This window comes from Watersipora subatra, chromosome 5 (assembly GCF_963576615.1).
Source record: "Watersipora subatra chromosome 5, tzWatSuba1.1, whole genome shotgun sequence".
Lineage (NCBI taxonomy): Eukaryota > Metazoa > Bryozoa > Gymnolaemata > Cheilostomatida > Watersiporidae > Watersipora > Watersipora subatra.
This window is the reverse complement of record NC_088712.1, coordinates 64,932,380-64,993,327: the sequence shown is the minus strand read 5'-3', so window position 1 is coordinate 64,993,327 and position 60,948 is coordinate 64,932,380. Positions and strand designations below refer to the sequence as shown.

The 60,948-nt window shown below is 34.3% G+C and overlaps 1 protein-coding gene across 1 annotated transcript; it reads left to right on the top strand.

Moving 5' to 3' along the window:
* The first annotated feature begins 17,222 nt into the window (after positions 1-17,222).
* LOC137397592 (uncharacterized) lies at positions 17,223-30,966 on the top strand. Its single transcript, XM_068083887.1, has 8 exons — positions 17,223-17,314; positions 18,915-19,033; positions 20,633-20,780; positions 21,395-21,476; positions 21,620-21,789; positions 24,330-24,485; positions 26,514-26,570; positions 30,752-30,966. Exons 1-8 carry the CDS (start codon positions 17,245-17,247, stop codon positions 30,964-30,966), a joined length of 1,017 nt encoding a protein of 338 aa, XP_067939988.1. The 5' UTR covers positions 17,223-17,244.
* Positions 30,967-60,948: the final 29,982 nt, after the last annotated feature.

Genomic DNA, 60,948 nt, shown 5'->3' with positions numbered 1-60,948 from the left:
TATGCTATGTGAAAGTACTTGTTACCAGTGACCTGCAAGAAATTTTTTTTAACTTGATTGTGAAAACCAAACACAATTTGATCACCAATCGAGGAATTTTGGCTTAATTTATAAGTTCATTAGATCAGAAGGGTTTTGTTGACCTAATTATAGTTTCATTGGATCAAAAGGGTTGTGTGTGTTGTGTGTTGTGTGTGTGTGTGCGTGCGTGCGTGCGTGTGGGTGTGTGTGAGTGCGTGCGTGAGTGTGTGTGTGAGTGTGATGTGAGTGTGAGTGAGTGTGAGTGAGTGTGAGTGCGTGTGTGAGTGCGTGTGTGAGTGCGTGGGTGAGTGCGTGCGTGAGTGCGTGTGTGAGAGTGCGTGTGAGTGCGCGTGTGTGCGCGTGTGCGTGGGCGTGTATGTGAGTGTGAGTGTGAGTGAGTGTGGGTGAGTGTGAGTGTGAGTGTGAGTGAGTGAGTGAGTGAGTGAGTGTGAGTGAGTGTGAGTGAGTGTGAGTGAGTGTGTGTGTGAGTGTGTGCGTGTGCGTGTGTGCGTGTGTGAGTGTGTGTGAGTGTGTGATAGTGTGATAGTGTGTGTGTGTGCGTGGGTGCGTGCGTGTGTGCGTGTGAGAGTGTGTGAGAGTTTGCGTGCGCGTGTGTTTATTTTCATCAACAGAAACAATAAAGAGAACTAAACCTCATATTAGTAAATATATCAGGTTAAATACAAATTAATGAGAAAATGAAAAACTATAGCAAAATTTACTCAACCTGAGCACGAGATAATGATGATGGAGCCATAGGTGCAATGCAGCCTAGCTAATGTTGTGCAAGTGCCAAAAAACAGCCAAAAGCAGCAGAACAAAGGCAGGCCTCAGCCCACCCCAGTCAGAGAGACAGGAGATAGCATTTTACTTGTTTTTTAAAGCCAGATTTGTTTGAAATTTTCTTCAATCTGTCAGGTAAGTTATTCCAATAAAAGGTTGTTTGATATTGAATAGTTTTTTGCTCAGCACTAGATGTAAATAAGGGAATACGAAGATTTAGAAGAGAGTGACAAGTGCTATAAGAGTGTGGTGGTCCCCCATTCCCAGACAAATGAAATACAGTATGACCCCTTAGCAGCAGCTTTAACGTACATAACTTATCTATTGGTAAAATATTAGTTTGAGTAAACAATTCTTTTAATGGATAGTCAAAGGGTTTATGACATATAATTCGCACTAGCTTTTTCTGGATTACTTTAATTTTATTTAAAAATATGTCAGGTGAGTTGCCCCAAGATTCGAGGCAGTAAATCAGTTTAGAATTCACCAAGGAGTTATATAATGTAATCATTATTTCTCATGGGGAAGTACTTTGATAACCTATAGAAAAGTCCAACCACTGCGTGAAGTCCTTTAGTATGTTAGGTATATGAGTAGACCAATTCAAATTATTATCAAGCAAAACACCTAGGAATTTAAAATGATCAGTCTGGTTTAATATGTTATTTCCTATTAACAAAGAGTTCATTTTTAAATTAAATTTGTTTTGCCTATTTTTCATAAGCATATAATTAGTTTTCTCAATATTGATCGTGAGTTGGTTACTGATGCACCATCATTGGAAGATTTCCAAATCTGCATTTATCTGAGGTAACATGCTGTTAAGGTTATTTGATTCTAGAAAAAGAGTGGTGTCATCTGCATGAAGAATAGGTTGTAAGCATTTTAATGATTTGCAAAGGTCGTTTATATAAATCAACAACGGTGTTGGGCCCAAAATTGAACCTGGTGGAACCCCGCAGGCTGCGCGCTTTTCAGTAGAAAGTAAGCCACTAATTTTTGTTCGTTGAAATCTGTCGTGTAAATAGCTTTTAACCCACTTAATAATTTGACTACTGAAAATTAATTTAGTTAGTTTTCGTAAAAGTATATCATGATTAATGGCGTCAAATGCTTTGCTAAAATCAATAAAAATTCCTAAAACACTGTTTTCTTTATTTAAAGCCTCAAAGGTTTTATTTGTAAAAGCTGACAAAGCGACAGAAGTTCCACGTTTTGCTCTAAAACCAAATTGATAGTTATTCAACAAGCTATTTAGTTCAAGATAGTTTATTATTTGATCATTTACTAGGCTCTCTAATATTTTGCTAAAAATAGGTAAAATAGATATAGGTCGATAATTTGAACATAGAACACGATCACCTTTTTTAAAGACAGGCTTAATTCTAGCAATTTTTATCTGTTTGGGAACCATACCTTGAGTAATGCTATTGTTAATTAGCTAAGTAAGAGGGATCACTAACGACTGGCTAGCTGCTTGAAAAATTTTACCAGAGATATTATCTGGTCCTGAAGCCTTGTTGACTTTAATGGACTTTATTACATTTTCCACCATACTACTGTTAACAGTTGATATATTAAAATGTGTGGTATTTGAATGTGAGTAATTTTCAGTACAGTCAGATCTTAAGTTTTGGAATTTAGAAGCCAGTTGATGTCCTATATTACTGAAATAAATATTTATTTCATTTGCTATCTCAAGACTATCACTTGATTCTGCAGGCAGTTTGCTTGTAATTTTAATCTTTTTAGGTTCTGCAGTGTTAGATTTTTTTTAATATCTCATTATTTATAATTTTCCAAACCTCAGTAGGGCTATCACAGCTTTCAAATGCTAATTTGAAGTAATTAGCTATGAATTTTCGCAACTCACTGGTGAGCTCGTTTCTTAAAGTCACATACTTAGCTTTTAGCTTAGTATTTAGAGGGGATTTTAAAGTCTGTTTAAATAGCTTGTTTTTATGCAATAATTGTTTTTTTTTGTTTCAAAAATAACTCAAGGTTTATTTTTCCTAGCAGACCTGTTAATTTTCTCTGATTTGATGGTTGTAAAGCAAGCAATGATTGATTGCAGTTTAGATAAAAATTTGTCATATTGAGATTCAACATCAGCAGTGTTAATATCCCATTTTACTGCTTTCAAATGTTCAGTTAGATTTTTATAATGAATAATCTCAAAAGTCTTTAGTTTGTCCTGATCACCAGGCATTTCATTTTGGTCAACAATTGCAAAACTAGGGAAATGATCGCTAAAGTCAGCTTCAATAATTCCAAAAGTTATTTGCAATGCATTTTGATTTGTTAGTATATGATCCAGACAAGACCATTTTTGGAGATGTTGAGAGTAGTATATAGAGAGCAGATCTACACACAAAAGTGACGGATCCAGCGGGGGGATAGAAAAAGGGGGTTGTGAATTAAATTGGTTAGGGGTGTAGATTGAATCGTGTGGAGTTGAATGAGATGTTGGGGTTTGGGGGGAAATTGTGGTGTAGAGTAGGGGGTTGAATTCGAGGGGTTACGGATCCGCTCCTGGCGTAATCGGCGGATTATCTGTGGATGAGTCATCGGATTAGCGGGGGATGAGTCATCCGATTGAACGCGGATTATCGCGGGATTGGTCGGGGGAATCGTCGCGGATTAGTCGGGCGAATCGTCGCCGATTATCGGTGGAATAGTGGGGGTGAATATCTGGGACATCGAGGGCTGGATGGTTTTCCGGAGTGGATCTCGCGGATTATCGAGGAGAGCGAGAGATTACCTACCGGATGAGTGAGGGGGTTAATATCTGGGACACCGAGGGGTTGATTTTCCGGAGATTGTTATATATTTGAAACATTGAATATATATGAGAAAGTGTTTATGTACAAAGTTATTTTTTGAAGATTTGATGATTTTGTAATGTTGAAGCTCTTGAATGGTTAAGAATTTTAAGGAATTTATTTTCGGTTTTTTTTTGTATGTAAGATTGAAATTTGTTGGAGAAATTAATATGTTGAATGAAAGATCAGTTTTATTACAAAATTATTCACTTTAAAAGATATATTTATATGTATTATTCATTATTTCCATCATCATTTTGTTTCAATAAAAAATAAAAAAGTTTATGTTTAACTTGAAATATATGAAAATATTCAAGTAGATAGGACACAATAAAGATAATATAGTATAAATGAAACATTGAATATATACATAAGAAAATGTTCATGTACAATCTTTATCAGTACTTTATAATAATTGTACATATACTTATTCTCTGTACTTTATTAACACACCTGATGATCTCTTACAGCACTTTATAATAATTGTACAAATACTTATTCTCAGTACTTTATTAACACTCCTAATGATCTCTTACAGCACTTTATAATAATTATACATATACTTATTCTCTGTACTTTATTAACACACCTGATGATCTCTTACAGCACTTTATAATAATTGTACATATACTTATTCTCAGTACTTTATTAACACACCTGATGATCTCTTACTACACTTTATAATAATTGTACACATACTTATTATCTGTACTTTGTTAACACACCTGGTGATCTCTTACAGCACTTTATAATAATTGTACACATACTTATTCTCTGTACTTTATTAACACTCTTGATGATCTCTTACTACACTTTATAATAATTGTACACATACTTATTATCTGTACTTTGTTAACACACTTGGTGATCTCTTACAGCACTTTATAATAATTGTACATATACTTATTCTCTGTACTTTATTAACACCCCTAATGATCTCTTACAGCACTTTATAATAATTGTACATATACTTATTCTCTGTACTTTATTAACACTCTTGATGATCTCTTACAGCACTTTATAATAATTGTACATATACTTAATATCTGTACTTTATTAACACTCTTGATGAACTCTTACAGCACTTTATAATAGTTGTACATATACTTATTATCTGTACTTTAATAACACTCCTGATGATCTCTTACTACACTTTATAATAATTGTACATATACTTATTCTCTGTACTTTATTAACACTCCTGATGATCTCTGACAGCACTTTATAATAATTGTACATATACTTATTCTCAGTACTTTATTAACACTCCTGATGATCTTTTACAGCACTTTAGAATAATTGTACACATACTTATTCTCTGTACTTTATTAACACTCTTGATGATCTCTTACTACACTTTATAATAATTGTACACATACTTATTCTCTGTATTTTATTAACACTCTTGATGGTCTTTTACTACACTTTATAATAATTGTACACATACTTATTCTCTGTACTTTTTTACCACACCTGATGATCTCTTACAGCACTTTATAATAATTGTACATATACTTATTCTCAGTACTTTATTAACACTCTTGATGATCTCTTACAGCACTTTATAATAATTGTACATATACTTATTCTCTGTACTTTATTAACACTCCTGATCTTTAATTAAATTAAACTAGTAGACTTGCTAGCATCACATTCTAACTGATATCTTCAAAATATGGAAAAGACTGTGAAGTGATATATAATACACAATCTTTCGATAAAATCATGACAAAATACTTTTGGTAAAGAGAACCCTGTTATCATTCATCAATCTTTGAGAGAATAAATGATACATACTACATTTATTCAAAACAATACATATATTCATTTTCTTTATATTCTCTTCAAAACGAATACTTACCTATACCTACCTTAGTACAATTCCTCCATCTGTCCATTGGGCCTTCTTTTTTTTTTGCTCATCCCTCTATTTACTGGGCAAGAGACTGTTATGGAATGGTTAAGCCAAACCAAACAGGAGAATTCCATAGGCAAGCCTAGGAAAACACTCAGGTCGATTGCCAAGGCGCTTGTCCACACGACAGCCTGAACACAGCGACACTCAACGAACTTAATCGCGAGTAGCCGGTTAACAGAATTCTAGCTGAAGCATACAAGCCTTATGGTATCAACGCTCGATTGCCCCAAAATCTCAATCTGTATATAAGTAGGCATCAGGAGCAGGACTAAGTGATGAAAAGGAAAATTACACTGAGCAAGCTTCTTATACAGAGTATTGAAGAATAGTGGCGTATCCAACAGAATCAATGAAGCGAAAATAGTAAACAGATTTTCGCGAAATTGAATTTTGCGAAAGTGAATTTCGCGAAATTACACATTATATATATTATATAGTCAACTTTCGCGAAATTGAATTTCGCGAAAGTGAATTTCGCGAAATTGGATTTCGCGAAATTGGATTTCGCGAAATTACACATATATATTATATAGTCAACTTTCGCGAAATTGAATTTCGCGAAAGTGAATTTCGCGAAATTGGATTTCGCGAAATTGGATTTCGCGAAATTACACATATATATTATATAGTCAACTTTCGCGAAATTGAATTTCGCGAAAGTGAATTTCGCGAAATTGGAATTCGCGAAATTGGATTTCGCGAAATTACACATATATATTATATAGTCAACTTTCGCGAAATTGAATTTCACGAAAGTGAATTTCGCGAAATTGGATTTCGCGAAATTGGATTTCGCGAAATTGGATTTCGCGAAATTACACATATATATTTTATAGTCAACTTTCGCGAAATTGAATTTCGCGAAAGTGAATTTCGCGAAATTGGATTTCGCGAAATTGGATTTCGCGAAATTACACATATAATATATATGTGTAATTTCGCGAAATCCAATTTCGCGAAATCCAATTTCGCGAAATTCACTTTCGCGAAATTCAATTTCGCGAAAGTTGACTATATAATATATATAATGTGTAATTTCGCGAAATTCACTTTCGCGAATTTCAATTTCGCGAAAATCTGTTTACCATTTTCGCTTCATTGATTCTGTTGGATACGCCACTATTCTTCAATACTCTGTATAAGAAGCTTGCTCAGTGTAATTTTCCTTTTCATCACTTAGTCCTGCTCCTGATGCCTACTTATATACAGATTGAGATTTTGGGGCAATCGAGCGTTGATACCATAAGGCTTGTATGCTTCAGCTAGAATTCTGTTAGCCGGCTACTCGCGATTAAGTTCGTTGAGTGTCGCTGTGTTCAGGCTGTCGTGTGGACAAGCGCCTTGGCAATCGACCTGAGTGTTTTCCTAGGCTTGCCTATGGAATTCTCCTGTTTGGTTTGGCTTAACCATTCCATAACAGTCTCTTGCCCAGTAAATAGAGTGATGAGCAAAAAAAAAAGAAGGCCCAATGGACAGATGGAGGAATTGTACTAAGGTAGGTATAGGTAAGTATTCGTTTTGAAGAGAATATAAAGAAAATGAATATATGTATTGTTTTGAATAAATGTAGTATGTATCATTTATTCTCTCAAAGATTGATGAATGATAACAGGGTTCTCTTTACCAAAAGTATTTTGTCATGATTTTATCGAAAGATTGTGTATTATATATCACTTCACAGTCTTTTCCATATTTTGAAGATATCAGTTAGAATGTGATGCTAGCAAGTCTACTAGTTTAATTTAATTAAAGATCAGGAGTGTTAATAAAGTACAGAGAATAAGTATATGTACAATTATTATAAAGTGCTGTAAGAGATCATCAAGAGTGTTAATAAAGTACTGAGAATAAGTATATGTACAATTATTATAAAGTGTTGTAAGAGATCATCAGGTGTGGTAAAAAAAAGTACAGAGAATAAGTATCTGTACAATTATTATAAAGTGTAGTAAAAGACCATCAAGAGTGTTAATAAAATACAGAGAATAAGTATGTGTACGATTATTATAAAGTGTAGTAAGAGATCATCAAGAGTGTTAATAAAGTACAGAGAATAAGTATGTGTACAATTATTCTAAAGTGCTGTAAAAGATCATCAGGAGTGTTAATAAAGTACTGAGAATAAGTATGTGTACAATTATTATAAAGTGCTGTAAGAGAACAACAGGAGTATTAATAAAGTACAGAGAATAAGTATATGTACAATTATTATAAAGTGCTGTAAGAGATCATCAAGAGTGTTAATAAAGTACAGAGAATAAGTATATGTACAATTATTATAAAGTGCTGTCAGAGATCATCAGGATTGTTAATAAAGTACAGAGAATAAGTATATGTACAATTATTATAAAGTGTAGTAAGAGATCATCAGGAGTGTTATTAAAAGTACAGATAATAAGTATATGTACAATTATTATAAAGTTCTGTAAGAGTTCATCAAGAGTGTTAATAAAGTACAGAGAATAAGTATATGTACAATTATTATAAAGTGTTGTAAGAGATCATCAGGTGTGTTAACAAAGTACAGATAATAAGTATATGTACAATTATTATAAAGTGCTGTAAGAGATCATCAGGAGTGTTAATAAAGTACTGAGAATAAGTATATGTACAATTATTATAAAGTGTAGTAAGAGATCATCAAGAGTGTTAATAAAGTACAGAGAATAAGTATATGTACAATTATTATAAAGTGTATTAAGAGATCATCAAGAGTGTTAATAAAGTACAGAGAATAAGTATATGTACAATTATTATAAAGTGCTGTAAGAGATCATCAGGAGTGTTAATAAAGTACAGAGAATAAGTATATGTACAATTATTATAAAGTGTAGTAAGAGATCATCAAGAGTGTTAATAAAGTACAGAGAATAAGTATGTGTACAATTATTCTAAAGTGCTGTAAAAGATCATCAGGAGTGTTAATAAAGTACTGAGAATAAGTATGTGTACAATTATTATAAAGTGCTGTAAGAGAACATCAGGAGTATTAATAAAGTACAGAGAATAAGTATATGTACAATTATTATAAAGTGCTGTCAGAGATCATCAGGATTGTTAATAAAGTACAGAGAATAAGTATATGTACAATTATTATAAAGTGTAGTAAGAGATCATCAGGAGTGTTATTAAAGTACAGATAATAAGCATATGTACAATTATTATAAAGTTCTGTAAGAGTTCATCAAGAGTGTTAATAAAGTACAGATATTAAGTATATGTACAATTATTATAAAGTGCTGTAAGAGATCATCAAGAGTGTTAATAAAGTACAGAGAATAAGTATATGTACAATTATTATAAAGTGTTGTAAGAGATCATCAGGTGTGTTAACAAAGTACAGATAGTAAGTATATGTACAATTATTATAAAGTGCTGTAAGAGTTCATCAAGAGTGTTAATAAAGTACAGATATTAAGTATATGTACAATTATTATAAAGTGCTGTAAGAGATCATCAAGAGTGTTAATAAAGTACTGAGAATAAGTATATGTACAATTATTATAAAGTGCTGTAAGAGATCATCAGGAGTGTTAATAAAGTACTGAGAATAAGTATATGTACAATTATTATAAAGTGTAGTAAGAGATCATCAAGAGTGTTAATAAAGTACAGAGAATAAGTATATGTACAATTATTATAAAGTGTATTAAGAGATCATCAAGAGTGTTAATAAAGTACAGAGAATAAGTATATGTACAATTATTATAAAGTGCTGTAAGAGATCATCAGGAGTGTTAATAAAGTACAGAGAATAAGTATATGTACAATTATTATAAAGTACTGTAAGAGATCATCAAGAGTGTTAATAAAGTACTGAGAATAAGTATATGTACAATTATTATAAAGTGCTGTAAGAGATCATCAGGTGTGGTAAAAAAGTACAGAGAATAAGTATGTGTACAATTATTATAAAGTGTAGTAAAAGTCCATCAAGAGTGTTAATAAAATACAGAGAATAAGTATGTGTACAATTATTATAAAATGTAGTAAGAGATCATCAAGAGTGTTAATAAAGTACAGAGAATAAGTATGTGTACAATTATTCTAAAGTGCTGTAAAAGATCATCAGGAGTGTTAATAAAGTACTGAGAATAAGTATGTGTACAATTATTATAAAGTGCTGTAAGAGATCATCAGGAGTATTAATAAAGTACAGAGAATAAGTATATGTACAATTATTATAAAGTGCTGTAAAAGATCATCAAGAGTGTTAATAAAGTACAGAAAATAAGTATATGTACAATTATTATAAAGTGCTGTCAGAGATCATCAGGAGTGTTAATAAAGTACAGAGAATAAGTATATGTACAATTATTATAAAGTGTAGTAAGAGATCATCAGGAGTGTTATTAAAGTACAGATAATAAGTATATGTACAATTATTATAAAGTGCTGTAAGAGTTCATCAAGAGTGTTAATAAAGTACAGATATTAAGTATATGTACAATTATTATAAAGTGCTGTAAGAGATCATCAAGAGTGTTAATAAAGTACAGAGAATAAGTATATGTACAATTATTATAAAGTGCTGTAAGAGATCATTAGGGGTGTTAATAAAGTACAGAGAATAAGTATATGTACAATTATTATAAAGTGCTGTAAGAGATCACCAAGTGTGTTAACAAAGTACAGATAATAAGTATGTGTACAATTATTATAAAGTGTAGTAAGAGATCATCAAGAGTGTTAATAAAGTACAGAGAATAAGTATGTGTACAATTATTATAAAGTGCTGTAAGAGATCACCAGGTGTGTTAACAAAGTACAGATAATAAGTATGTGTACAATTATTATAAAGTGTAGTAAGAGATCATCAGGTGTGTTAATAAAGTACTGAGAATAAGTATATGTACAATTATTATAAAGTGCTGTAAGAGATCATCAGGTGTGTTAATAAAGTACAGAGAATAAGTATATGTATAATTATTATAAAGTGCTGTAAGAGATCATTAGGAGTGTTAATAAAGTACTGAGAATAAGTATTTGTACAATTATTATAAAGTGCTGTAAGAGATCATCAGGTGTGTTAATAAAGTACAGAGAATAAGTATATGTACAATTATTATAAAGTACTGATAAAGATTGTACATGAACATTTTCTTATGTATATATTCAATGTTTCATTTATACTATATTATCTTTATTGTGTCCTATCTACTTGAATATTTTCATATATTTCAAGTTAAACATAAACTATTTTATTTTTTATTGAAACAAAATGATGATGGAAATAATGAATAATACATATAAATATATCTTTTAAAGTGAATAATTTTGTAATAAAACTGATCTTTCATTCAACATATTAATTTCTCCAACAAATTTCAATCTTACATACAAAAAAAAACCGAAAATAAATTCCTTAAAATTCTTAACCATTCAAGAGCTTCAACATTACAAAATCATCAAATCTTCAAAAAATAACTTTGTACATAAACACTTTCTCATATATATTCAATGTTTCAAATATATAACAATCTCCGGAAAATCAACCCCTCGGTGTCCCAGATATTAACCCCCTCACTCATCCGGTAGGTAATCTCTCGCTCTCCTCGATAATCCGCGAGATCCACTCCGGAAAACCATCCAGCCCTCGATGTCCCAGATATTCACCCCCACTATTCCACCGATAATCGGCGACGATTCGCCCGACTAATCCGCGACGATTCCCCCGACCAATCCCGCGATAATCCGCGTTCAATCGGATGACTCATCCCCCGCTAATCCGATGACTCATCCACAGATAATCCGCCGATTACGCCAGGAGCGGATCCGTAACCCCTCGAATTCAACCCCCTACTCTACACCACAATTTCCCCCCAAACCCCAACATCTCATTCAACTCCACACGATTCAATCTACACCCCTAGCCAATTTAATTCACAACCCCCTTTTTCTATCCCCCCGCTGGATCCGTCACTTTTGTGTGTAGATCTGCTCTCTATATACTACTGTTGAGTAAAATGTGTAGGAATGTCAATTAAGTTTGTTAGGTTATAAATGACTAATAAATTCAAGTAGTTCTCACATGCCTGCGGCTCAAGGGTATCTATATTTATATCCCCTGTGATAAAATGAATGGATGAGCAAGAATAATAGGAAGATGATAAGAATCACTCCAGGCTGTGTAGAAAATTATTTACATCAGAGCTGAGTTGTCGGTAGATTAAAGTTAGAGTGGAATTGTGACAAGCCTCAGGACCATCTCCCATCACTCTGACGGAGTTAACGTCAGCACATTGATCTCCGCAATCTGCTGCTCGACTGCCAACCCACAGCGCACAAAGACTCCAGCACCACCACCACCTCGTGCATTACGTTGTGCACCTTGTGTTGACTTAGTTGTAAGCTCATGGTGTCAGAAGGGTTGTGTTGACCTAGTTATAAGTTCATTGAGTCAGAAGGATTGTGTTGACTTAGTTATAAACTTATGGTGTCAGAAGGGTCATTTTGACCCTTCTTAGCCGTAAGTCCATTTACTACCATTTGAGATGTTTGACTCAAGTACTTAATCAAACATCCCAGCCAGTAACAGAGGAGAATGATATCAAGTTTATCAAGTCTTAATTATTGTTGGAAATTTATTTATCTATAACCTATGATATGAAATGATTATATGAGAGTGTATTGCCTCATGCTGCATCTAGAAAAACAAAAGCCCTATCTTTACTAAAACTGGATGGAGGCAAACCGAGTTAGTATGCATCGTGATTTTCTAAACTAAAATCTAAATCTATTTTAATCCTGTGATGATCAATGATTATTTTGGTTGATCAATATGATAATAATTCAGGTGATGATAGTGATGTAAAGCCTGAAGACTTTAGATACAATAAGAAACGTGATAGCTATATTAGCTCTGTTGATGATAATGCTATTAGTTTGATGTGACTAGTAGATGATGTGTCTATTAGTTCTGTTTTGCATATTAGGAGGAGAGTGGGATGAAGGGGGCGGGGGAGTAAGAAGAAAAGAGGGAAAGAGGGAGAAGAGCAAAGGAGAAAGAGAAAGCGAGAGAGAGCTTCCTATTTGCATAGCCATCACTGTAACGTGATGGTATTGAGCATTGCCACTGGGTATTGCTCTAACAGCTGTTTATCTTTTGTCAAGTTCTTTAAAAAGCTAGTTGACAGTGTTTGTTTAAACTGAGAAAGAAAAACCTGCAATATGTTGTCACAGACCAGAATTGATAAAGAACTGAGCATTGCACATGTTTTAATATTCATTCGAGGAATATGTATAGTGGCATTAACTTGAAAAGACAAAGTTCTAATTTGACACTTTTTCTTTTTTTACATAAAGTGACTACTTTTCTTATAATATGCAAACAAAATTTGTTCACATATTATAAGGAAAGTATTCATTTTCTGTAAAAAAAGAAAAAGTGTCAAATTGATGGTATTGCTTATCAGAATTATCTACTCACGATAAAAATGGAAAACAAGCCTCGATAAGTATAAAATATTGCAACATCTTTTCACTAACTTTTCTCATTTCTGATTAAAATATGATCAGAATAGCATGGATGAGATGAAACTGAAAAATCACGAATGGTTATAGTCATGACTTTGGGGTGATTGACCTTGCTTTTAATTTATCAGCCGATTATTGAACCTGAATAGATTTAACAATATATTTCAAATAAAGTCTTGTTATCAATTTACCTCTAAGTTGTACATTGTTCCTGCCAGGCCCGTATTCCTTGGGGTGGCTGGGCGGCTGAGCCCCCGCCAACTTTTTAGTGATTTTCGGCAGATAAGTACTAAAAATTACAGTCTAAGCTCATTCACTTGGAGTTTTCAACAAATAATTTACTAACAACTAGCGTTCTATATTGCCTCCATGGTGATCTCGCCAAATGAGTGATCTTGTGAGACTTTGTTAATACTTGGAAACTGAACTTTATTGCTTATAGTGGGGGTGTGAAGAAGACCCCCAAACTTCCATTTTCACTCATTTTCAGACTACTAATCTAGTATTCAGATTTACTAATCTAGTATTGGTTTTGTCTGCTGTTAATGCAGTGAGTGAGAGATCATTTTCTGCATTGAAGCAAATCAAAACATCGATGAGGAGCACATTGGGACAAGCTCGTCTAAATAATCTTTTAATATTACACATGCATAAAGATGTTGATATAGATACAGAATCTGTTGTGATAGATTTCTGCTATGGACACATTGACAGAACAAGAACTATTGCAATAAAGAAGTAATAGCTCTTGTTTTGTCAGTGTCCCTTACAAAAATCTGTAGTGTCACGAGTTTGTTACCGTTCGTTGAATAAAGAAAAGGTTTTGCCTATCGTGAACCATAAACAATATACATGTATTTATGTAGATTTTGATGCTTACAGTTGATTGCATTTATGCATACTTTGAGAGTTGTTGATGATTAAAAAGGTCTAGAGCTTACGCCGTCCCCAAACCCCCAGGTGTTCATAACTAGTCCCCTAACATTTGCAGCCCCAACTTGCAACCAGGGATTACAGACCTGCCAATGCAGCCATGAAGTTTAAATCTACTTGAAACACTTCCTGACCTCGGATTACTAAAGTCATTGAATTTCTCTAAGATTATGTTCCAAATTTCTGCATGAAGTTTCTTGCTTCATCTCTTTCCTTTGCTCAGTAGTTTTATCAGTCTTTGTTTAGAATTTTAATTGTGTATACACATCTCTCACAGCTTCCCTCTACACCCCTCTAAAAGCTTCTCCTCTACATCTCTCTCACAACTTCCCCTCTACACCTCTCTCACAGCTTCCCTCTACACCCCTCTAAAAGCTTCTCTTTTACACCTCTCTCACAGCTTCCCCTCTACACCTCTCTCACAGCTTCCCTCTACACCCCTCTAAAAGCTTCTCCTCTACACCTCTCTCACAGCTTCCCTCTACACCCCTCTAAAAGCTTCTCCTCTACATCTCTCTCACAGCTTCCCCTCTACACCTCTCTCACAGCTTCCCTCTACACCCCTCTAAAAGCTTCTCCTCTACACCTCTCTCACAGCTTCCCTCTACACCCCTCTAAAAGCTTCTCCTCTACATCTCTCTCACAGCTTCCCCTCTACACCTCTCTCGCAGCTTCCCTCTACACCCCTCTAAAAGCTTCTCCTCTACACCTCTCTCACAGCTTCTCTCTACACCCCTCTAAAAGCTTCCCCTCTACACCTCTCTCACAGCTTCCCCTCTACACCTCTCTCACAATCTTTCCTCTACACCTCTCTCGCAGCTTTTTCTTTACACCTTTCTCACAGCTTCCCCTCTACACCTCTCTCACAGCTTCCCTTTCACACCGTTCTTACAGCTTCCCCTCTACACCTCTCTCACAATCTTTCCTCTACACCTCTCTCGCAGCTTTTTCTTTACACCTTTCTTACAGCTTCCCCTCTACACCTCTCCTATGGCTTCTCCTTTTACATGTCTGAGTAGTGCTAGTTTTCTCATTTCTGCTGTTTCTGTGGTTGCAACCAAAGTCAAAAGCTAACAGATAATCTATTATTGATCATGATCATATTATTGAATTGCTAGAGAGGTCATCAGAAGTCATCAGTACTAAAATCACAATTCTGTGGGATTGGAATGCCTTGAATTTATGAGGATGCTGTAAATGGCTGCCACCATGTTTTAACAGTAGTGGTATTCAGTTCATCGTGATTAGAGTGAGATGTTTGCTTGTTATTAGTTAGTTTTTCTCATGAATTTTCATACGGCTAAATAAGTCAATCTATAAGAGACACAGTCGTTGAATGTAGCTACATGTCACATCAAGTGGACCATTATAGGCAGAGGCAGTACGACAGATTAGCAGAGTTCTACTAGCCGCTCTAAGCTCATCTCTTGTGCTCCTCAAGAATCCGTGAACCCTCATACATAAAAACTTTTCAGTTTATTCTGCAAGTGACTCAATTTTTTCAAGACTCCATTCTACTGGGGTATCTTTTGATGGTGCCCTCGTATCATTTTTAGCACTCTCTTCTTACATTGTCATTCTGCTTGTTTTGACTAGAAGATTTTCTGAAAAAGTCTGATCTCCTCCTTACGAACCATATGGCCTGTTCAGCATAGGTGAAGTTTGACAATCATTGTCTCAATACTTGTGCAGTAAGCTTGCACCAAAACAATTTTTGTTGTTGGTCTGTCACTCAGTGCTATTTCTAGAATTGTTTTAAGCCATCTATTATGAAATTTCTCAAGTGATTTCAAGTTTTGACTGTAAGTGGCTGATGTTTCTAATCCAAGTAGAAATGTAGGCATGGCAATTTGAGTTGTGCTGAAGTTCAAATATTGCCATTTTTTAAACCACACTATTAAGATGGCCAATGGCTGCACTTTCTTTCTGTAGATGTCTTATAAGGTCGGCATCTATGTTAGCTTTTAGCTTAAGCTTTTCTGCTTTGAGTATATAGTTCATCTCTGAATCCTACTCACTAGATAAGAGTATATAGTTCATCTCTGAACACTACCCATTAGATAAGAGGATATAGTTCATCTCTAAACACTACTCATTAGATAAAAGTATATAGTTCATCGCTAAACACTACCCAGCAGATATGAGTATATAGTTCATCTCTAAACACTACTCATCAGATAAAAGTATATAGTTCATCTCTAAACAATACTCATCAGATAAGAGTATATAGTTTATCCCTGAACACTACTCATCAGATAAGAGTATATAGTTCATCTCTAAACCCTACTCATTAGATAAGAGTATATAGTTCATCTCTGAACACTACTCATCAGATAAGAGTATATAGTTCATCTCTAAACACTACTCATTAGATAAGAGTATATAGTTCATCTCTGAACACTATTCATCAGATAAGAGTATATAGTTTATCTCTGACTCCTACTCATTAGATAAGAGTATATAGTTCATCTCTGAACACTACTCATCAGATAAGAGTATATAGTTCATCTCTGAACACCACTCATCAGATAAGAGTATTTAGTTCATCGTTAAACACTGCTCATCAGGTAAGAGTATATAGTTTTTATCTAAACACTGCTAATCAGATAAGAGTATATAGTTAATTTTTGAACACTACTCATCGCATAAAGGTATATAGATTTTTTGCATCTTACACACTTACTCTCAAAGCGTTGGCTTACTCTGTGGTTGAGACAATTCAAGAAGTCAGCAAGATCTTGCAAAATTTCGGTCACATTTATCCATATCTAAAAAATCAATTGAGTCACTGTTTAAAACGGCAAATAGAGTATGTCTCAATTCCTTTAAACTTTAGCCAAAGTATACCAGAACTTATACATTGATTCAGAAAGTATCCAGATTAGATGAGAATAGTGGCCAGTGTGCGACTAATTTAGGCAGTGAAACAATGTCGACAATTTCCCTCAAATTGAAAGACCATTACTATCTGAGCCATCAAAGGTAGATATCAAAAGAGGTGGAACAGTAGGTGTTTGAGCAGGATTCAACCCATCTTTCATCATAGAGTAAATTTATAGAAGGATGTTGGAGTCAATTAGTAGTGAAAAGAAAAGTCACACCACTATTCTTGCAGTCTAAAATTTTCCAGTACATACAGTAGAGTTACAGTATATACATGTATGTGGGTTCTTGTTAGAGGTTGCAGGGTCAGTCACTAATAACAGACTTGACCCGAATGATGACTGGGATGCCTTACAGAAGATTCAGAATCCGTACTACTTGCAACAAATTGCTAATGGAGCAAAGATAATGTGGGTAGATGCATATTCTTGTGTCAGGGAATATGATAGACATACCAAAAACATCACAACAGTATTAGGTTAGTATTTATCTTTCAAAAATCATATCACTATCCTTTCAGGTTTGCTTACTTTTATATTGTCAAAAAATCTGACAATCAGCATTAAGATCTATTCATTAGACCTATTCATTGTATGCATATACTCAGTCATGTTCATTGTATGCATAGACTTAATCATGTTCATTGTATGCATAGACTTAGTCATGTTCATTGTATGCATAGACTTAATCATGTTCATTGTATGCATAGACTTAGTCATTTGTTCATTTTCAGTATCGCAAGCAGTAATATTTAAAATCTTTCATACCTTCACCCTACAGTAAATTGAACAAAATATAATATGAAATTTTGTACTATCAGACATCAGAAATTAATTCTCATTAGTCTGGTGGCAAAAGACTTTTAGCACTCACCCATTATCACCTTAGTGATGAGAGACCTCTAAAATTATCTCAGTAATCTGATGGAAAAAGACCTTTTAACCCTTACTCATTAGTCTGGTGGTTAAAATTCTAATAAAGGTAATGTTGTTTTTTACTGAAGAAACTTGTAACTTGATAAAAATTAAAGAAGGAAGGTTTAAAATTGAGTGATAATAGTTTCTATTTTTGTGTTTGCAATCATTTTCCTGATTATTAAAGGTTGACTTGCCACAAAATTCACATTACAGTTATTTGGTATCAAAAGATTCACCATGTCTTACTCTGTTGTGTTGTAGGTGCCAAATATGTGGAAATGTGATTACAAGCTCTTAAAAGCTCAAAAACGAAAAGCCGCCGTAGATTGGAATCTCTTTATTTCTCTGATGTAACCATGAAACTTGGTTATCGTCTTGTCACGTGATGTTCTCACGTGAATTGAAAGGCCAATAAAAAGCTCAATATAAAACTTATCGTAGCACTAGTTTATGACAAACACTTCGGGTTTTACCAAAGACCCCGTATCAATTATAGATGCTCGCTACTTTACAGTTTTGTTTCAGTTTGGTCTAATCGGCAAGTCATAATCTGATCATGCGACCCAATACTTTGCAAATAATTTCTGCAGCACTTTTCGATTATCACAAGTGACCAACAGGCTCGTCATGATTATCAGGCAATGATATGTACTCCTTCGAAGTAAGGGTAAAAAATTAAATGAATTTTTACGGTAAGTTATATTTTATCACTGCTAAAAGTGACAAGATTACAATGCCGATAAAACAGATGCGTAATAACAATAGACATGGTTTTATTGAATGCGTGAAGTATATTTGTGAAAATATTTCGATGAATAAGGTTGCATGAAATTGTAAAATGAAACCATCTCTCACAACTACGTCACATTTGAGCTGTTTTGGAAAGAGAATCCAAACTACGTCGGTCTTGTGTGGCTGCGATTAGCTGTTCGTTTTTGAGCTTTTAAGAGCTTGTAATCACCTTTTCACATATTTTGCACCTACAACAGAGTAAGACTTGGTGAACCTTTTCATATCAAATAACTGTCATGTGAACTTTGTTGCAAGTCAACCTTTAAGTGTTGGCTATTTGTACAATTTTCAAAATTACAGTTTAATCATAGTTGTCATAGTTTGTAGGATGACTTTGGTGATAGGTAAATCTTATTTTATACATTTTAGGAAAAACTTGGGATTCCTGTGGAAAGCATACACTAGACATTCAACAGAATGTTGCTGCCATCTCTGGCATGGCTTATGATGAGATGAAAGACAGATTCTACATAACCAGTGTTATTCATGTGAGTTCATCCTGAGATATGTTGGTTAGTCCATCACAAACATAATATTATTCATGTGAGTTCATCCTAAGATATGTTGGTCAGTCCATTACAAACATAATATTATTCATGTGAGTTCATCCTAAGATATGTTGGTCAGTCCATTACAAACATAATATTATTCATGTGAGTTCATCCTGAGATATGTTGGTCAGTCTATTACAAACATAATATTATTCATGTGAGTTCATCCTGAGATATGTTGGTTAGTCCATCACAAACATAATATTATTCATGTGAGTTCATCCTGAGATATGTTGGTCAGTCCATTACAAACATAATATTATTCATGTGAGTTCATCTTGATATATGTTGGTTAGTCCATTACAAACATAATATTATTCATGCGAGTTCATCCTAAGGTATGTTGGTCAGTCCATTACAAACATAGTATTATTCACGTGAGTTCATCCTGAGATATGTTGGTCAGTCCATTACAAACATAATATTATTCATGTGAGTTCATCCTGAGATATGTTGGTCAGTCCATTACAAACATAAAATTATTCATGTGAGTTCATCCTGAGATATGTTGGTTAGTCCATCACAAACATAATATTATTCATGTGAGTTCATCCTGAGATATGTTGGTCAGTCCATTACAAACATAATATTATTCATGTGAGTTCATCTTGATATATGTTGGTTAGTCCATTACAAACATAATATTATTCATGTGAGTTCATCCAGAGATATGTTGGTCTGTCCATTACAAACATAAAATTATTCATGTGAGTTCATCCTGAGATATGTGGGTTAGTCCATTACAAACATAATATTATTCATGTGAGTTCATCCTGAGATATGTTTGGTCAGTTTATTATAAACATAGTCTTTTGACATAGTATATTAACCTTCATCAAATATTCCATTTTACAAACATTTTGTTATGGTATATTATAGAGCTAGGAATGTCAGTCTACATTTATATAAAGAATATCATAGAGTGAGGAAGATATGCCTACATTTATACAATTGGTATCGTAGAGTGAAGAATATAGGCCTATATTTATCTAATATATATCATAAAGTAAGGAATGCAGGTGTACATTTATAAAATGTATGTCATAGAGGGAGGAATATAAGCCTACACTTATAAAAAATATCATATAAAGTGAGGAATATAGGCTTATATTTATATAATATGTATCATGAAGTGAAGAGTAAAGGCCTAAATCTGTATAGTGTATATCAGAGAGTGACAAATACAAGTATACATTTTCACAATTTGCCTCATGAAGGGAAGAAAAATGCTTTTCTGTCTAGACAAGTATTTGTTCAGGTTTTAGATTAGCTGTTGAAAATTGTTTATGTAAAGTTGACCCAAGGTCAGGGTTTTGCTATTTGTAATATCTTAAATATTAAAAAATGGTAAATCTTCTTAATTCCAAGGTCATGGTAGGTATTCCATTCAGGACGTACTCTCATGCAAAGTAATACAACCACTTCTATAATATTGCTTCACAAGAATGATGAGCATCTTTACAGTCTTCAATATGATGTGATTAACAGTGACTGAATTTTAATGCTGTTCTAGAGAAGCCTTCTTATGTTTCTCAGGGACTGTACATGTACAGAAGAGCTCAACCTTCTGCAGACTACACTGGGAATCTTGTTGTACCTGTTAATGATGAGTCATGGCTAGTAGGCTCCTACCCAAAACAGTTGTTTATAAATGAACGTTATCTATGGAATAAGGTGCCTTATGGTAAGATGTTAGGGCTCAATCGTTGACAATGTTTGTACAAATAATGCTTATACTTTTCACATTTCTTATCAACTGCTTGATTAGCAACCAACCACTGTTTTAGGTCTTTTAGAAATAGAGTTGATTATATCAGCTACTTTGTGCAATTTATGTATTTTCATTGTTATTATTATTATTATTATTAACGTTTTATAAATATTATTGATACATGAACTGCACTGCACAAAATTATAAATACACAGTGAGGGATTGCTAAATAGACTCTTACAATGCATGTAAAACCTCACCAGCCTACCTATAGCAATGTACATCCAAAATTCATAATCATAGTATGGCTAACTCAGGAACCAGTTTTTTCTATCCCAACAATTATGAAAATGTAGTTGTATGTTTCATGTTGTCTATCAAAGAAAGACCATCACTGTTAATGGTATAAACTAATGACATTTGTGATTCTGTTTCTGTCAACAATGTACAGGAATATACATCAATTTATTTACAGCATTGTCTAAACATAGCACTATCTATATATAGATATCTATAGCATAGCATAGCAGATAATATACATGTATTTTAATAGTTATTGAATCAAACTCATTCAGTTCATATTGTAGGATATAACAGATATGATCTTGATAAACTCAACACAACTGGGACTCAACCATTTGATAATGTGACATTTGTCAGGTTTATCAGGTAAAACTATAGTTAATCTCAACATGGTATAAACTATTCTCTTAGTTACTCTTTAAGAAATGGATAAAATGGTTTCACGTTTAAATTTACTGCTACTACTGCATAACATAGAGTGATTATTGTATGGCCACTTCTTTTTATAGCGCAAGGGAACCTCAAAAGCAAGTCGATATAACAGCTTGGTACCAATATAACAATGGAAACACTGTTATTACTGATGGTGACAGTGATATGAGCGCCAGTCCAGTAGAGAATATTCTTACAATGACAGACACCAACAATAATAGAATCTCTTTCCTTGACACCACAACTGGTGAGTTTAATAATAATATCACTTTAGTCACTGTTTAACTACTTGTTATAAACTAACAAGTTGGTCAGAGAAAACTTGGATAACTCGCCCACGGATAACTCAAAAACACGGTTAACTCAACGTATTTGTTTGGTCCGTTCCCACGCAATGATAAATGGCTTTAGATAACTCGACCGAAACTCCGTTAACTCGAACAGTTTTTTGCCAAACGGCTACCGAGACGGTTGTTACTATCGCTTTAGAATATCACGTTATTCCAAGCCATAAAGATAAACATCGACTTTTAGTAGTTCTTAGGCCTCGTTATTACCAACATCGGCAAAATATTTTTATTAACGACTTTTCTAAAGGTTTGCAAAAATCAAATTTTACCAAACATCTGCTTAGCGATAGCCCTCCGAAAGCAAGAAAAGCGAGGTAAAATTTGGATAAATTTAAAGTAAAATCGGCAAAATTGATAACGGGTTTTTAATAGTAAAGCAGTTTGTAATAACTGACTTACTGCAAAATTGATCTTGGTTAAAACGTTCGGTGGAAAAATACGTATGTATTTTTTCTGAGTGTTTTAACCGCGATCAAGTTTTGCCAATTTTAATCTGACAACGTCCTGGCAGTCACATCACAAACAAACAAATCAAATCAATCTAAAATCTAAAACAACAAACAAATCTCAAGTGATAGAAAAATATCTATACTTTCTGATTAAAAATATTTAAAACTTCACAGAGAGACCCTTTAACTTGCAACAAACAATCTATGCTTTTGATTGATATATAGTTTGTATATGTACATGTATCTACTGATAAATACGTGCACTTATGACTGTCCTGATAACTTGAACGCTCTAATAACTCGAACACTTATGCTCGGTCCCTTGAAGTTTGAGTTATCCGAGTTTCACTGTATGTGTTTTGTATCATTATTATATTTAAACGACTCCACACAAAAATAGTTAAATTTGTTGATGAGATTTCGGTACAAGGGTTTGGGTATGCCATCGATGGATAGTTCTCCGGAGTTGTGTGCACATATGCATTTATCATAAAGCTCCCAAACAATCACTTCGCTCGTGTTTGGTCGTGGGATTACTTTAGTCACTGTTTAACAATTTATTATAAACTAACAAGTTAGTGAGAGAAACAGTAGGTTCAATGATCTTATGTTACTAGTTCAGTTTTAGACTAATATGTTAGTAGGTGATGAAATAGACTAGTTCTACTGAATATGTCTGTTAAATCACATAAATTACATAATTTTTTATGATATATTTCAATACATACGAATCTTGGCTTTCAAATGAGCCATTGTTTGACATGGTGAGACAGACATTGGTTAGTGTTTATAAGATTTCCACAGAGCTCTACCGCAGAAATGTTCAATGGTATAGGCTCAAAAATTGCAACGTCAAAATTTTCATATTTGGTGTTGTGTGCTCTTACCGCTTATTTTATTGCTTACTGCTTACTATATTCATCAACTACAATAATGACGCTAGTGGCAGGCAAAGGTAGAACAACTCCAGAGAATCAATAAAGATGTCAAAGGAATCAGTGTCATTAGCTCTCTATCTACAGATTATTTCTATGATAAATAACTCAGATTCCAAGCACTGTACTATGTTTTCCCGATAATATTATGCACTAGCTCTCTCTTTTTATTGTGATGTTGAGGGCCATGACTGAGACTAATTAATTTCAAGCATTACGTGATCTCGAAAGTACAATTGACATATAGTCCTAGTGCCACGCAACTGCAGGTCACAATTTAATTGATGTGATTTCATTACCTTTATCAACGACAGTATACATATTGAATCATAATTAATTAAGCCAGAAGATGTGTTTGTATAGGTCGAGCGTTAGCACGATCCCCGGGCATTGTTGATTATCTAGAATGCTAGTATATTATTAACGTTCTCTGGGTCTATGAGCGCCGATTGTCGCAGAAAAGCGCAGCCTCGATGGCATCGAAAGGGATAATAATAATTATAACATCACAATGTGGGAACCGCAACCAAGTGGTTTTTTATTGCAGGACATACTTTTGACACCCTGTTTTTCTTAGTTCTATTATTCTTGGTGTATTGAATATAGGCTCATTCGAAAGCCAAGACTCTGATGTATTGAAATATATAATAAAAAGATTATATAATTGGTGTGCTTTAACTAATACTGAGTTAGTAAGAACTAATATTTCCTATCCAGTCATCTAAGTAGCTTCCAGCTAGTAAAGTATTTTATTTCTTCTCATCTTAGCAACAATAAATGCATAAAACTTCAAAAAAAATTTTCTTTGTTGTTATATTATCATACTGGTATACGAATACAGTGTGTGGTTAAAACCTTACAGTCAAAGCATTAATGTTTGATTGTTCAGAATTTACCATTTACCTTGCTTCATCTTTATCCCCTTTTCTAAATCTACCAGCAACACGAGTGAACTCACTGTTTAAATATTATTAAACAGTGAAATAGACCAGAAAATTATTCAGCTGTGAGCATATTTATTAATATAATTGCTAATTCTCTGTCGTTTTTTAGGGCAATTCACTACTCTTTGTGAGAACCCACTCTACAGTAGAGTTGGTAACGGAACCAATTGTACACTTACTGACATTACGGCTGGAGTATGGGTGAACCAACAGTACATTGTCTATGACAAATCTTTTGGTGGATTCCAAGTCATAGATTTTATAAGTAAGTAATTAGGGGCAAACAGTATTAAATATCCAGTAATAATGTGAGTACATATCTAGTCTTATTGAGAGTACATATCTAGGGTTTTATTTAGAGTACATATACAGGGTCTTATTGATAATACATATACAGGGTCTTATTGATAATACATATACAGAGTCTTATTGATAATACATATCTAGTTTTATTGAGAGTATATATCTAGTCTTATTGAGGGTACATATCTAGTCTTATTGAGAGTACATATCTAGTCTTATTGAGAGTACATATCTAGTCTTATTGAGAGTACATATCTATTCTTATTGAGAGTACATATTCAGGGTATTTTGGGAGTACATATCCAGGGTCTTATTGAGAATACATATTCAGGGTCTTATTAAGAGTACATATACAGTGTCTTATTGAGAGTACATATTCAGGGTCTTATTAAGAGTACATATTCAGGGTCTTATTAAGAGTACATATTCAGGGTCTTATTAAGAGTACATATTCAGGGTCTTATTAAGAGTACATATACAGGGTCTTATTGAGAGTACATATACAGGGTCTTATTAAGAGTACATATTCAGGGCCTTATTAAGAGTACATATCCAGGGTCTTATTGAGAGTACATATTCAGGGTCTTATTAAGACTACATATCCAGGGTCTTATTGAGAGTACATATTCAGGGTCTTATTGAGAGTACATATCCAGGGTCTTATTAATAGTACATATCCAGGGTCTTATTGATAGTATATATCCAGGGTCTTATTGAGAGTACATATACAGGGTCTTATTGATAATACATATACAGAGTCTTATTGATAATACATATCTAGTTTTATTGAGAGTATATATCTAGTCTTATTGAGGGTACATATCTAGTCTTATTGAGAGTACATATCTAGTCTTATTGAGAGTACATATCTAGTCTTATTGAGAGTACATATCTATTCTTATTAAGAGTACATATTCAGGGTCTTATTAAGAGTACATATCCAGGGTCTTATTGAGAATACATATTCAGGGTCTTATTAAGAGTACATATACAGGGTCTTATTGAGAGTACATATACAGGGTCTTATTAAGAGTACATATTCAGGGCCTTATTAAGAGTACATATCCAGGGTCTTATTGAGAGTACATATTCAGGGTCTTATTAAGACTACATATCCAGGGTCTTATTGAGAGTACATATACAGGGTCTTATTGATAGCACATATCCAAGGTCTTATTAATAGTACATATCCAGAGTTTTATTAAGAGTACATATCTAGGGTCTTATTGAGAATACATATACAGGGTCTTATTAGGAGTACATATCTAGGGTCTTATTGTGGGTACATATCCAAGGTCTTATTGAGAGTGTATATACAGGGTTTTATTAAAGTATACAGTATATCCTTATTTGGTCAAAAACTAGCCAGGTTTCTTCACTTTATCGTTTAGATGCAAGAGTTTTTAGCCTAATGTTTTCCATCTAATGTAGCAAATGATTTGTATTTATTTATATTATTCTTAAACTGCTAAGACAGGCTACAGATCACGCTAATTTAGAGTGCTTTAATACATATGCCATCCATAAATGGATTTTTGTAAACTATTAAAACTCATCGGAAATTAGTGATTACTTGCGAATAAACTTCATTGTTCGCAATGTTCTGTTTTATTGGTTTTTCAAGCATAACACTGCATAAATTTATGTTTGGAGCCAGTTAGTTTTACTTTTTCTTCATTTTCACTATAGCACTAGTTCTAGTGTGTTGATGTTTGATTGGAGCTCTTTAACATTGATCTCATCTCATTGGCTATTTCTCATAGCAGCAAGTTCACTTTTTGTGTTTGAAAAATCTCAACATAGCTATAACTAGTAAAATTAAAAGCTGCCCTAAAACCTGTACAATAATTCTATAATGTATTTTAGCACAAGTATTATGGAAAACAGAGCAGTGAGAGCAAATAAAGCATTGTGTTGAAGGCAGCATGCATCGACAGCCCTTATGACTATGTTTTTAAAACACTTTTGGTCATGCTCTGTTGAATTTCAGCACCATCAGACAGTAGTACAACAAGTACAAGTACAACGAGTACTACAACTATTACTAGTAAGTATGACAAATGAGTCATTGATTATTACTCAACTGATTTTCTTCTGCTGAGCTATTTTCTCTGCTTCCCATAATCACCCATCCACAGATGATTTGATGCTTTACAGAGTCTATTGATACATATTAGAGTGTCTTTTTTTAGAAAATAACTAACAAATTCTACAGCAAGAGCGATTGGTTTCACTGATATTTTACTAAGATTTCACGCAATTGATTTCTTTTTAAGATGAGTGATGAGTATTTAGTTCAAGTGATGCACTAAAATGTCAGGTCTTTTACATTCCAGTAACAAACTCTTTTTAAATTCACAGGCAGCGTTTTGGGCTTTCCTATTTCCTATTATCTATTTCCTGGTTATTTGTGTTTTGGAGAACATAAACATAATAATTAGGCCGAAAACCAACTTTGTTCAAATGTATCCTTTTTTTCTGTTGGCTGATTGGTGGGCATGGCAGATTTATTGTTTCTATTTGATTTGATTCCTTTCTCTGTGCCAGTAGTCTGCTTCTTTACTAGCATTCACGCGGAGCAACATACTTTGTTGGGGGAGTTGGGTCCTTTTTACAAAACTTGTTTGAAGTGTCCATGGAGCAAAATGATTGTTGTTAGCTAATATCTGAAACACATAGTTTCTAATAATATATATATATGAATATATATATATATATATATATATATATATATATATATATATATATATATATATATATATATATATATATATATATATATATATATATATACATATATATATACATATATATATATTTATAATATATTTATATAAATATATATATGTATAATATATATACATATATATATTTATATATATAGATATACTTTTATAGACAACGTGACCATAAATACAACTAGAAATTCCACTGTCATACAGCCCAAGACCAAAGTGATAATGGAAAAAAGAAAGGGTGCTGTTGGTTGTTGAAAAAGTAGTTCTCAGCAGGAATTGACAGAGTATAGTGTAAATGAGACTTGTTTGAGATGATATAAAATAAATTTGAGGGAGCACGACTCTAAAAAGGTGCAACTAACAATTTATTATGGAGGTAAAGTTGTGTTGAAACCAGGTATACAAGTAATTGGTTAATTGTTGATATTACAATATCTGTTATAAGTGTACAGTATCTGTTAAAGGTCGCGCAATCTAGTCTCCTCTCTTTTGCGTTGTAAGATTTGGTCATTGATAGCTAATCGAGGGATGCGCTCCCTAGCGAAGTTGTTAACAAGTAAGTCATTGATGTTTCAAACTCGAGAGAGAGCAACAAACGATATTCCAGCGGTCATTTTGTGGTGGCCTATATCAATGACAGCTTTAGCCATGGTAAGACCTTGACTCTTGTGTATTGTCAAACCCCATGCTAGATCGAGAGGAATGCCTGTACGGCTAAGAGCAGCATGGCTGTACAACCTAACCTACTGTACGTAATTTAATTAACAACAACAATAAAGAAATATGTTTATTATATCTCTGAAATGCAATATTAAAAGTAAAACGGCAAGCTGCCATGTAATATACAGTTTGAAAGTGGGTTGTGAATGTAGAATGGTTTTGACAGCGATATGTAACAGAAAGCAAGCGTTGGCATTCACGCGTCTGGAAGTTTTATGCAAACTGGAGTGAAATAAAGAAATATTCTTGTCATACATGGGCATTATAGTTCTGCCCTAGCTTGTAGATAAGATGTAAAGAAATATGGCTAATGTTCTAGATAATTTAAAAAACCTTTGGTAATTGTACAAAAACGTAGGCTGATAAACTGTGTACCACATTTTCGTACCTGTAAATCGGTCTACGCCTCAAACAGTCTACGTTAATTACACAAACCTTCGGCAATTAAACAATGCCATAGACTGGTGAAATGAGCACATTTTTCTCATGAAATGCGCACTGCTAAATAGTTCTACTATCTGTCGCACTGCTTTATTGGCGTATCATAGGCCGGTCTTAACTATTATTAAACCAAGCTTTTCAAGTGTCTTGTGGCGAATTTTGGCCGAAATATTCTGTCTATTTATGTATAATCCGATCAGATGTGTTAGTTTTAAGATATTGCGGTAACCTTTCAAAAACTAGTTACCATATTTAAATAGGTTTATATGTGTTTTGTATCGTTATTATACTTTAACAACTCTGCAAAAAAATGGTTAAATTTGTTGATGAGATTTCGATACAAGGGTTTCCAACGTTGTTAATGAGTAATTTTCGTAAGTTGTGTGCACATGCATTTATCATAAAAACTCTCAAACTTCGCTACGCTCGTTTGGTTGTGGAATTATTTTGTACATATATATATATATATGTATATATATATATATGTATATATATATATATACATATAATAGATATATCTACTATATATATATAATAGATATAGCAGTACCCAATGACTACAATATAGCCAGCAAAGAAAAGAAAAGGTAGAGAAATATCTCCCTCTTGAAGAAGAGATTGAGAAATGCTGGGATGTAAGAACAACTGTAATTCCAGTAGTCATTGGGGCACTGGGCGCAATAACACCGGCGCAGAAAATGTGGCTTGCCCAAATACCGACAGCAATCAACTCAGGCGAATTGCAGAAAAGTGCGCTATTGGGGACAGCTAAGATCTTGAGGCGAGTGCTCAAACTCCCAGGTCTCTGGTAGGAGACCCGAGTTAGAGCAGAAATTACCACCCATATGGGTTAACCAGAGTGAGGAAACCATTTCTCTACATATATATAAATATAGATATGTGTATATATACATATATATGTACATATATATACATATATGTATATATACATATATAATGTATATAATATAATGTATATATATATATATTTATGTATATATATACATAAATACTTCTATATACATGTGTATATGTATATCGTATATAGAATTAATCTATATTGGATTATGTATAGAAATAATATATATAAATCTATATATATATATATTTCTCAAAGTATTCTGCAGATCTGTCATTCTGGCTATAGCTATAGCGAACGCTGATTATTTTACCGAGCCGCCCACACGTTGTAATGTCCCTGTTAATAAATGTTTTTCATAAGGTTCAATTACTATATCTATGGTAAAGGCCAATTCTTCTTGCACAGACAATTATAATGTCTTTGTATCATCGTATTCAAAGTTTTGAAGGATAGCTTCTGGTGGAACAGTAACCATTTTTTTATACACACACACACTTCTATGCAAGAATTGTTAATTTTAATTCTACAAATTTAAGATTTTTATTTTGTTTTCTCAGTTTGTATTAATTGTATTATTATCGATTCATATTTTATTGTAATCGTTGCAAAACCGGCTCAATTGAGCTATTAATTGCTAATTATTTTACATTTACATATAAACCTTTTTATAGTCATTTTATTATTTTAACTTGTTTGACCTACACGAAACATTTTCCTCTCTATAAGAAGTAAAAAAGCTTTTTTTGAAAAAGTTTGAACACCTTTGCAGCTGCTTTAATTTTCTGAGTTGAGTTATTTCAATTACACAAAACACCTTTTTCATGATACAATACGTAGTTCGAAAGTTAGAATGGCAAATGTTGTTACATGTTAAACACCAATCTCTTAATAAACGTATTGAGCTATTGTCATCATGCAGACATTCATCTAAGTTCTTGCTACGCAATTGTATCACTTAACTATTTGGCTTTGGGCTTCTATACCCCTACCCAATTATCAGCTTATCTAACTCTGTATAACAGCATATTACTGGTGTATGAAATTCATTTTAGACATTTTATCTGAAGAGTGTGATACTTACTGTACCACATGAAACTATTAGTAATAAAATATTTAACTTATAGAGTGAAGTTTCACTTATACATATTATATATATATATATATATATATATATACATGTATATAAATATATATATATTAGCTGCATTACCTGCCTACAGGAACAGAATCACACGCAGCATAAAGTTTATTGAGAGTTGTCTTACATACTGTATAACAACTCCAAATTCGCAGTCTACTGAAATTGTTGCCCTAAATATGCATACACATACTACATGTCAATAATGTTGGGGAGAATAAGGGAAATCTGCAATGTGTTTTACAGCTAGATGCGTGTAAAATCTAGTAAATATTCTAGATTCATGTGTCTAGATTTATGCGTCCGTCCATACCCGTCTATATTTGCAGTTGACGATCGCGCACTTCTGCCGCTGAGCCCCGCCTTGGCTGACCAGTCTTTATCCACCGAGCAGTTGACAATTGCGCTTTTGCACTTGCCTCGCAATCAATCGCTTCGCACTCGCAATCGATCGGCCCGCACCTGCCTCACAATCAACCGCCTCGCAATCAATCACCTCCCACTCGCCTCACAATCAATTGCCTTGCACTTGCCTTGCAATTGATCGCCTCGCACTCGCAACCAATCGCCTTGCACTCGCAATCAATTACCTCGCAATCAATCGCCTAGCACTCAATCGCTTTGCAAGCAATCACCTCGCACTTGCCAATTCATTCATACGGAAAGCCGCGCCTAGATACTCTTGCTGCACTCGGGACGAAAAAGGTCTCCCGCGCATCCCCGAGTGACGCCACGGCCTCAAACCGCTAGCTGCGTTATCCGTCCACGAGAACAGATTCATGTACAGCAAGAGGTTTACTGAGAGTTGTATTTCATAGTGTAAAACAACTCCAAATATGCAGTCTACTGAAATTTTTTGCCCCTATCACACTATGCATACACATATGCAGTCATATATGTCAATAATGTTGGGAGAACAATGGAAATCTGCAATATGTTTTACAGCTAGTCTACAATGCATCAGTCTCAAACCACTCAAATCGGCATTGCCCTATTTGTGTACAGAGAATTGATAATGAAATTGACATTGCTATGCAAACTGAAGTTCTTCAAACTGGCAGTACTGAAAAGCTTTGCATCTTTTAAAAAATTATACAAAATATTTTGCTATCGCCAGCATTTATTGAATGGAGACTACATGCTTAAAACACTAATCATAGCTTACCAGTTCTTCGTCTATAGCCTGTGTTTTGACATGGTATATACAAACAGTTGTGTCGATAAAATTTATATGTATAACAGCACAGACAGTATGATGTCAAGGCAAATACAGCATTAGCACCTTACAATAATAACACATAGCGCCAACATGATAGCCTTTTTATGAGACACAATAAGGATAACGAATGCATGAAAATATATATATACTGAAAAATATGTTAGAAAATGCTGCATGTGGTATAGCAGAACATGAAGAACATAGCATGACATAACAATAACACAATGTTAGTTCAACGCAACACTTGCGGATAGACAACATCTTTTGTTTTTCTGTCGGCTGTGTGAGCAAACAGTTTTCGGCTTCTGCCTACTTTTGAGCAGGCGACGTACAGATAGTCATGGCTAAAGCAGGGTGACAGTAAGTCGATACCGGCTGCTCTCTTTCTTTTCGCCATCGCCTATCGTAGCCCTCGGAGTACTTGTGCAAGTTCTGTAGTAGTAAGTTACAGTAGCCCTACTTGTAACTGGAAAAAAAATTAGTAACTCAGCTGCTGAAGAAAATGAACTTGTCCAACTATCACAAACAGTGGCAAATTCAACGTTATTAAGTAGTTGAGGTGTGGCAATTCATAGGCAATACAACATTGAATAAAACGTACTAACCTTTTCGATGTAGAAATTTAGTAGGTAAAACGCAGTAGCAGTACCCGTGCTAGTTTTGCAGTAGCTGTAGTTCTGTAGTACTCGTAGCTGGAAAAAAAGCAAAAGTAATTCAAAAGGAAATGAACATGTTTACTACCACAAACAGTGGCAAATCCAACGTTTTCAACCCTTCCACCGAAGTAGGCTCATTTATGCGTTTTCTATGGTCGACCGCTATAGACACATTTTGCGACTTTCCCAGCAATTGCTAGTAACTGAATTTTATTATTCGTTGATAACATAAATAGCGATCTTTAGGACTTTTATGGTAGTGACAGTGTTGTCCAAAGATTTCTCAATAAAACTAGCCTAAAGTTTAATATCTTAACCTTTGTTTAGTGATTTCCAACTTGAAAACGAACATTTTTGTGTAAGTTCATTAAAGGCGTCCGAATTAGAAAACAAATAACTACTTATGTTGATGACATTATAGCTTATTCAGATTTTTGTGATTACACAGATAATTAAAATAGCAATAGCAGCACTGACTCTGATGGCGATGAAATTAATGGTTTTGTAAAAATAGGGAACATTGTAGAGGATCGTTTTGCTTTGTAGCTTCTCATCGCTTTATCAATGCACAAAGTATAGATACAATTATTTTTTGGTTTAGCAATTCTTGTTAACATGTTGGCAAAATGAAATATATAACCAAAACAAACGTTCTAGGTGGATTTTGAAATTAAAAAAATATTGTATACATATTAAGCAATATCGGCAAAATGGCTGGCAGTAGGCAGATAGCTAAACTTGTACATGGACGCAAGTGAAATGGTTATGTAGTGAAAATATGGCAATTCATAGACAATGCAATATTGAATAAAAAGTACTTACCTTTTTTATGTGAAATTTAGTAGGTGAGAGCTGCGTTTTTTTCAGTGACCGCAAGAAACCAACGTTCGCGTGACCTTCTCGTTACACGTTTGCAGTAAAAATTAATCGCATGTAAATTACTATTCATTAATTTATTTTATTTAATGATTAGTACATTTGTATAGCTGTATAGGCACCTTTGTATAGGCCGAAAGAGTAATAAAAACAAGACATGCATTCCAGCAACGTATCCTCTCCTAAGAAGAGACCGATGGATGTTGCTCAAACGATGAACTGATGCAAGCCTGAGATGCCAGGATAATCTCCACTACAGCAAGTACAAAATGCGAACTGTCAGCAGTATGGCTTCCTATAACGAACCGTCAGAAAACTAAAATTTAACTGAATAGGCTGCAGAACTCAGAATGATGCTTTTTAACACGGCAGCAACTTTGCTGTTTGAAACATACCAGTGTCATTGGGCACCGTAAAGAGGCGCGCTAACCAGAGATGACGTGATTTTTGTGTAAAAACGATGAATAGGTTATGTATAGACGCGTGTACTAACCTGAGATTCTCGGTAATGCGCCCTAGATACCTAGTTGCGGCTAATACTCGAAAAAGTACGGTACTCTATAAGGCGGACAATCAATCACACACACACACTTACACACACACGCACGCACACACACGCAGACAGACAACGATTGCCGTTTATATAGTAGATATATATATAAAGAAAATTGATTCCTTACCCCGGTTAACCCATATGGGTGGTAGTTTCTGCTCTAACTCGGGTCTCCTACCAGAGACCTGGGAGTTTGAGCCCTCGCCTCAAGATCTTAGCTGTTCCCAGTAGAGCACTTTTCTGCAACTCACCTGAGTTGATTGCTGTTGGTATTTGGGCAAGCCACATTTTATGCGCCGGTGTTATTGCGCCCAGTGCCCCTATGATTACTGGGATTACAGTTGTTCTTACATCCCAGCATTTTTCAATCTCTTCTCCAAGAGGGAGGTATTTCTCTACCTTTTCTTTTTCTTTGCTGTGTATATTGTAGTCATTGGGTACTGCTATATCTATTATAGTAGCTCTCTTGTTCTCCTTGTCCACCACCACTATATCTGGTTGGTTTGCTAGGACATGCTTGTCAGTCCGGATGTAGAAGTCCCAGAGGATCATAGCACGATCATTTTCATTGACCTCACCAAGAGTTTCCCACCAGTGTTGTGGTTTATTAAGGCCATACTCGTCACATAGACTTCTATACACCACACCTGCAACATGATTATGCTGTTCAGTGTATGCATTTCCTGCTAGCTGCTTGAATCCACTGATGATGTGTTGGATGGTCTCAGGTGCATCTTTGCACAGTCTGCATCTAGGATCGTCTCTAGTGTGATAGATTTTTGTTTGGAGTTGCCTTGTTGGGAGCACTTGCTCCTGGGCTGCCATGATTAGCGTCTCTGTATTGGCTGTTAGGTTTCCTTTGTTCAGCCACATATATGTCTGATGAAGATCGCCAACCTTAGATATTTGTCGGTGGTAAGCACCATGAAGAGGTTTCGTGTGCCAGTCAATTTCCTCATCATCAGGGCAAAGGTCCATTGTAAGAGCAGCTGATTGAAATTCTCGCTATATACAGTATATATATATATATATAATGTTGTTATATGTTAAGAACAAAAAAATGATGTTATATATTAAATACAAATAAATTTTCTGTCCAAAGACTTTCATTACCCGGCAACACAAGGTAGTAGAGCTGGTATATATATATAGATATATATATATACCAGCTCTACTACCTTGTGTTGCCGGGTAATGAAAGTCTTTGGACAGAAAATTTATTTGTATTTAATATATAACATCATTTTTTTGTTCTTAACATATAACAACATTATATATATATATATATATATATTAAATACAAATAAATTTTCTATCCAAAGACTTTCATTACCCGGCAACACAAGGTAGTAGAGCTGGTATATATATATAGATATATATATATACCAGCTCTACTACCTTGTGTTGCCGGGTAATGAAAGTCTTTGGACAGAAGATTTATTTGTATTTAATATATAACATCATTTTTTTGTTCTTAACATATAACAACATTTGCCATTCTAACTTTCAAACTACATATCATAAGAAAGCGTTCTGTGTAGTTGAAATAATTTGAGATGGAAAATAAAAACAACTGTAAAGGTTTTCAGACTTTGTCAAACAACTTCAACTTTCAAACTTCATATCATGAGAAAAATGTTTTGTGCAGGTTAAAAAAAAGTAAAATGACTATGAAAGGGTTTAAATTTAAACGTGAAATAGTTAGCGAGTAGTTGCTAAATTAAGTCTGTTTTGCTACAATTACAATAAAAGATGATTTGGTAATGATCCAATTAATACGAATTGAGAGAACAAAATAAAAATCATGAATATATTGAATTAATAATACTAATTACTGCATAAAAGTCTGTGTATAAAAAATTTTACCGTTCCACAGAAGCTATCCATCAAAACTTTGAATACAACGATACTGGTACCTATCGACATTGGTACAAATGTAAAAATGAGATATCGGACTGTCTTTGTTTGATTGAATGGTGAGAAAATGCAGAGGCTCTTTCCATGGAGACGATATAATTTTCCTCGTAAGAAGAATTGGCCTTGACCCCACATATAGTAATTGAACTTTACAAAAAAATATTTCTTAACAGAAGCATCGTCACTCTTGGCCACATTGGTAAAATAATCAGCTTGCGTTATAGCTATATTTTGAGAAATGTATATGTAGATACGTATATATACAATGAAGAAAAAATTTGCGGTTCACAAGAAGCAGAGTGCTCAATATTAAAATAAAGCTTTTATATAAAATGTATTAAGAACTGCTAACTTTACAAACTATTTACTACTTAAAGTTTCATCTTTGTTACATTTATCAGGTAAAGCTGAAATTATCTAAAACACATAGAGGAGCCTAAAGATTAAAGTCAACAATATATAATACCTTAATTTGTTTATGAAACAGCATTGCAAATCAATTGCTTATTAGAATGTCTGCACTTTGACACAAGCTGGTTTCGTGAGTTTAAACTTGCAAGCTCTGGTTTGTATAGAATAAAGTATTTCTCCCATATGCACGAATTACAGCGTTTACTGGTCTTATTGTAACTACTCGCTTTCTTCAATATTCTCCACTTGATGTTGTACTGGATGGACAGATCTTTAAGCTGCCATATATAACTACTTAGCTCTGTTGATGTTCGTCTTGATGGATTGTTAAAGCTGCTGCGGTGGTTGTAATATCTTCTCTGGAATGGGCCTTCTGTTAGGCTAACATATGCTTAATTGGCGGCATCAGGTTAAGACTGGTTCCCATATACGTCGTAAAAGACCGGCGACAGCACCGCAGGCTATTAGCAGTGAAATGGGAACCTACACGCCGGGTTCCGCCGAGGACCGCCGGTAGTTGCCGGCGGCATCGTAATAGTTTAGCGCTGTTCAAATTTCGCAAAAGGCCGCAGGCAAAACCTTCCCGAAATGCACTGTACGAGTGAAGGTCACCGTTATAGAAACGGCATGGCTAACGAACATTTTATTTGATTATGCGATTATGTTTAGCGATGCAGCTTATATGTGAACATATGCCGCCGAGCCTAACGTCGCAAACGTTTTGCTGCGCAAGTTACTGCCGGAGTATCGCAATTGATATGGGAACCAGGCTTTAATAAGTTATAACTGTAGCCTGACGGATGACTGAACTGGACGTGCATGCATTTGGCAATGGATATGTATTATTGTCTCGACAGTTGCATGTTGCTGTTGGCTTTTTGTTTGATAGTTGCGTTTTGATGTTATTCGCAATTATTTGTTCAATATTCTTCACGCAGCTATAACCAAGTTTTACATTGTTTCTACTGAATATCAAAACCCTTATGATCTTTGGGGATTTCTTCATTCAGAGCTCTGGAGAAAAGCTTTTCTAGATTGGTGGCAACATTCTGAGACATGTGTTGTTGCTTACAGTCACATGAGGTCCGGATAATTTTAGTTTTACCTGACGAATAGTAACAACCATAAAACTTTAAGTAGTAAAAAGTTTTTAAGGTTTACAGTTCCTAATACATTATATATATATATATATATATATATATATATATATATATATATATATATATATATATATATATATATATATATATATATATATTATATATATACATAATAGAAAAAATAGTAAGAAGAAAGTAAACTTTCAGTAATAGCGCTACTAATTTGTTTTGTGTTATGCACTCCTCAGGCGCAGTTTGACTAAAATGAAAATCTGTACCTAAATGCTAGAAATGGGCTCGATGCTTTAATCATGTGATTTAGTGCTAAGTGTAACCGAGAAGATAACTCCTAACATGTCAGCACTTGGACAACTCATTTCTTTTATTCAATGTGCTCAAGTGTGGTTTGTATATCATGGAATATTTTTTCTAGTAAACATAGTTTGCATCAGTTTGTTTGTTTATGGTTGTGCCTGAGCTAAGATTTTCCATGTTATGTTGTACGCTGAGTTGCTGTCTTTCAACTTCCAAATGTGCTTGCTCAGTTCTGTGTCGTGCTGTTTGTTTTGGTGGTTAAACGAGGCTTTATGATTGCTAGATCTTGTCTTAATTTCTTAGGAGCAAAGTCCTACCCAGGCTGCTACGTGTTTGTCTGTATGGTTGTTCACTGTTGCTCGGTATATCACAATTTTGGCTCTGCATTTTCTTCCCAAAAGGCAACTGTTCTTTTGTTTGCTGTTGAAACTTTCTTCATTATCTTCTCTTTGTTGTGTAATCGTTTTAGTGAGTTTTTTTATGCCGGCATCAATGAGTTTTTTCAAGTTTGGCATTACTAAGTAGCTCAGTTTTAAAGTTTGTTTATTAAATATCGCTTGGAGTGGGTGTTTTATATATATATATATATATATATATATATATATATATGTTATATATATGTATATATATAACAGGCTATGTTATATATATATATATACATATATATATATATATATATATATATATATATATATATATATATATATATATATATATATATATATATATATATATATATATATATATATATATATATATATATATAACATAGCCTGTATTATGTATATATGTGTAATACAGGTTATGTTAACTTATATATTATGCAAAAGTTAATGTAGCATATATATATGCTACATTAATATAGTAGTTAATTTCACACTCTCACAGATGAGGAATTTTTTGCTCCTGTTTGTTAAAATCTGCTAAGCTTATTGCAATTATAGCATCATTATTGTGGACTTGCAGCACCATCAAACTTCACCAAAGTCAATCACTCCTCTAGTAGTAGTATCAATATTAGTAAGTATGATAACTGCTCACCAATATGACAGCATGATTATTGCTTTGTTCAATTTAACTATGATCATATTCAAATTCATATAATCACATTTCTAAATCAAGTAAACAAGATTAACTCATCCGATACAACTGTGCATAACTCATGCCCATATCTACAATACTAAAGTTTATATTTTAACTACGCTAGTGCCTTGCATTGCGCAGGTAATAAAAAGGTTTTTGCACAGAAGTTTCTTTTAATCAACATATACAACATTTACCATTCTAACTTTCAAATGAAGGTGTTTGTTTATTTCTGCGTGTGCTATAATATATATATATATATTTATATTTATATATATTGTTAAGAGTAACATATCCAATAATAAAAATAAAGTAAAATATAAAAACCTTTGTGAAATTTTCAGCGTCGTCAGACAGTAGGATAATGAGCTCTACCGCTAGTAAGTTTGCAAATATTAGTAAGTATGGCAGATGGTCGCTCCTGTTGTCCGTATGATTATCAGTTGATGTGCTGCTTATATTTCATGAAGTAGCACAAGGAGTAACTACAAGGAGCAAGGTTATACAAACCTTGCTCCTTGAGAGCAGTAACACCTGGGTGTAGAATAAGCTCTGTTATTTGTATTTGTTGGACATGAACTTGTGTTGGTAACTTGATCTCTATTTACTGATATTCCATCCAGTGATACATTCGGTGTTAGAGATAAAGATAACACTACATAAAGATAATAATGAAAAACTAAATCTTACATTTTAAGTTGATTAAAACTATACATTGATTTGTGCTCTCCTACTTTCCTCAATGATTCAATCAGCAATCTTCACAACACTTTGAGGTTATTGTCATCTATGGCCATAAGGTTATGCTTATCAGACATCAGAAAGATAGACAGACAGTCATGTTGAATTATTATTCCGTGATCAATCTAGCAGTCATCTGACAGTTTTTATTATGCTGACATTTGGCTTGTTTTTTTCATTATAATCACATAATTTAATACATAGTGGGACCTATTTACCAAGGCATTACAGATCAATACTCAGTGGTGATTATCCCAAACAGCAGATGTGATATAAACGCAATTTGATAAGTAAAGTTAATTTTACTATAATTTAAGCTGTAGTTGAGTTAGATACTGGCAATCCTCATAAACAGTCTTTCCCACATGCTAGTGCTTGTTTGTAATATGTTACAAATTATTCCTCAGTTGTGATCAGACCAAACAGTACATGTGATCTTTGGATGCCGCCTTATGTGAGAGTTGTTGAAAAGTCCTCTCCTATTTTGAGTCAGTTTTTCAAGGTTTAGTTGTATGGGCTAATATGCCTATGAACATTGTATGTGGCATATAATGTAGAGCACAAAATTGTTTGAAAAAACTACAGTTTTTTGTCATGATCGACACTCATAAATCGGTGATCGAGTTTCATATTGTATATTGTTTTTAGATAGTACAGTAACTAGTGAAACGCCAGTTGGTACAGGATTACGTAAGTATTTAGTTTACTTCGGTTGGAGCTAAATTGTTAATGGATTTAAATCCTAACAAGTCTAAGTATTGTTAGTGAAAAGTCTAGACAAATGTGTGAGTTTCTACTATACGGTACAACTGGATGTCAAGTGTTTTAAAGTTTATGACAAGATAGGTTATGATTTGTATTAGGTCTCTGCTGTGTTTGTACAGCTGAATGGGTATGTTGTTCTAGCCCAGGGGTCAGCAACCCGCGGCCTTTTCATTCCTTCGCTGCAGCTCTCTCTGACTTTGAATTTTTTTTCCTTTTTTACCATATCCCAAGTAATTCATAAAAATATATAAGTTTTATTACTAGATTTTGAAATTTAATTTAAAAAATTGTAATTATGGTAATAAATCAAACACTGTTGCTTGTTATGCATTTGGCAATTTAGCATTTATGCGCCAATAAAATCGCCAAAATTACATCATCCAGCCCGACACGTCTTGATTTTTTTCACTCCAGTTACGCAAACTATGGCGAATACTAAGAAAAGAAAAGTGACAAAGAAAAATAGAACACTCACTCGTACGTGGGCTGATTTGTTTGCTTTTACTGCTGATGAGACTGGTTCACCAGTTAGCTTAATATGTAATGGGAAGTTTACAAACAACAAAAAGTCAAATGTCACAAGACAGTTTCAGAATAAACACGCTGCCTTTGCTAAAAACTATCCAGAGGGAGATGAAAGCAAAAGGGCTGTTTCAGAACTGATGCGTAAGGCTAATTTGAGGCTGTTTCAGAACTGATGCGTAAGGCTAATTTGAGGCTGTTTCAGAACTGATACGTAAGGCTAATTTGAGCAAAAATCATTCCAAGAAGTGGGTGAAGTCCGCAAATTCAACTACAAGTGCTAGTTTTGTGGCCGCTCAAGTAACAGTCAGGCATGAAAAACCGTTCATCGATGGAGAATATATAAAAGAGTCATTCCCTAAGAATGATTCTTTTATATATTTTCAGTCGGCTGCAGTTAGAACTTAAGTTCGGTGCTTTGTTAAAAGAAAGACTTAATTAAACATGAAGTTGCAATTTTTCTTAAAAGTAACTTTAAAAACAACGTAATATTTTCATGTTACGTTCAAGTTATTATTAGCTATTTTATTGTTTTTTGCAAAAGTTACATTTCGTTTTCTCAGCGTTTTCTCGTTTTTTCTCAGTTAAATCATTATACAGTCCACACCTTTTCATTATACAGTCGACACCTTTTCATCTTAAAGTGTAAACATGAGATAAAAGCATTTAAAGCTAAACAAAGGCGTTACGTGTCGTTTTTTTAAAATCTAACATATCAAAGGGAGTTCGTGGCTCCCACTGCATTCTTTCCTGCGGAAAACGGGTCCAAATGGTTCTTTGAGTGTAAAAGGTTGCAGACCCCTGTTCTAGCCAATTTTTTGTCTGATATGTGTATGTAGGCTACATGTTATTAATATATGGTTACTATTTTTATCTTTTCTGTTGCACTTCTGTTATACTTTACTATATCATAATTCTCCATCTTACCCATCTCTCAGTCAATCCCTATTTTGATTGTTTAATAAGGTAAACTTATTTGTACTTTTACTTAATCCCCTGGCACCGTCGACTTCTCGCAGCTGCAACGATGTTAGATGTCTATGTATTCTGGTCACTACAACCCTGATCCTACACGTTACACAGATCCTGTGTCACCATCAATCAGCTTCCTTTTTTAATTGCCACCATGACAACCATCACAGGTGCTACCTCACTGCTGCCATGACCACCATCACAGGTGCTACCTCACTGCTACCATGACCACCATCACAGGTGCTACCCCACTGCTGCCATGACCACCATCACAGGTGCTACCCCACTGCTGCCATGACTGCCATCAATATGGTAGCACCAGCACTGGCATCATGGCCGCTCCCAACATTACTACTATTTTGACTGTTTAGCTCAGAGATAGATACTTGGGTCAATGATGACACATCAACCACAAGCATTGCCTCTCTCCATGCCTTCCTCAATCTCACTAAAAAGAGCAGGTGTGAAAGATTTCGCCAAATGCTGCTAGTATATCATCTTCAGCTAAAAATGAGCTTGCTTTCTCTATTTCACGTATTGACTTACTTACCCTTCTAGTACTCTCACTAACTTCATTATAACTTCTTCGACTGGAGAACGTGGATGCCGTTGGATCTGACTTTCTGACTGAATCTGACATTTGGGTTACATTTCTTCACCTTTCATTTTATTAAACCAAAACATTTCTTCCTTATCATACCTCATGAGGCTTTTTCTCTTCACTGCATTGAATTATCATCTCTTATGCATTAGATTTTTATTTCTAGGCCACTAATTTCTTCACCTTTGTGTTTTGGGTTTAAGGTATATGTTTCCAACATTTCATTTTCTCTACTTATCAATTTATTTCCATCAGGTCCACTGGTCTATAATCTGGTCTAATCTAATCTCCTAATCTAATCTGGTCTATAATCTGTTACTTGTATTGTCTTCTTAACCATATATTTAAAAATCAGACCCATTTTTCAGGATTAGCAGCTTAACATCTGAAACATGCCAACTTAACTCAGCAGTAATGGAGCTCAGCAAAAACGATCTAACTAGATGAACATCTTTAAACCCATTCATGCACAAGCCTTGCACAGTGCCTCGATTATCAAAACTATCCTTCAACTTCTTAACAAGCTTGAGTTTGCTTTAACACAAAACATTTACAACAGCCAATAATTTTCAACTTTCCACCAATTTCAAATAATTTTCTACTCAGTTATGCCCATAAAGCCCATTGCCAATCTTTTTATTATATACACTTTGGCTTTCATAGTCCTGTGTTTACTTTCTAATTGAACTGTTGCCATTTCAACTAAATTCAACTCACGGCCATCTATTTCTGCCAAAAGAGCTAACAATTTTCTAACTGTGATTCTAGCCCATTGGCTGTTAAGTTAGTCAGCATTCAAACCTCAGCCGCTGTAGCGAGTGTGAACTCAACATTCTCTTCATTGATTTTCAAGTACTGCACTATTCTCTGACCTAATTATTGTTTCTCAATATACTTATTTCAAAAACCAGAAAATCTGAAATTTCTTTTCATTTTCTAAGTTATTTTCCCATTTGCGAAATGCATTTCTAGTGCTTTTATAGCCACTATAACTCTATAGGGTCTACCCCTGTCTTGATTCTCACGTTGACTTCTTTTCCTATTAAGATGCCTTTTATTGCTATATACGTTCATAAATGTAATCTATCAACCCACTACATCTAATTCTCTCAACACTACTGCTGATCGTGTCTCTACGTCTCTTCTCTACATGCCCCTCACAACAGGTCTTCTATGATTGTCTGCACCTTCATGATCTCTTCTCTCAACTGCAATCTCAATACATAAATTTTTCTCTATAACCAACCATTTCCATGAGCCAATGAACTATTGCTACTGTTATTACTATGGTTACTATAGTAGTATGGTTACTATCGTTATTATTGTTATCATTGTTACTAATGTTACTATCGTTACTATGGTTACAATGGTTACAATGGTTACTATGGTTACTATGGTTACTATGGTTACTATGGTTACTATGGTTACTATGGTTACTATGGTTACTATGGTTACTATGGTTACTATGGTTACTATGGTTACTATGGTTAGAGGTAGTAGTAGTGACAACTGTAACAGGTACAACTATTTAAGAAATAAACTAAGCAATTACAGTAATATGTGAGTAAATACATAGAGAATAATTTTTTAGAATAAATTATGAAGCCTTCTAGTCGTCTAGTTATCCATGTAAAAAATAACAGTGATGAAAAAAGTGAAGCTTGAAATATAAACTATCTCCAAACACCCGATGAGTCCTCTAGCTCCACTTCTCCACTTATTGTATCACTAAGGCTATACTTTAATTTGCCGATCTCCAACTGATTCAGAGTGTAGTTTTGTAATGGTCTTTTAGTCATTTAGTTTCCTAATTATCTGAAAGATTTACTGTCAAGGTTTGAACTGTGTAACAAATTAAATGAATCACAATATATTTGAATATCTGCTCAAACATGTGACGTTTTGAGATACAAAGTACATATCTCGGTAGATTATTATTTTCATGTATAGATGTTCAAGTATGACATGTTATTTCAGTGCATAAGACCTTTTCTAGTGATATTCTTTTGCAGCTGATTGGGCTGTCGCACTGATCGCAGTTGGAGCAGTTCTCGTGGTTATTGCTGTCATCGTCTGCATTGTCTGTTGCTTTTGCAAATTATTTTGCTGTGGCTCGAAAAAGGAGACAGATGCTCCTGAAATGGAGGGCAAAAATGGTGCTGTGTCACTTTCTGAGCGATCCACTTAGGCAGTTTTTCCGCATTTTTTCAGCTTTATGATTAAACCTTTGTGACTACACAGTCTTAGGTGTCTTGCTAGCAACATATATAACACTACTAATAGTAGCTATTTTATTAAAATATGCAATATTACCTTCTGCTGTAAGTCATGTGGAGTCCCAAACAAGTCAGCCCTCAGAGTAGTAAAATACCTTACTATTCTAAACTCAGCTGTCTGTCCGACAAGATTTTCTCTCTGATTACAATTATGTATACTAATAATATTGATCTAATCTGTAGAAAAGATAGGCAGGGTCTGTTTATGTGCATTCAACATGTCTTCAGCTAATAAAAATGATATAATGCCTGAATTGATAGTCAGTTTGTCTGTTTTCTCTGAAAAAAACTGCTTTGGGCTCGATTGGCCACCAAACTCTCTCATTTCTCTCTACAACCAGCTTGTGTTCCAGGAAGTTTAGAACTGCAGTGTATTGTAACACAATGACCATTTTCAGAAAAACCTCACAGACAACAATTGTTAAAGTTACCCAAATGGTGGCAGGTAGCAGGTGTTTCATATGTTGAAAAATTACCATCTTTTAGCTTAATTGTCTCAGTGTTTCAGTAGTCAAAACATACCTTTTTCAGGGTTATAAAAACATTTCATTCAAGATGCTAGATGTTTTAGCTATTCATAAAAACTCAGGGTTGCCAATCTATAGCAAACCTCAGGGTAGTGCTACATAAAAACTTTAGAGAAGCCAACCATAAAAACCTCATAAAACCATCCATACAAACTATAGGGTAGTCAACAATAAAGATTCCTGGGTAGTCGACCATAACGACTTTAGGGCAGCCATCCACAAAGTAAAACCCGGTACAGACATCTATGAAAACTTCATGGCAGCCTTTCATAAACCTTACATTTTTCCCAGTCATTCATAAAACACCAAACTAGACATCCACAAAAACATCAGACCAGTCATCCATAAAAACATCAGACCAGTCATCCACAAAAGACACCAGACCAGTCATCCAAAAAAAACACCAGGGTGGCCATCCAAAAATAATTAGAATGCTTATTATGACAATTTTAGAACAATCTTTCATATTGCTTGGTAAATACAGGTTATGTCATTAATAAACATCTCTGGAGACAGGAAGTCTTTTTTGTAGATATTAGCTCAGCAGAGTTAATTTACCAGATTTTTTGAAAATCAGAGGAAATGCTAATTGATAAACGCACTGTAATTGCCTTCAACGAGTTGAATAAAAATAGTAGCTAGTAGACAAACTTACAAATAACTCAAATCTATAATACATCGCTAACATGCTTGAGGACATCATAAAAGACTATTCTAGAGAGGTCTATCAAAGTTTACACATGTATTGACATTTGAGCTGATTTAAATAGAAGTGATACAATGTGTATTACAATAGGGAAGGAGAGTTTTCAGCGTTGCAACTGTAGCATCAGATGAGTAACTTGATATTCTCTGTCTACTAGTTCTGTATAACGGTAGTAAAATACACTATTACATCTTCAATTCAACAGAAGGCTCTGTGCGCTTATTCATACAGTATGAAAACAGTGTACATAGATCTGTAGGTTGCTATTTTAGAGAGCTAGTCTATAGATGATGTCATAAAAATAACCTTTGATATTTAGAGAATGGCTAATGTTAAAATCTCTACCAGTATAAGTATTCTGCACTGGTACTATGGCAGTCCCATGTGTGCAGGAGTCCAGCATTTGTAATAAATAACTGCACAAATATTCCGCAATGCAGCAAAGTGGTTGAGTTGTGCAGATGGTAGGACTTCTAGGTACAAAACCGAATAGACTTATTCCAAATATCATTTTGTTCCTAACCTTAAGTGTGGCTTCAGATGGCCAGCAGATGGATAGATGACCAGCAGATGGAGTGGACAGGTTCTTATTATAGTAAAGGTTGAACTCAAGTGTTTCCTTAATAGATAAGATAGTAAATACAATTAGCTAACAGTCAGTAAACTGGTCAAGTACCACTTCTCGCCTCCCAGGGCTTTTATAATTTACACCATCTAGTTCCTTTTGATAAGGTCTTAAACTCATATTGAAAAGTACTTGAGGCAAATGTCAGACGAGAGATTGTAGTTATTTTGAGTCATGTAAGCATGAAACACTCAGCGATAGAGATAGTGTTGAAAGTTCTGCCTCTACTATAAAGATACTAATCCATTTCTTATTTCAAACTTTCAGGATATACTCGTACATGTAAGTGGAACAGACGCACATTAAATCTGAGGTAGGTGGGATGTAAGTGGAACAGACGCACATTGAATCAGAGGTAGGTGGGATGTAAGTGGAACAGACGCACATTGAATCAGAGGTAGGTGGGATGTAAGTGGAACAGACGCACATTGAATCAGAGGTAGGTGGGATGTAAGTGGAACAGACGCACATTGAATCAGAAGTAGGTGGGATGTAAGTGGAACAGACGCACATTGAATCAGAGGTAGGTGGGATGTAAGTGGAACAGACACACATTGAATCAGAGGTAGGTGGGATGTAAGTGGAACAGACGCACATTGAATCAGAGGTAGGTGGGATGTAAGTGGAACAGACGCACATTGAATCAGCGATAGGTGGGCTTATAGTGTCATAAATTAATAATCATTAGCAATATTTAACACCTGAAAAACAAAACTCAAGGTGTGTCTGAATTTATAACCTAATGTTCAACTAATTTGTACATAGAAGCACAAAAGGCAAACTCAGAGAGCCATGATTGTATGCTCAGAAGTACTTCCTTCAAGTTTTTAGTAATTTTATTAATTACTAGCATGCTGGTAGTCATAAGTGACATGAAACATCATCATATGTAATAAATATGCACACAATTATTCTTTGGTGTGGAAATATGGTTGAGTGGTAAAGATAGTAGCATTCTTGGCTGGGTATTTGAATATTAGGTCTTGATTCCCGTGCAGTGCAATCTTTTTTTTACTGCACTTAGCATGGCTTCTGATGGACACGGATCTGCACTTAGCATGGCTTCAGATGGACACGGATCTTATTATAGTAAAGATTGGTGTGGGGAAAAAGTAGATAGTTTTGTAAAACTTTTGCAATCTGTTTATCTTTGTTTCAACTAATCTTCTATGGCAATCTATACAGTGATGAGAGCCGAGTACATCTATGCATCAGTCCGAAGACACGCTAAGAGTGCAGTGCAATGTTTTTCCTACTGCACTTAAAGCATATGAATGAACCTTATGATCTTTTAGGAAATGCTGACAATCAAGCTTTCATAAAATTCTAGCTGTAACATAAAATATTTTTCCACTTTCACAGTAAACAGTGATCTGCACAAGGTGGCAGCCAAAGAGACGAAAGTAAAATACACTTATATCGTTGCCAACAACTTTTAAAGTTTTTGAACCCGGTTCTAAGTTCACTGACAAAACTGTTGTATTTGTAGCCTAAAGACCCATGACAATGGCTGGGAGATATATATTACTTCGTGTAGTCATATTTACACTCAGGTTAGTATTGACTAGTTAAACGCTTAATAGCTGTGAACTCCTGCTTATGTATTTAAGTAATAATGATATGCGCCGACACTTCTAAAGAGGAATAATTATTGCTTGACCTATACTTGTAATACTCATTATCATCGTCAATTTACCATCATCAGTTCATTTCTGTTCTGATATAATCACATAATATTACTAATGTGAGCATTTTAGTTTCCAATGTCTAATTAATTTGTCAATTTTGTGATAATTTATGTGAAGCAGTTGATTTATTCCGCTGTTGTTTCTCATGGTACAGTATGTAATGACATCATCACTGCCAGAAGTATCAGATGCAACACAGTATTTCACACAATCTCATGTGCAATCTCCTTTAAAATCTCATGTCCGGTTTCATGTACAATCCCATTTATATGGGATTGTATATATACAATCTCACGTCTAATCTCATGTACAATCCCATGTACAATTTCCTGTAAAATCTCCTTTGCAATCTCATGTACAATCTTATGTACCATTTCCTGTCTAATCTCATGTTAATCTCATGTACAATCTCATGTCCAATCTCTTGTACAATATCATGTCCAATCTCTTGTACAATCTCATCTACAACCAGTGTGAATCACTGGTTGTACATGGACTGGAATGGCCAAGGGTGAATCAATGACAAGGTCAATCCATGGTTGTCACTTGGTATTATTGTTAACTGTTACTATCATGAACATGCCTTCAACTAAAGTGTCTACCTTTGTTTATGATAGAGCTAAGGCACTATGGAAAAATAACAAGTACTAACTATAATATCATGTAAACCGCACAACATTAAGTCAGACCTTTTTCAGCATCAAATGTCAATGCTTTATATTCCCAGGGCATAACCATTTGTATCTTTATAAACGAAATGTTCTGTCACATGTTCATGCAGTCTAGACTTGAATCAAAATATGTACTAGCAGTCAAATGTTATTAATTAGATCTGACAAAAGGTCAACCCTTTCTCTAAATTCCAAGTCTTCTGTAAGAACTTGAACAGTGGGTATGATAGTAGGATATATGACTAGACTCAGGATTAGTACTTATACTTGATGAAATAGAACCTGAGGCTATTGATGAAAATGAATATAGAATATCAAAATTATCATCCATGGCATTGCCCCACACGTAGCATTATAATTATTTGCCACTATAATGTATTTGAATAAAGTTTAATATCCAGTCTGTAACTTTGCATTAAACTGCTCACATTATTTTGTAGCCGAGCGCAAGGCTTTCCGATTAGATTTGAGAAAAGTGTTACTGTACCAAGACACATCTACAACATCAGAAACACTACTGATGGCTTCATAAGCATTGGGAGTCTAGAGGTACAATACCTTCTAAATATATTTCATCAGGTTTATTATGAGACCCATAAACATGCCACCTGCTCATGCTATTCAGTAACCTTTCGAACTTGTACCACTTTTGAACAGAGAAACTAACAGAACTCTTGTCAAAAATGTTGTTTTAAAGATGATTATAGAACTTTTTACCATATTGAACTTGGTCAAGTCTTCATCCTTGTGTATTAAATAACAACTGGTGTAATTACAGGTTGATCTCACCGATGGAAGCAAGTTTTTGATAGGACTTGCTCACACACCTAAACAAAACAAAACTGGTGGAATAGTAAATTTTCCAATAAAGAGTGTGACAGAAGATACTGGAAGTGTACAACCTCTTCATGTAGAAGGTAACCTGCTGTGATTGAATGGCTAGATAACCAGTGTCCAGTAGCTAGTATGACGAGCCATACCACTAAATCCTTTCATCACGGTCATGCTGTGTTTACCATGATAGTTGTCAGCAATTTGCCTAATATTTTTAAAGATTTGCTATGGTTGGAGAAAAATACTTATGAAAACCAGCATATAATCAGTTTTACGCTGTCCATGCAAATTAACAGCATTCAAGCAAAGTGTCTATTGAAATGCTATCTGATATTAAACATAGTGCGATGGAGAATCGATCAAATTTACTCTCTCTAAAAGCCAACTGATAATCTAGATTAAAACCATATTTGGCAATCAATAATTATTTTATTGGTGTATGTCATGTAAAAGTACTTGTTACCAATAATAACTACAGGAAAATGTTTGGAACTTGATTTTGAAGACTAAAGTCAGACTAGTCACATTTTGATCACCATTTGAAGTATTTTGACCTTATTTATAAATTCACTAGGTTAGAAGGGTTGTGCTGACCTAGTTATAAGTTCATGGTATCAGAAGGGTTATTTTGACTTAGCCATAAGTCCATCGGGACAAAAGGTTTTTTTTGACCTAGTTATAATTCAATACGGTCAGAAGGGTCATTCTCTTACCGAAAACGTTCATTGAGCGCAACTTATTATTGAAAGTAATTTTGTTTGCTTTGGAAGTAAATTGGGTCGAAGTTAATTTATTTGAACAAAATTTTGAGTATATTAAAGTAGTTCACATTGAGTTGCGAGAAATAGACACAAACAGATGACAAGATAAGGCAGAAAATAGAGCTGCATGGAAGTCAGTAATAATGACTAAACCATAAGACAGTTGTGCTTGAAACGATCAACTTCAGGAAAGGGGAAGAGAGAAAGAGGGCATGGAGAGGGGAGAGAGGGCAGGGAGAGAGGAGAGAGGAGAAAGGAGAAAGGAGAGAGGAGAAACGAGAGAGAGAAGAAAAAAGAGAGAGAGAGAGAGAGAGAGAGAGAGAAAGAGAAGAACGAGAGAAGAAAGAGAGAAGAGAGAGAGGGGGACAGAGAGAAAGAGAGAAAGGGGGAAAAAGAGAGAGAGAAGAAGAAGAAGAAGAAGAAGAAGAAGAAGAAAAAGACGAAAGAGAGAGAGAAAAGAAAGAGAGAAAAGAAAGGGAAAGAAGAAAGAGAGAGATAAGAAAGAGAGATAAGAAAGAGAGAGAAAGAAGGACAGAAGGAAAGAGAGAAAGAGAGAAAGAGAGAAAGAGAGAGAGAGAGAGAGAGAGAGAGAGAGAGAGAGAGAGAAGAAAGAGAGAAGGAAGAGAGAAGAAAAGAGAAGAAAGAGAGAAAAAAGAAAGAGAGAGAAGAAAGAGAGAGAAGATATAGAAAAAAGAGAGAAGTAAGAGAGAAGAAAGAGAGAAGAAAGAGAGAAGAAAGAGAGAAAGAGAGAGAGAGAGAGAGAGAGAGAGAAAGAGTCAGCACAGGGAGAAGGAGAAAAAGAAAGAAAGAGTTTCCTATCCATTAGCAAAGCCATCAATGTAATGTTACTGAGAATTGCTCTAACAGCTATCTCTCGTTTGTCAAGTTCTTTAGAAAACTGGCTGACGAAAATTGTTTAATACTGAGACAGAAAAACCTGCAACACGTTTTCATGGACCAAAACTGGTAAAGAACTAAGCATTGCATAATCTCAGTTCATAGCATCTCCTCTACGCCTCTCTTACGGCCTCCCCGCTACACCTCTCTCACAGCTTCTTCTCTACACCTCTCTCACAGCTTCCTCTCCACATCTCTCATAGCTTTCCTGTACCCCTCTCACAGCTTCCCTTCTACATCTCTCTCACAGCATTCCCTCTACACTTTTCTCACAGCTTCCCCTCTACACCCATCTCACAGCTTCTCTTCTACAACTTTCTCACAGCTTTTTCTCTACAACCCTTACAACCCTACTGCAACCTACAGCTTTTACACTCCTCTCACAGCTTCCCCATCTACACCTCTTACAGCTTTCCCTCTACATCTCTCATAGCTTTCCCATCTACACCTCTCTCACAGGTTTCCCTCTACCTCTCTCAGGGTTTCTTCTCTTACATGTCTGATTAGTGCTAGTTTCCTTTTTTCTGTCGCTTTTGTGGTTGCAGCCAAATAGCTAACAGATGATTCTTTATAGATGACCGTTTTATCAAATTGCAAGAGAGGTCATGTATAAACTAGCAAGCGAAACGTTTTGGATACGAGGATACTATGAACTGCTGTCGCTAAGTTTTAACAGTATTAGTATTAAGTTTTTAACAATGAGTGTGTGATGTCTGCTTGTTACTAATTAGTTTCTCTCATGAGTTCTCAAATGGCTAAATAAATCAATCTTTGAGGTGTGTTTTACTAGCCTCTTTAAGCTCATTTCTTGGGCTTTCAAGAATCCTTGTACCCTCATATATAGAAACTCTTCAGTTTTTTCTTTAAGCGGGTCAATTTTGTCAAGACATCAACCTTATGAAGTATCTTTTGATGGAAACATATTATTTTCTTTGCACTTTCTGATTACATTGTCGTTCTGCTTGCTTTGACTAGAAGATTTCCTGAAAAAGTCTGATCTTTTCCATACGAACCACATGGCCTCCCCAGCATAGGTGATGCTTGACAATCCTTGTCTTATTACTTGTGCTGTAAGCTTGCACCAAACATTTTCTGTTGTTCGTCTGTCACTCAATGCTACTCCTAGATGTGTTTCAAACCATCTATTAGGAAAATTTAATAAGTGATTTCAGTTTATGACTGTAAGTGGCTGATGTTTCTAACCCATGTAGAAGTTTAGGCATGGCAATTTGAGTTGTATTGAAAGTAGACTATTACCGTTTGTAAAAAAACATATTATGATGGCTGGTGACTGCACTTGCTTCCTGTAGATGTCTTACAACGTCAGCATCTATGTTAGCTTTCTGTGAAAGGCAATTTTCAAGATAATTTAATAAATAAGCATTACCTAGTTCCAGTGCTTCCACTTTGAATTGAGGCATGGCAACAGAGCAAAGTCTGTTATCTGATACAGTCCTTAAGTTTTCTATAAATATACTTTGAGGTCAAGCGCTTTCTACTTTATGGAAAGCATCAAATGACTTCAGAAAAACCTCCTCAGTATATGCTAATATTCACTATCATCGGTGTATTGTACTTCACAGATAATGGTAACTGGCATCTTTTTGTCGATTTCGGATGATGAATGTCGAAGAGATCATTAATTCTGAAGCAGATTTTTATACCAGTAGATAAATTTATTTGAGCAAGTTTAGCGCAGTCAGCTGGTACACAGAGACCAATAATGAAATCAAAACACAAACCTAGTTTATCCCAGTTTGAATTGTAATGCATCAATGTGTTTCTAATCAACAGGAACAGAAGTGTTCATGTTATCATGCAGCAAATGAATGATTTTTATGAATTCATCAGGGCATCCGGTCTTGACTTTCCACAGTGTTGTTTCTTCTATTTCATAAAAGATTTGATAAGATAAATGAAAGGCGTCTAAAGTCTTTAGCAAGTTCTGTACACTTTTTCTGAATCTCTCTGGCAAAAGAAATCAAGACCACAGTGCCTCGGTTAGGCCTGAATCCGCATTGAGAGTCGGAGGGAGAATTTTCTGAAGCATGTTATGTGCGCTTGCATAGAATTTTCTCCGAAACCCGCTTCAAACAGAAAAAATATTTTTAGCAGTTGTAACAATCAGCCCTAGTAAAGGTGTTAAAAGTTGAGTAGGAGAGTGGGTAACTTTGCCATCTCCTCAAAAGCAGCAGCCGGTTATAAGCTGGTTCCATATTTTTGTGTAGAAACAGTTGTTTCTTGGTTAAGCAGTTTGGTAAAAGGCTTCCTCGAGTCACCCTTCATCATGGTTTTATTCTACTTGACACTATATCCTTACCTATGACAAGTCCTGCTCTTTTTGCAATTAGTCTATATATCTATAAGTGACAGCAACAAAATTTGTTGCGGGTGAGCTTAAAACTTTATAGAGTCTAATAGAGATAGAGAATTTAATTCTCTATATCTTTTAGACTTCATAAAGTTTTAAGCTCACCCGCTTTTTCCTTTCATCAATAATAATTTAGAAAGTGCTACAACAGCAATATCAACTACCGCAACTTTCCCAAAAAACTTAAGAAAACTGGCTAAAAAGAGTTTAAAACTGGGCAAAGGCAGAGCCTGGAACATTTTGAGATGAATCAAAAGTGATAACGAACTGAACTTTACTTGCCACAAATGCACCAGACCATACATGGAACTTAGCGACAGGGTGCTAAAATGCCGATTTTAGTTCTGAGCTACTTCAAATTACAGTAAGTTGTGTTGGAACAAGAAAATAAAAATTAACTGTATCAATGACAGATAAGTTTGTTAACATGGAACCTGAGTCAAGTTTACAAACTTATTTATCAAGTTATTTAGTCAAGTTTACAAACTATTATTTTTTGTTTCTACTCATCAGATAAGAGTATATAGTTCATCTCTAAAGACTACTCATCAGATAAGAGTATATAGTTTATCTCTAAACAATACTCATCAGATAAGAGTATATAGTTAATTTCTGAGCACTCCTCATTAGATAAGAGTATATAGTTCATCTCTGAACACTACTCATTAGATAAGAGTATATAGTTCATCTCTAAACACTACTCATTAGATAAGAGTATATAGTTCATCTCTAAACACTACCCATCAGATATGAGTATATAGTTCATCTCTAAACACTACTCATCAGATCAGAGTATATAGTTCATCTCTAAACAATACTCATCAGATAAGAGTATATAGTTTATCCCTGAACACTACTCATCATATAAAAGTATAAAGTTCATCTCTGAACACTACTCATCAGATAAGAGTATATAGTTCATCTCTAAACACTACTCATCAGATAAGAGTATATAGTTTATCTCTAAACACTACTCATCAGATAAGAGTATATAGTTCATCTCTGAACACTACTCATAAGATAAGAGTTTAAAGTTCATCTCTAAACACTACTCATTAGATAAGAGTATATAGTTCATCTCTAAACACTACTTATCAGATAAGAGTATATAGTTCATCTCTAAACACTACTCATCAGATAAGAGTATATAGCTCATCTCTAAACACTACTCATTAGATAAGAGCATATAGTTCATCTCTAAACACTACTCATCAGATAAGAGTATATAGTTCATCTCTAAACACTACTCATCAGATAAGAGTATATAGTTCATCTCTAAACACTACTCATTAGATAAGAGTATATAGTTCATCTCTGAATACTACTAATCAGATAAGAGTATATAGATCATCTCTAAACACTACTCATCAGATAAGAGTATATAGTTCATCTCTAAACACTACTCATTAGATAAGAGTATATAGTTCATCTCTGAATACTACTAATCAGATAAGAGTATATAGTTCATCTCTAAACACTACTCATCAGATAAGAGTATACAGTTCATCTCTAAACACTACTCATCAGATAAGAGTATATAGTTTATCTATAAACACTACTCATCAGATAAAAGTATATAGTTCATCTCTAAACACTACTCATTAGATAAGAGCATATAGTTCATCTCTAAACACTACTCATCAGATAAGAGTATATAGTTCATTGTTAAACACTACTCATCAGATAAGAGTATGTAGTTCATCTCTAAACTCTACTCATTAGATAAGAATATATAGTTCATCTCTAAACACTACTCATTAGATAAGAGCATATTGTTCATCTCTAAACACTATTCATCAGATAAGAGTATATAGTTCATCTTTGAACACTACTCATCATATAAGAGTATAAAGTTCATCTCTGAACACTACTCATCAGATAAGAGTATATAGTTCATCTCTAAACAGTATTCATCAGATAAGAGTATATAGTTCATCTCTAAACACTTCTCATCAGATAAGAGTATATACATGTAGTTCATCTCTAAACACTACTCATCAGATAAGAGTATATAGTTCATCTCTGAACACTACTCATCATATAAAAGTATATAGTTCATCTCTGAACATTACTCATCAGATAAGAGTATATAGTTCATCTCTAAACACTACTCATGAAATAAGAGTATATAGTTCATCTCTAAACACTACTCATCAGATAAGAGTATATAGTTCATCTCTGAACACTACTCATCATATAAAAGTATATAGTTCATCTCTGAACATTACTCATCAGATAAGAGTATATAGTTCATCTCTAAACAATACTCATGAAATAAGAGTATATAGTTCATCTCTAAACACTACTCATCAGATAAGAGTATATAGCTCATCTCTAAACACTACTCATGAAATAAGAGTATATAGTTCACCTCTAAACACTACTCATCAGACAAGAGTTTATAATTCATCTCTAAACAATACTCATCAGATAAGGGTACATAGTTTAGCCCTGAACACTAGTCATCATATAAGAGTATAAAGATCATCTCTGAACACTACTCATCAGATAAGAGTATATAGTTCATCTCTAAACACTACTCATGAAATAAGAGTATATAGTTCATCTCTAAACACTACTAATCAGATAAGACTATATAGTTCATCTCTAAACACTACTCATCAGATAAGAGTATATAGCTCATCTCTAAACACTACTAATCAGATAAGACTATATAGTTCATCTCTAAACACTACTCATCAGATAAGAGTATATAGCTCATCTCTAAACACTACTCATCAGATAAGAGTATATAGTTCATCTCTAAACACTACTCATCAGATAAGAGTATATAGTTCATCTTTAAACACTACTCCTCAGATAAGAGTATATAGTTCATCTCTGAACACAACGAGTATATAGGTTTTTTGCATCTTACACACTTTCTATGAAAATGCTAGCTTACTCAGTGGTTGAAACAATTCAAAAAGTCAGCAAAATCTTGCAAAATTGTCATTGCATGAATCAATGTGTAAAATATTAATTGCGTCACTACTTAAAACAGCAAGTAGATTGTCTCATTTCTTTTAAGTTTTGACTTAAATATTAACAGTATCCATTGATTCACCCGCATGAAAGTGTTCAGATTAGAAGAAACTAGCAGACAGTCTATGGCTAACTCAGGCAGTGAAACAGCGTAATTTTTTTTCCTCAGATTGAAAGGACATTACCATCTGAGCCATAAAGCGTAGATATCAAAAGAGCTAGAACAGTGGATGTTTGAGCAACCTTCAGCCCATCTTTTATCATAGAGTAAATTTATAAAAGGTCATTGAATGTTGGAGTCAATTTGTAGCAGAGAAAGCCATACACTAATCTTGCAGTCTATTTTTTTCAGAAGATCCGGTAAAATTACTGTACTTACCTGTATGTGGGTTCTTTTCAGAGGTTGCAGGGTCAGTGTCTAATAATAGACTTGACCCGAATGATGACTGGGATGCCCTCCAGAAGATTCAGAATCCGTTCTACTTGCAACAAGTTGCTAATGGGAAAAAGATAATGTGGGTAGATGCTTTTTCTTGTGTCAGGGAATATAATAGAGACACCAAAAGAATCACAACAGTATTAGGTTAGTATTTACCTTTCAAAACTTATACCACTTATACCACAATTGAGGTTTTTATTTTGCTGTTATATGGTCAAAAAATCTGACAATCAGGCTATCAGCATTAAGATCTGTTTATTAGAACTATTCATTGGATGCATAGACTCAGTCATTTGTTAACTTTTCAGTATCGCAAGCAGTAATATTTAAAAAATTTCATATCTTCACCCCAACAGTGATTTGGAAAAAATAAAATATGACTTTTTGTACTATCAAGCATCAAAAATACATCTTTAGCGTTTTGTTTACTATGGAAATACAAAAAGCTCTAGAATTTTTGTATTAATCTCGTTGTAAGAGACTTCTAGGATTTACTCATATATCTGGTATTAAGAAACCTCTAGTGTTCACCCATTATCACCACGGTGGTAAGAACCTCTAAGACTCTCTTATTAATGTGGTGGTAAATTACCTTTAGCACTCTTTAGCTAATTTAGCAATAAGAGACCTTTTGCACCTATTCATTATTTTGGTTGTAAAAGACCTCGAACACTTACTCAATCATCTGGTGGTAATATATATATATATATATATATTTATTTTTCCCACGACCAAACGAGTAGAGCGAAGTTTGAGAGTTTTTATGATAAATGCATGTGCACACAACTTACAAAAATTATTAATCAACAATGAGACGAACCCTTGTTTTGAAATCTCATCAACAATTTTAACCATCGTTTTGTAGAGTCGTTAAAGTATAATAACGATACAAAACACATTTAAACCTATTTAAATATGTTACCAAATTTTTGTAAACCGTCGGCATTATCTTAAAACTTACCCATCTGAACGGATTATACACAAATAGACAAATTAATTTGGCTGAAATTTTTCATGAAACGCTTAACAAGGTTGGTTTAATAAAAGTGAAGACCGGAAATTGAAACGCCGAGCGACAGAGAATAGGACGATTAATTCGTGCGCATTTCACAGAAAAATAACGTGCACATTTCACCAGTCTATAGCATTGTCGAATTGCCGAAGGTTTCTGTATGGTTTCTGTTTTCTGTAGGAGTACTGAAATCATTTCATTTTGTAAAAGTTTCATTTTTGTCGATTTCAAAGTAACTGACATTTTAGACACTTTTGAGTGCTTTGGTATTCTAACTGATGCCTGACACAGTGTAAGTAAAGGAAATGACAAAAAAAATTTTCTAACGGTCTTTGTGAGGTTATTACAATATTTAATTATAAGTTTAGATGACTACAAAAACAATGACTACGTAGTACAGATTTTCGAAAAATTTATATACATATGACAATTTCTTGATATTGCTAGCTATGGCGTTTTGAAATGTAAACAAAGTTGTGCATTGGTTTTATATTATTACTATATTAATAATATTGGTTATTCTAATAATATCAGTGCATTTTACTTCTAATATTGGCCAATATTGCATTTCTCCTGTTGCAGGGGGAGAGGTATAAACATATAATCTTTTCCTTTCATTATTGCTATTTGTTGTGTATAATAACACCCAGTACATTACAGCTACCATTGCAGTTCTCCTATTGCACTGCAGTGCATTTGACTGCTAATATTGCATTTCTCAACCATCAGAACCCGGTCTTTTTTTCCAATATCTCTTTGGTCATGGGCTGTATGACAGTGGAATTTCTAGTTTATTTATATACTAGTTATGGAAAATAATTGCACTTATCTTTGCAGCTACTGGCAGTTTCATGACTTGTTCGGTCATCTTCAGGCTGCTAATAGGAGTAGCAGCCTGAAGATTGACAGAAGATGTAATGAAACTACCAGTAGCTGCAAAGATAAGTGCAACTATTTTCCACAACTAGTATATGAATAAATAAATATATCTATTATATAAACGGCAATCGTTGTCTGTGTGTGTATCCACCTTATAGAGTACCGTACTTTTTAGACTATTAGCCGCTACTTTTTTATGATGATTTGAGCGGCTTATATAAGGGTGCGGCTATTCTGTAGTTTTTTCTTTTGCCGCTAGAGCGCATTAACAAGAACCTCTAGTTAGTGCGCCTCTATACATGACCTATTCATCATTTTTACACAAAATGACGTGGTTAGTGCTCCACCTTACAGTGCCCAACGGCACTGTTTCGTTTAAACAGCAAAGTTGCTGCCGTGTAAAAAAGCACCGTCTCAAGTTTGGCAGCCTCTACAAAGGTGCCCATACAGATATACAAATGTACTACTCATTAAATAGAATAACTTAATGAGCAGTAATTTACATGTAATTAATATTTACTGCCAACGTGTACCGAGAAGGTCATGTGAACGTTTGTTTCTCGGGGCCACTGGAAAAAATGCTGTTCTCACCTACTAAATTTATACATCGGATGAATACTTTGAAAGGTGAGTACTTCTCATTCAATGTTGTATTGTCTATGAATTGCCCCACTTTTACTGCATAACCCTTTCACTTGGGTTCATGTACAAATTTAGCTATCGGCCTACTGCCAGCCATTTTGCTGATATTGCTTCATATGTATACAATATTTTTTCAATTTCTAACTTCATCTAGAAAGTTTGTTTTTGTTATATATTTCAGTTTGCAAACATGTTAATAAACACTGATATGCAAAAAATTTATTGTATCTATACTTTGTGCATTGTAAAAGCGATGTGAAGCTACAAAGCTAAAATGATCCTCTTCAATATTCCTTATTCTTACAAAACCATTACTTCCACCACCATCAGAGTCGGCGCTGCTATTGCTATTTTAATTATCTGTGTAATCACAAAAATCTGAATCGGCTACAATGTCATCAACATAAGTAGTTATTTGTTTTCTAACTCGAACGTGTTTAATAACCTTACACAAAAAATCTTCGTTTTCAAGTTGGAAATTCCCAAACAAAGATTAAAATATTAAACTTTAGGCTAAATTTATAGATAAATCTTAGGACAACACTGTCACTATACATACAAGTCTTAAAGACCATTTGTTATGTTACCAACAAATAATAAAATTCAGTTACTAGCAATTGCTGGTAAAGTCGCAAAAATGCGTCTACACGGTCGACCATAGAAAATGCATAAATGAGTCTACTCCAGTGAAAGGGTTTAAAACGTTGGATTTGCCACTGTTTGTGATATTAAACATGTTCATTTTCTTCTGCAGCCGAGTCACTTTTACTTTTTTTTAGCTATGAGTACTACAAAACTACAGCTACTACAGAATTTGCACGGGCACTGCTACTGCGTTTTACCTACTAAATTTCTTCTTCAAAAAAGTAAGTACGTCTCATTCAATGTTGTAGTGTATTGTCTATGAATTGCCACACTTCAACTACTTAACAACATTGGATTTGCCACTGTTCATGATAGTTGGACATGTTAATTTCCTTCAGCAGCTGAGTTACTAGTTTTTTTCTAGCTACAAGTAGGCCTACTGTAACTTACTACTACAGAACTTGCACGAGTACTCCGAGGATTGCGATAGGCGATGATGAAAAGAAAGAGAGCAGCTGTTATCGACTTACTGTCACCCTGCTTTAGCCATGACTAGCTGTACGTCGCCTGCTCAAAAGTAGGCACAAGCCGAAAACTGTTTGTTCATACATCCGACAGAAAAACAAAAGATGTTGGCTATCCGCAAGTGTTGCGTTGAACTAACATTGTGTTATTGTTATGTCATGCTAGGTTCTTCATGTTCTGCTATACCACATGCAGCATTTTCTAGCATATTTTTCAGTATATATATATTTTCATGCATTCGTTATCCTTATTGTGTCTCATAAAAAGCTATCATGTTGGCGTTATGTTTATTATTGTAAGGTGCTAATGCTGTATCTGCCTTGACATCATACTGTCTGTACTGTTATACATATAAATTTTATTGACACAACC

Bases quoted from the DNA above. Each gene is read 5' to 3' on its own strand.
- LOC137397592 (XM_068083887.1), top strand. From the start codon at position 17,245: ATGTGGGTAGATGCATATTCTTGTGTCAGGGAATATGATAGACATACC. The intron at 20,781-21,394 runs GTAAGATGTTAG...TTCATATTGTAG, and splicing joins ATGGAATAAGGTGCCTTATG to GATATAACAGATATGATCTT. The intron at 21,790-24,329 runs GTGAGTTTAATA...GTCGTTTTTTAG, and splicing joins TTTCCTTGACACCACAACTG to GGCAATTCACTACTCTTTGT.